Source organism: Monodelphis domestica, chromosome 4 (assembly GCF_027887165.1).
Source record: "Monodelphis domestica isolate mMonDom1 chromosome 4, mMonDom1.pri, whole genome shotgun sequence".
In the NCBI taxonomy this organism is placed as follows: domain Eukaryota; kingdom Metazoa; phylum Chordata; class Mammalia; order Didelphimorphia; family Didelphidae; genus Monodelphis; species Monodelphis domestica.
The window spans coordinates 353,864,534-353,936,622 of NC_077230.1; the positions used below are offsets into that span (position 1 = coordinate 353,864,534).

Consider the following 72,089-nt stretch of genomic DNA (forward strand, 5'->3'; position numbering starts at 1 on the left):
AAGTTTTCACAGTTTATCATCATACATTATTGCTGTTACTGTGCACAATGTTCTCCAGGTTCTTCTCATTTTGCTCTGCATCAGTTCATGAAGATCTTTCCAGCTTTTTCTAAAATCATCCTGCTTATCATTTCCTAAACTAAAGAGATCCTTAAGCTAATATAAGGAATTGCTTAATTAAATTTCATTCTTATATGCCTGTGTATTGTGCATTCCTATAGAACTAACAGGTCATAGATATTTCTGATTCTTCACTTAAATATTGTCTCCTATGGATTTCTCCAGAATATCTCTTCTCCTGATACTCAGTGTCAGAAATACCTGAGCTCAATCTCAATAATGAAATAATCAGGCTAAGTCATATAGCCTCAATGCTCTAGGCAGATCTCAAAGACTTAAACTGCACAAAAGGTGCTGACTTGGATTGACTGAGGGAGTTTTCCCATCTAGATCTCCTTATATCACTCAGTCAATGAATATTTATTAAGTGTCTACTATATCAGGCCCTGTGCTAAGCACAATACAGTTGCAAATCTAGTCTATGTCTCCTTTGCAACTTTTCTCCCTATATTGTAGCTACTCTCCATGGCATCATATTGGTGGATTTACATTAGGGAATTTTCTTCCTCTCTTTTATTTCAATTTTAAAGCCCTTTGTATTAAATTTTTCAGACTCCAGAATAATATGTTCTTATCAGGCCCCTTTTTGAAAAGCTCAAACCCTAGCTAGGAAATTGTCATTTCTATACCTGGAGTCATTAGTTCAGGAATGTCCTACTTGGTGTACCCGAATCAAAAATGGCAATGTGTTCCCTATGCTAAGCAGAACAGTGGTAGCCCAAAAAGAAATGTGAGCTGTGCAAATTTAGAGACATCTCCATCCCAAACATTTATATAGGTCATTTGTGCTTCCAAAGTCTGCCTAACTCACAGGAAACCTCTGTCCTGATTGAGCAGCCTTCAGTATCTTAGCCCAGATTTCTCAGTTTTTAGGAATGCTTTCTGAATTACTTCTAATGTGAATGACCAAAGACATGTAGTAGTCATCTGGTTTGACAAGTACTCTCTCTTACCTGTGATAAGTACCACAAGGAAAATTGCAAGTGGTTCTCTTCTTTATTGGTCTTAAATCAAGAAATAATCATCTCGGTACCATTCAACCATTTAGAAAGTCACAATCTAACATGATTCATCTCTTTTTTTTTTCTTCTAACTTTATATGAAAATGTCTTACCTAATGATACCTGGGGGGATCTACAGCAGAATTCCTGGGAAAATAAGTGACCTCTTTCACAAACAACTAGGGGGCACAGTGGAAAAGGCAGCAGGTCCAGAATCAGGAAGGCCTAAATTCAAATTTAGCCTCAAACACCTGGGTGACTCTGAGCAAGTCACTTAACCTCTGTGTATCTCAGTTTCCTCGACTGTAAAATAGGGATAGCAATAGCATCTATCTGCCTGGATTGTTTCAAGGATCAAATAGGTCAATATTTGTAAAACACTTAGCATAGTGCTTAAAAAATACTTGTTTTCTTTTTCTCCAAAAGATTAATTTTCCATGTGTAAGAGAAAAATTTAGGGGTTATTGACTGAATATATTATACTAGTGGTCACCAGGGATTAATTCAAATCCCAATAAAAATACTCAAGTCAGTTTGGGAATTTTATGGTGGTTTAATTAATATAGAGGGAAGGAATTAAGAAGAAGAGAGAGAGAAAAGGGTATAAGATTTTCTCTGGCCTAGCCTAAGCCAAGGGGAGTTCAGAGACCTTCCAGCCACAAGGCCTCCTCAGAAGATTAAAACTAGCTTGGCTTCCAGCCATAAGGTCTACTCCAAGATGAGGGGCCTCCTAAGCTTTTCACAGGTAAAGGAAAAAGGAATCAGCCTAATTTACTCACCAGGTCACTCAGGGAAGACGCTTTGCCCAAGCCATGCTACCGAGCTTTTCCAATCCCTTACCAGCAAGCCTCAACCCGCCAAACTGGCAGGACACCCAGAATGCTGCCACAAGCCACACTAGCCAGAGCCAGAGCCATGTCTCCATGAAAGACGCTGGAGAGAGGAAGTGACCCAAATATATAGACTCTTTTTACATCACTTCCTGTGTCTCACATGTGCCAATGGTAGCTTAAGCTTGACTTAGGACAGCCCAGGGGATCTGTCAATTGTTTCTGATTTGTCACTTGCCAGCACATGTCGGTCATAGGCCATCCTCCTCAACACTTAATCCTTAAGTAGGGGTGTAGACATTCCTATTTGTTAGGATTTTAAAAACTAATCAGAGCGTAGAAAATCTAAAATTCACACATGTCTTTAGGAAGAGTCCCATTCAAGCTTCTATATTTGTAGGGCACAATTAAAATCTTTTCTTTTAATGCAAGGAAATTATTAAAGTTGCCCAGCCCTGGAGTTTGGACCAGTAGTAGAGGGCCAGGTGTGGTGATAGAACACTATTTCAGTATAAAGGAACCAAAATTGTGAGGGAGGCACAATATAAGGCCTGATAATTTGCATTCAAGGACAAAAAAAGAACAAATGGGAAGAACACCAAGACAGAAATGTGGATACAAGTCTAGATACCACTCTGATAATTCAATAGTAAGAATCGTGCAAAAGGAAAAATGAGCAAGAAACCAATAAAGGAAATGACATCATGTATAGATATTATGTGGACAACTTAAAAATTCCCATTGAAAAAAAAAATTAGGATAATCTGAGGAACCCAGAAATAGGTTTGTAAACTTACACAAGCATAGATTCAGAATTGAAAGGAAGTTTCAAGTTCACTTTATTCAAACACTGAATTTTACAGATGAGGAATCCAAGGCTAAGAAAAGGGAAGTGACTCATCATAGTCACAGAGTATCATCAATTTAGAACTGAAAGACATCTAAGAGATCTTTTAGGCAAACCTAATTTTATAGTTGAGGAAACTGAAATTAAGTGTCTTGCCAAGATTACACAAGTAAGTGTGAAGAAGGGACAGAATTTGAACCCAAGTCATCTGACACAAAATTCAGCATTCTTTCCACTGAACCACAAATAAGCCAATCATTGCTTTAGTACAAGAATTCCCTCTATAGTACTTCCACTTTGAGTCTTTTTTGAATGTGCCCACTGTTTTTTTTTTTTTTTCTGGCTTGGGGCAGCCTTATCCTAGTTCAGGTTTGAAATCTCACACAAGAGAAGACGGCCAAAGTACAGAAAACTTAGAAACTTTTTTCCTTATTTTAATGGGGTCTCTGGACTTATTTTCATGAAATCTTCCTTTCATAATCCTAATTTTGGCCAGGTTATTGTCTCAATTTCATGTTGTTCTTGACATCAGAGAGTAATTATCTAGATAATTGATCCTCAGTGGAGTAGAAAATTCTGTTTTGAGTCCTTTGCACTGTTTCGTTTGCTCTATGCCTTGGAGGCTTGATACCCACATTAGACCTTCATAGACTCATATAAGATAAGGCCCTCTGCCTACCCCATCTGTCTGGAGGAAAAGAGATACCAATGTTGAAATACTAGAGATCTACTTACAGAGTTTCCTTTTTCCTTCATCTCTTTTTCCATTGGTAAGTGTCTGTGATCCAGACTAGTGGAGCAGGTTTTCTTGGCCCCAATCCTGCACTTTAGTATCCATTATAGTTACAATTCTTGGTCTCAGGTCTTAATTCCTAACTCTAATAACTTATCCCTGTTGGAAGAGGGGATTATGGTTTCCCTCATCTCACTCAGAGAAGATAGAGAATGATCTGATCTAAAATAGAATTTATAATATAGAATCTGTATATGGTCTAGCAGTAAGGAAACCTCAATTTAGATTCAGGGAGCTGCTGAAAAGAAGGGTGAAGAAGATGGAGAGATGGAACAAAAATGTGGAAAAGGGGGAAGAATCTGAAAGAATTCTTAACAAGTTTAATTTTGGGTGTATTTTTTAATGTGTTTGTTTTTTATGTCTTAGATATGGGGAAGTACTTACTTCTGAAGCATTGCTAGAGTGCTTATGTTCCTCTTCCCTGCCTCCTAAACCACCCTTTGGATCCAGTTTGAAATTGTTCTTTCCATAGGTACCTGAAATCTAACTGCCATATCATCCCAGGTTGTTTTGAGTTCTGTCTCTCTGTCTTGATATAGTCCAAGAATGCCTCAGTATTTACTTTATAAGTGATTTGCCTCCAGCTCCTCAATTTACAACTTTCTGATCTTCTCAATATCTCTGCAACCAGTTTGAAATCACATTCCTGTCATCTAGTTGAATGTGATCTCTGAGGGCAGGGACAGTTCTTTATTTTGCCTTTGTATCCCTTGCTATGGAAAGACAGACAGATAGACAAAGACAAAGAGAGAGACAGAGACACAGAGACAGAGAGACACGGAGACAGAGGCAGAGCCAGAGAGAGAGCCAGAGAGACTGAGACAGACAGATTCTTAATGATTCTTAAACCAAGCTATTCTGATTCTAAAAGCTGACTTAGTGTAGTACCTGGCACATAGTAAGTACTTGATAAAAGCTTTCTTTCTTTATCTTTCTTTCTTTCTTCCTTCCTTCCTTCCTTTCTTTCTTTCTTTCTCTCTCTTTCTTTCTCTTTCTTACAGAGCAATCTCTCATAAAGTAAGAAAATTCTATAAGCCAGTAATATTCTAATGCTCTGAAACTAAGTCCAACACCACTCACTTTTGAATTCTGGATCAGACTTTGAAGATCATTATGAATGTCCAACTACAATTTCCCCATGAGACAGGTGAAGGGAAGAAGCAATTACATGTCATGTACTGTGCTAATCCTTACAACAACCCTAGTTGTTGGTGTTAATAGGATTCTCGAATTATAGTTGAGGAAACTAAAGCAAATAGAAATTAAGTGACTTGCCCAGGGTCATACAAGTAGTAAGTGTCTGAGTCTGGATCTGAACTTAAATCCTCCGGCCTCAGATCCATCATTCTATTCACTATTCCTCCTAGTTGCCTCTGAATGATGGCTCTCTCTTCTCCTTTCTCTTCATTTTGCCTCTTCTGGACACCCTGTGTGTAGGATCACAAATTTTCTATCTGAATGTGATTTTACAGGTTAGTTCACCCAAACTTCTCATCTGACCATTGTAGAACCAGAGAGGTTTACTAATATCCCCAAGATCATACTGACAGTTAAATGAAAGAAATAAGATTTGAACCCTAGTCCTCTGATTCCAGAACCAGTGTTATGAAGGGTTCTCTCCACAGTAATCCTGGGATGACTAACATTTTGCTTACAATCCTCTAGGAAACTCTGATCCCAAAGGACAAGATCTACAATGCAAATGCTTAATAAATCCATAGCATTCACTCCCCAGACCTTCATTCTGGTTGGCATTCCTGGGCTGGAAGCTGAGCACATCAAGATCTCTTTCCCCTTCTGCCTGATTTATGTTATCATCTTTCTAGGCAATGGCACTATTCTTCATGTGATTCGAGTTGATCAAACCCTTCACCAGCCCATGTACTTTTTCTTGGCCATGCTAGCATCAGCTGAGCTTGGTGTTACCACATGTACCCTACCTACTGTATTGGGGATCTTCCTCTTTGGCATCAATGAAATCAGCTTTGAAGCCTGCCTACTCCAGATGTTCTTCATGCACTCCTTTACCATGATAGAGTCAGCTGTCCTACTAGCCATGTCTGTGGACCGCTTCATAGCCATCTACAACCCACTGCGCTATACGGCAATCCTGACCCTGCCACGAATCACTTGCACAGGGGTTGCCATTATGTTGAAAACCCTGGGACTCATGCTCCCACTGCCCTTACTCTTAAGACGCTTGCCCTTCTGTGGCCACAATACTCTGTCCCACTCCTATTGCCTCCATTCAGACTTGATCAAGTTGCCTTGTGGAAACACCCGTCCTAACAGCATCCTGGGGCTCTTCATTGTTATCTTCACCTTTGGAGTAGACTCAATGCTCATCGTGGTCTCTTATGTGCTAATCCTCCGAACAGTGCTAAGCATTGCCTCTAGGGAAGGTCAATTAAAGGCACTTAATACATGTGTGTCACATATCTGTGCTGTGCTTGCATACTACATCCCTGTGATCAGTCTTTCGGTGCTACATCGCTTCATGCACCCTATGCCTCCTCTGCTACAGGTCATGATGGCCAATGCTTATCTCTTATTCCCACCTGTGGTTAACCCATTTGTCTATAGTGTCAAGACCAAAGAAATTCGCCGAGCCATCGCACAAGTACTGTCCAGGAAGAGGGCCAGAAGTTAGCTAACAGTAAGGAGTGGCAAGATCACACCAAGTATTCTAGAGTAGGCTCAGATAGACTGATGCCATCCCATGAGAAATTTTTATTTTATTTCCTGCTAAAAGTAGGAAGCATTGAGACTGACATCAATCTAGAGAGTCTTTCAGAATATGACAGCAACTCCATCGCTCTTTAGTGGCCCAAATCACTTGCATTTGCCATTTGTAGGGATAGGGAGAAGAATGAATGAATGAAAAAAACACACATTAAGTTCTTACTATGTGTGAAGCACTGTGCTAGCGGTTTGGAATACAAATAGAGAAGTAAAACAGTAGCTGTTCTCAAGGAGCTCACGCTCTAAAAGGGGAGAAAACATTTTGGGCAGTGCTAGGCAAATAGGGAAACTGTGATTGGTTCCTGTGAAGTGGGGAAGTGACAGGAAGCGATGTGGGAAAAGGGGTATAAAAGGTGACTGAAAAGAAGATTCATTCAATTCCTTGGCTCTTCAGCAAGGAGATGCTCCTGGAGAATTCTGCAGATTTCTGTGCCAAGGGCTTGCTGGGTGAGTGACTGGAACCAAAGGAAAAGGCTGGCGGTGATGGAACCCTTGCTGAAGACACCACTAGGTCTCCTGGCTTAGGAGACTACTAGAACTCCATGTGGGAATCTGGACTTGAAGGAGCCCTTGCCAGGTGGTGAGCTGAACTTCTTTGGACAGAAATTATAGAGTATCTAGCTAGGCAATACTTTCTGCCTCCTTCCTACATTTCTCCCTTTTACTGTATCTCTATTAAACTAAATTGTTGAGTGGCTAACAGACTCATTGACTTAAGAGTTAATTTTATAAGCAACGACCACAATCTTTTATTTTCTAACTGTTCTTTTTAGTCAAACCAATTTTAATGTTTATAGTATCATTGGTAATGAATCTTCTTTGATGTTCTTTCCATGAATATCTATTTCCAATGTTAAGCAATTCAATGGTGCAGAAGACTGATGGTGAGAATTCCCCCAGATCTTCAATGAATGTGGCTATTGAGATGGTAACAGAATGTCACAGCTAAAGATGCAGTTGTGTAGCAAGAGAAATTGCAGGGTGCAAAGAGTTTTGATTGACAAGCCCTCAAGACTCAGAATTCTCCCAAGGCTGACAGGAAAAGTTCCAAACTGTTAAGACACAGTTCCCCAACTGACAGTCTGGAGCTGGGAAGTGAAGCCTAAGGGGTGCAGATCTGATCTCTCCTGGACTCCTTTGGACATCTTGGAAGCAGCCTCTTTGAATACCATCAAGCAAGAGTGAGCAGGGTTTTCCCCAATACCCTCTGGTGGACAGAGAGGAAAATTGGAGAAAATCAATCTCTCTTTTGGATATCTGAGGACTCAGCTGGATTCCTGTACCTGACTCATCAAAGTACTCTCTAAGTGTGAGACATCTGGTTACCTGTTGGACTTTCCTTTAGGAATTTATGTAATTAGTTAAGGTAGTTAAATAGTGGGTTTAATTAGAGGGTAAAGCAGTCAGATTTCCCTTCTCCCATTTTCCTGACTCCCTTCATCACTTCTCTATTAATAAATTCAATATTATTTATATCTACTGTTTTCCCTTTGTATTATCTTCCTTCCCCCTTTCCAAAATACAGATTTAACAGTTGCCAAATAACAACTCCACATGGATTTAGCTATCTGCATGGTGGCTATCAAAGTTGGTCTGGAAGCAGGGAGGGTGGGTTTGACACTTTTATTTTGGGCTCTTGGGCTTAAAGTTCCTCATCCACTTTCCTTCCCCTCCTATCATCAACCATCTCTTCTCTTTTATGTGTGTGTGTGTGTGTGTGTGTGTGTGTGTGTGTGTGTGTGTGTGTGTGTGTTTTGGGAAGGGGGCAGTGTTTGAGAGCATGAAATCTAGGAATAAAAAGAGATTTAAAATTATTGACATCCACAAGAATGATTGTCCCATATCAGTAATAATGAATAAGACAATTGAAAATAACTTTCAAATCTCAAGACACGGAGGAAACAAAAAGCAACCCCAAAAGAAGCACAGGACCTTGGAATTTAGAAGACATTTCATAAATGTGAATGGATGAATTAAAATGTCATTTGTTTCCCAGGGAATGGAATTTGGTCTTCTTCCTTGTACTCTTTCCTCAAAACCATTTATGCTGGTAATCAACTTTTTGGAATGTTAACTTCTCTGGCAATTTCTGAAGTGCCACAAGATAGAATTATTAACCCAGGAAGATAAGTAGATTCATTGTTCATGGAAAGACCTTTCCAACTTTCTACTCTGGAAGATATGAGGTTTTCTTTAAATAAAAAAAAAATCAATTTTGTATATATGGGGAAATAAAAGAATCTGTAAACTCTGAAACTTTCCTCTGTTTAAAAAGAGTGGGGGGGAAGGGGGGGCAGCTGGGTGGTTCAATGGATTGAGAACTAGGCCTAGAGACTGGAAGTCCTATGTTCAAATCTGGCCTTAGACACTTCCTAACTGTGTGACCCTGGGCAAGTTACTTGACCCCCATTGCCTATCCCTTATCACCCTTCTGCCTTGGAACCAATTGGTTCCAAGATGGAATGTAAGAATTTAAAAAATAAATAAATAAATAAATAAAAAGAGAGATAAAACATCAGTATAACTACTTTTGTTCAGGTAAGAAACATTTTGATATTTTCTCAAAGAAAAATTAAATAATACTATTACAATAACATAAAAATATTAGGCCTCTAACAAATCCATTTTTTTCTTTTCTTTTCTGGAAATATATCTACTGTTGATTGTGACAACCTTGTTTTAAGGAATCCCAAAGTGACCCTTGTTCCTGATTACCTGTCCTAAAGAAATCCCTTGACTGATCTTTGCCCCAGACTAAATAAAAACCCTCAAGCACCCCTTTATCATCTTTTATAGGATTGGCAAATATAATAAAATCTGAAGTACCCTTTTGGTCTTCTTAGTTTCTCATTTTGTATCTGGGAAGTTCCTAGGTACCTTAGACTTTGGTTATTGCATTAAGACCTTTCCCAACCATTTAAACTCTGGCTAGTCCTGTTCAGTTTTACCTTTCATAAACCCAAGAGAAAAATAAGATAAAAAAACATTAAATCACATTTTTCAAACAAATATTTTGTTCCAAAATGTTATATAAGATGAAATATTAAAACAAACAAATAAAAAACACTAGTAGCTGTTGGGAATAGGATGGGAGGGAGAGGAGGAGGAGGAGATCTAATGAACATATTCTAAGATATAGGAAGTAAAGTATTAATAGTGATTAATTATTCTGATAAATTAATGCATCTCATATGAAAATTAACACAATGCTTCTTTCTTTGACCAAGTCTGGAAATATCCACAATATTTTACAACATTTTCAACATGTAAAATAGTCAAATGCTAAGTAGTAGTGGATTGTCATTATTTTACATAACGAGAAACAAGAAGTTCACATTTAAGATTCTGCAAAGCTAGCATAAAATAAAGATGCCTGGGCTTTTGAACATACTGTATCATGAAAATTTTTAAAAATCAATATAGTATATTCCTTTTTCTTTACAAAATTATAGGGAAGCAGTAGAAAAAAAGATGTTAATAATGAAGATAATATATAATATATCTTTGACATGTAGATCTTATAGACTGAAATGCTACATCTCGAACCTTGAAACAACATATGTCAAGAGTTAAATCATATTAAATAAAACTCATCAGTCAGGTTTGAAAAAATTATTTGAAAACTTCCTTCTTGTATTTAACAGATTCATTTAAAAGGCTTTCTACCAATTCATAAGAATGGACTCCACTACTAATTTAGAGAGTTGTCTTCTTTTTTGTCAGTTTAAACTTATTTGTCCAATATTAAAATTCTAGTGAAACACAAAATTGAAGACTTTTTCTAGTGTATGCATACATTACTCTCAGGGTGCAGAGGAGGTATCAGTGGAATCGATTAAATTTCACACTAAGTTTCTGCTGAACTTTTGTCAAAATAAATAGCTCAACTATAAGGCAAGTAAAAATCACCCCTGCAGCACAGATGAGTTTCCCCTTGGCCATCTACACTAGATAAACTTCAAGAATATAATCTTACATAAGAACTCTAAATCATTTATACATTTATAGAGAGAGTAAAGGCTGAAAGGACACAAACATGTTCTAACAATGGGACCTTTACTAGTTCATAATCTTCTCAAATTATATTAAATTATTTTGGGAGAATCATAAATTCTTAATTTCAATGTTATTCTTCATTAAAACATCCATTTGTGCTCTACTAACAACTACAATCATCGTAAAGAACGTTGTATTACTCAAATGATTAAATTGTACATTTTTGTTTATCCTGGGTAGTAACAAGTCTCCATTACATACTTGTACTTCTGTTCTGGGACACTTGATTGAAGAAGAATTTATTTCTACTCTGCTCAAATTAAAATTTTAACAGTCTGCTATAGATGGTTTAAACTGGCCCCAGTATATCCCTTCACAGATCTATCATTGTAGACAAGTGACTGAATGTAGGATTTGGAGTCAAGACCTGTGTTTGAATCCTGCCTCACAGTTACTATCTGTATGACACTTGTACCATTTGAGTTTCAGTTTTCTCATTTATACAATAAGAACAGTAGCAATACTTACCTCATAGGACTGTTGACCAAATGAAATAAGATGTGAAAAACATTTTTCAAACCCCAAAGTGCTAGGTAATATTAATTACTATTTTATTGTTATTATTATTATGTAGGAATTTCCAACATGCTAGAGGCTAATTTAGTTTAAGTTTTGTTCTATTCTTTTTATTTATTATTAATTTATATTTTATTTATTTGTTTTTTATTTATTGCTTTTTATTCATACTTATTATTTATTAAGTTTTAAGTATTACTACATTGTATTGGTACCAGCATGGCATTTGGGCCATATTGGCCAAAACATTTATTATCTCTTGCTTTTGATAAAGTGGGCCCATCTACTTTATTGGTTATCTATTTATTGATGATATTTCTTAGACCACTTCTTGTATGTGGATCATTACTGGAAATATGCAATAGCCCATCTATATCATCCACACAACTCTCCATTGGCCTTTGGGTCACCTTAAGTTTGATTTTTTGGAGCTATGGTACATTAAGATTTGTAATTACATGATGGCACAAATGCAATATAGCCCACCTACTCTCTTCCTTCTATTTAATAAGGGGAATATTAATGTTCCTTCTAGACTATTTATGCTAGTCTAATTTATAATTTTTTTTTCTTTTTTAAATTTTATGTATTCATTTTCTTGTTTGTTGCATTAAAGTTCCCATGGATCATCCTCTATCCCTCCCCCAAGAATTTATGAATAGACAAAAGACTTTTTAAAACTGTTACATAAAATAGATCATTTTAATTACATTAAATTAAAACTGTTCTGTACAAATAAAACTAATGTAGCCAAGATTAGAAGTAGAAAATATGGGAGAAAATTTTATAGATTATTTTACAGAGAAAGGTTTCATATCTAAAATATATAGAAAACCACTAAATTTATGAGTATGAGCCAGTCCCCAACTGATAAACGGCCAAAGGATATGAATAGCCAATTTTAGGATAAAGAAATCAAAGCTATATATTAATAAATGAAAAAATGCTCTAAATCATTTTTGATTAGAGAAATGCAAATCAAAACAACTCTGAGATATCATCCCACACCTATGAGATTGACTTACATCATAAAAGGGCAAAATGACAAATGTTAGAGAGTATGTGAAAAAATGGGGACACTAATACTTTGTTGGTGAAACTCTGAACTGATCCAAACATTTTGGGGAGCAGTCTGAAATTATGCTAAGAGTTGTAAAACTGTGCATACCCTTTGGTCTAATTTATTATCTGTAAACAGTGTCTGTCTCAAGTAGTGTTGAACTAGAACATTGTAGTGTTGAACTAATTCAATGTACTAACATCCATGTATTATCTTGACATGAGCATTTTTTATTGAATTGTTAGGTCAATGTCTCTCTTTTTTTTTCTTCTTACTTCAAGACAGTCATAGTTGTTTTCTTACTTTTATGTTTAATGATTCTTTTTAAATATCACATTTATATCTAAGTACACCCTCCCCATCAAAGGAGTCTTCCCTTATAACAAAGATTAGAGAATAAAAAGAATAAAAAAAATCAGTAAAATCAAACAATACAGTGACTCTGTCTGACGGTATAAACAATATGCCACATCCATAGTCCCCCAGTTCTATATTAAAGAAAGATATGTAATCATTATAATTTTACATTTAGTTTCATTTTATTTTCTTTATTTATTTTTATCATTATGAATATGATTTTCTTCATATTATTACCTTCAATATGAGTTAGTTCATATATATTCCTATACTTTGTTCAATTCTCTGAAACAATTTAGTGTGGCTCAGCACTATTCTATTACATTCATGTAACACAATTCATTTAGCCCTTGTCCAATTGGTAGGCATCTAATTTGTTTTCAGTTCTTTGTTTTGATGAAAAGGTATTTTCTGAAAAATTTTGGTGTATGAAATATTTTTTTTTTCTGCTATTAACTTCACTGGGATACATTGTTAGCAAATGGATCTCTAGGTGATATTATAGTCATTTTCTAACATAACTCCAAATTCCTTTCTAAAATGGCTAGAATAGTTTGTGGCTTCACCAACATTGTATGACTGTGTCTTTCGTTCTCAAAAAATCCTAGAAAGAGAAGGGAGAAAAGAAAGACAAGAGAGATCAAGTTTCTTTTGGACTCACTGCTTGATGTCCATTAGACCAACTACCAGTTTTTATAGATTATCAGAAAGACTGGGGCTGCAAAGTACAATCAAGATCATTTAGTCCAATCCTATCATTTTATAGATTGACATACTAAGTCAAATAGAAATTAAATGATTCACCTAAGATCACTATTGACTGATTTCTTTGCAGGGCATTGTTCTAGTGAGGATTTTCACTTTTAGTCTCCTGGGATACAGACAGAGCTCTTTAAATAAATACAGAAGAAAATAGTAAGTAAATGGATAATCATTCCTCAGAGGACTTCCTCCTCTCTCCACCATCTCACATGCTCATTGACACAGCACTTAAGCTGCTCAAGTGCATCATCCCTCAACTTATTTAAGAAGCTATAGAGGTTCACCCAAAAATCCCATAAAGAAGGAGCTTTCAGGTGAGAGGCAGCATGGACACGGTGTCTCTCAACCTCTAATGAAACTGAACATGCCTCTCTGATCATGGTAAGTGTTTGAGTACCAGTCTCACTCATTCACAACATGGACGCGGTGTCTCTCAACCTCTAATGAAACTGAACATGCCTCTCTGATCATGGTAAGTGTTTGAGTACCAGTCTCACTCATTCACAACATGGACACAGTGTCTCTCAACCTCTAATGAAACTGAACATGCCTCTCTGATCATGGTAAGTGTTTGAGTACCAGTCTCACTCATTCACGTATCCTTTCATTTAATAAAACAATGTATTAATGTCAACTATGTAAAATGCCTCCTACTTAATTCTGGGGATACAAGGGTAAAAAAAGGACAGAATGCATGGGCTCTGGCAGATTACAACATAAATATCATGTAGCAAGACATATATAAATTTGACAAAATGTGAAATTGAATGGGGGTTTAAAAAAAAGGGTTCAGACAATACAGCGTAAAAAACTAGAGAGACCATTTTAAGCTAGTGGAATCAGGGATGGCTCCACAGAGAAGACAATACTTGACTTGAGTCTTTGAGGAAAGGAAAGTTTTAAGTAGGCAGAGATAAGACAATTGAGTTTGAGCCTTGGAGACCAGCCTACACAAAAACAGAGAGGTGTGGGAGAGCAGGATAAAATCCAAGAACAGTGAGGCCAGTGTTAATAGAACATACAATGCCTGAAGTGATAATAGGCTGGAATATTGGGTTGGATTTGGGAAGGACTTACAGTTTAGATTTTTAGTGGGGCTGGGTCAGGGTGAGGGTTGTTTTGTTTTATTTTTATGCTATGCATAGCATAAAAATAGAAGACCCTGAAAGAGTTTTGAGCTACAGTTACATTGTCATATCAGGCCAATAAGAAGATTCCTTGGATAATCTTTTTGGTTGGAAAGCAGGTTACCAGAGAGGCTAGATGAACAAATGAGAGGCAGATGATTGGAGTCTAACCTAGCCTTGTGACAATGGACGTGGAAAGGATGAGAGAGATGTGAGAAGTATTTTTAGGTAAAAACTTTCATGATTCATGGGTCACTCTAAGGTTCTGAACCTGGGTGAGTAAGGAGACTGGTGCTACAATAGAATTGGAGAAGTTGAGGACAGGTTTTGAGAGGAAGACGTGTTACATTTTAATTCATTTGAATCTTGAATTCTAGAAGGGCATCCAATAGGAAACTAAAGATTTAGAGCAAAATCTCAAGGGAGAAATTTGGACTTAATGTAGAAATTTGGGAACCATCTTCATAGAGCTGATAATTGGAAGCATGAAAAAAGCTAGAATTACCAAAAGGAGAATATAGGGAGGAAGAAAAAAATCTGAGGAGTAAAATACTCACATAAAAATATGGATGGAAAATATAAACTCCTTCAAGTCAGGGGTTATTTTTTTAAGCTTTGTATCCCTTCATTCTAATACAATGCTTTGCAAATAGTAGACCATTACTAAGTGTTTATTGAATTTAATAGGGTAGAAGATAAACTATCAAAAGAAAATGAGTACTATTTTGATAAAAGAATTGGGAACTGGGAGAGTAATGTCACAGAGGCTGAAAAAAGGAGAACAAGCTAAAGAAAGGGAGAGGTAAACAATAGTAAAAGCTGAAGAGAAACTAGGAAACATAAGGTCTGAGAAAAGGTTTTTAGTTTTGGTAAATAGAAGGTCCTTAGTCATATCACAGATAGTACTCTCATTGGAATGATGGGGATTGAAGGCAAATTACTTTAGACTGAGGGCTGAATGGGTAGTAAGTATGGGCAAGGAATATGATATAACATTTCTAAAATATTGATAGGTCAGAACTAAGCAGAAAGTTTGATATCCAAACTCAAAGATCAAGAGAAACATGAAAAGGTAAACAAGAAAGAGAGAGGAAAGGAGGAAAAAATGTTTTTTTTTATTTAAATTTTCCTAAAATAGGGAAGAAAGAGGGAGCTAAGACAATAGCTGGAAGGATCAAGGGTAAGTGTTTTCCTTTCTTTCCTTCTTTAATTTATGGAAGAAAAGCTAAGAAAAATAGTCAAATGGAAGGATTGGAGATACATGTAAGAGAGGAGATGATTGTGGGAGGTTTCAGAGAAGAAAGAAGAAAGAAAAGATGGGCTCTAGGAAATTGGTAAAGGAATTAGCCTTGGGAAAGGGAGATAACTCCTCATGTAAGATAGAAGAGAAAGGAACAATGATGGGAGATATAAAAAATAGAGATTTGTGGTATAAAAGAGAAAAAGATAAGAAAACTCACATTAGATGACTTTAGACTCTTCAGTAAGTCAGGACCAGCTTTCCAGCCCAAGCTCCATGTCATGATATGTAGGTCATAATGTCATAATGATGTAGGAGAACTGATTAGGGAACCTGGGCTGGAAGGGACACCTTCTTCAGGAAAGACAAGGTTCCAGAAATTAGCTTAAAAAATAGAAAAATGTATTAAGTCTAATACAAGTTGAATAATTTGAGTTGAGTGGCCACGGAGGCAAAAAGTAGGTGGAATACTGCCTCCCAGAGGAGATGGGATTTAGGATATTTATACCCTCTTGACAATAAAGCCTCTGCAACTAGACATGCAATGATGGGGTGATGGAGTGATTTGGGGGGACTCTGGGAACAGAGATGGGTCATGTACTTATGTCCTATGTCTCAAAGTAAAAGAGAGCAAATTTGTCCAGTTTAGGGGATGGTTAGATATCTGAGCTCCAAACAGATGCTTATCAGAAACAAGGTGGGAGGTGACTATCTGTATTCATCAAGAAAGGGGTGAGAGGCCAGAGGGAATATTCCTCTCAGCTCAAAGTTACCTTTCCTCAGTATTGCAGGAATGCTAAGGAAAATGAATTCTTTATGTACTCTCTGACCTGGGACACTTTGGGGGTTTGGGGTGTCTAGGGGAACCCCATACCCCAATATCAGTGATATGATAGATAGACCAATAGACTCAAAGTCAATTGAGACCCGGTTTCAAATCTTTTCTATGGAACTTATTAATTATGTAACCCTGAGCAAATCATTTAAATCTTCTGAAATATTGTTTCCTATACAAATAAAAGAACTCGATAATTTACTATTCTTGCTACAATGGGAATAATATAATCGATACATATGTGAATCATAACATCTGCCCTCCCCTACTTACCTTGCAGGGTTGTTGTGAGACTCAAATGAGATAACATATGAAAGAATTTTGCAAAATATAAAAGTTTAATAAATATCAGATAATCATGGCATCAGCCATTTCCTTGAACATGAACCCATGGCCCCAACCCCATTTCCATTTCATGGTACAAATTTCATTCTACCATCAATTTTTGTCTTAGTCCTCAGTATAACCTGAATCCCAATATCAGATGCAGCCTTCATTTCTGAGGTCCAAATCTAGCCTACAGGAATTTGATCTTCATCCTTTTTTAGAGGAAGGGGATTAATTTTTCTCCATCTCATCTAGAGGTAGGTGGAGAAATAGTAATCTACAGTCATAGCAGGATTCTCAGGAAGAGCCCTAAAGGAAAGTATGAATGTTTTAGTCATTACCCTGCAATTAATACACTAAAGGACTTTGTAGAAAGTCAGTGATTTCCACATTTCTCGGTTTTCTTATCTTATTTTGAGAAGAAAAGCCCTGTCCTGCTTCCTTCACAGTAATGATGTGACTATTAGATGGAAGAATGAGTGGGAAAGCTCTTTGGCAAGTATTCTGCCCTATACAAATGAGAGCATTTACTAAACATCTATTCTGTGCTAGGGACACAAAGAAAGGCAAAAAAACATTTCTTGCCCTTAAGGAGCTTTCATTCTAATGGGAGAAACAAAATGTAAACTTTGCACAAATAAAAAATATCCAAGATAAATTGGAGAAATTCTGAGAAGGAAGACACTGTCATCACTTTTCTTGCAAAAAGTGAAACTTTAGCAGAAGCAAACTAGAGAAGATAGGAAATAAAGAAGAGCAGGGAGAACATTATAGGCATGGGGGGGAAGCCAATGTTGGGAGAAAGAGTGTCTTATGAGAAGAATGGCCAGGACATCAATTTCATTGGACCCTAAGTATACCAGGAGACAAGTAAGGGCTTGGTTATGAAAGGCTATGATAGCCCAAACAGAGGATTTTCTATTTGATCCTAGAGATAATAGGAAGCTGCTGGAATTTATGGAAAAGGTGGAGTGACATGGTCAGACCTAAGCTTTAGGAAAATCAATTTTACCTGCACCAGAGTGGTTGTGGTGTCAGAGGAGGGAAGACAGAATATAAGAGAGATGTTGCAATGGTAAAATCAATAGGTCTTGGCAAATGATTAGATATGGGGATTGAGAGTGGGGAGATTTTAAGCCTAAGTGGCTGGAAGGATAATAGTACCCTGGATAGTCAAGGGAAGTGGGGAAAGGGGGAGGGTTTGGAGAGAAGTATAATAAATTTCATTTTGTACCTATTGAGTTTAAGAAGTCTATGCAAATGGGGGAACAGCTAGGTAAATAGAAAGCCAGACCTGGAGGTCCGAAGCCCTGGGTTCAAATCTACCTTCAGATACTTCTTAGTTATATGACAAGTTATACTTACTTAAGTTAACAGGTTATTTCAATTCCAATTGACTAGCCCCTACTACTGAACCAATACACAGTATCAATTCTAATACGCTTAAGGTAAGGGTTAAAAAGAAGAAAAAGGCTATGGGTCATCCAGTTCAAAATGGCCAGTAGACAGTTTGAGAAGTAAGACTATTACATACTGATGGATTTCCTGGGAAGACGGAGAGTAAGTTCCTAGAACAGAGAAAATTGAGAGAGGTGACTGGGGAACCTCTACAGCTGAAAGTGTGGCTTGTAAGTCAGTTAAGGAAAAGAAGGGAGAAGGACAATAGGCATTACAGTCACTGTGAACAATAATAATTTAGAGCAATAATATAATAAGCATACAATTAAGTGCCTACTATGTGCCAGGTACTATGCTAAGTGCTCTACAGATGTTAGATTCACCTTTATGTGATGATTAAAGGTTTAAAAAGTAATTTCTTCAAATGAATTTTGAGGTATACTACTATCCCTATTTTTCAGATGAGAATATTGATGCTCAAAGGCACATAGCTAGTCACTGATAGAAATGCAACCAAAATTTTATGTCTCCTGTTTTAAAGTACTCTGGTCTTGCCCATTCTCTTACCACCTACCAAGGGCATGTGGTGTCAGTGGGAGAATATATCTGTTGGCTGGCTGATTACTTTTTAATTCATTTTCCCAATCTTGTGGCTATTTTCCTATAGAGAGCATGAGTTGTTTTTCTCTATCTTTGACTGTGTTATTCTGTTTCCTTCCCATCGATACTGAACACAGGTCCATCCCAATTGTTAAGGTACATTCTTTTTTTCTTTAATTTTCCTAGGAAGTATTTTTTTTTTCTTGATGAACCCTATGGTTATACAATTATTCCAAATCTCCTAGGTCTTCTATAAATCCCATTGCTCATGTCTTATGTAACTCTAGAGAAGATCTAGTTCAGACCATCAGATCCTTGTGAACAATACCCACTTCTCTTACATGATACTGAATGTTCTCTGTGTACCAAGATCACATCTTTGTCAACAGATTAAAGCTTTCCCAAAAGCAAGGATCATGTTTCTCCAATCAGATTTGAAGTTCCCAAAGATTCAAGTTTGTTCACTACTTTCCAGTTATTTCATCAATGTCCAGTCATGGGCTTTGTCCCTAGAGAGCTCACTCCATAGAGCTGAACTGACAGGGACTTTGTTTCTTATTCACTAGGCAAAACTATTGCTGTGGTGCAAGATACCATCATGCAGACTAGTAATAGCTCTGGTCTGATAGTGGGGTTCACACCTAAAACATTCATCTTAGCTGGCATTCCTGGGATGGAAGCTGAACACATCTGGATCTCCATCCCTTTTTGTCTGATGTATGTCATCATATTCCTGGGAAATGGGACCATCCTCCATGTCATCCATATGAATCCCACCTTGCATCAGCCCATGTACTTGTTCCTAGCCATGTTGGCCCTTGCTGAACTTGGCATATCTGTTTCTACACTTCCCACTGTGTTGGGAATTTTCCTCTTTGATGTAACTGAAATTGATTTCCATGTCTGTCTGCTCCAGATGTTCTCCATACATTCTTTCTCCATCATGGAATCAGGGATCCTGCTGGCTATGTCCATGGACCGCTTTGTGGCCATCTATAGCCCGCTACGCTATACAGCCATACTGACTTTGCCCAGAATAATTTCAATAGGTGCAACAGTTACTCTCAAGAGTGTGGTGCTCATGGCCCCACTGACTGGCCTACTCCAACGCTTACCCTTCTGTGGACACAATATCCTCTCTCATTCCTACTGCCTACACCCAAACCTTGTTCACTTACCATGTGCTGACACTTCCATCAACAACATCTATGGACTTTTCATTGTACTTTCCACATTTGGGCTGGACTTCCTACTTATCATTGTCTCCTATGTGCTCATCCTCCGCACAGTATTGAGTATTGCCTCGGGGGAGAGCCGGTGGAAGGCCCTCAACACTTGTGGCTCACACGTCTGTGCGGTATTTGTGTACTATGTACCCATGATTGGTCTGTCCATGGTTCATCGTTTTGGGCGACACCTCCCATCTGTGCTACAACCTACCATGGCCAATATTTACCTTTTCTTCCCACCTGTGGTGAACCCAATTGTTTATAGCATCAAGACCAAGGAGATCCGCAAAGGCATTGTCCATGTGTTCTCTAGAAAGAGGATCAGGGTTTAGCAAGGGTAAGAGGAGCTATCTCCCAGAAACAGAGGGATAAATAGGTAGACTTGACTGGATCAGCGCTAGACTAAGACTAGCCTGTCATTTGGTAATGAAATCTAAGCAGTAGTGTAAACAAATGAAAGTAGAAGAACCAATGGCCCATGAGGGCAATGGAACATGTGACTTTGGTTTATTCTGGTGGAGAGGGAAAAACCTATTATATTGGCTCATTTCTTTAAGAAAGAGTAGCAGATACTTAAGCTGCTGTACTATTAGCCACATGACCTTTTATAATGGGGATGGATCCAACTGCCTCAAGAGAGAATGTCTAGTCTAGACTAAAAATGAGGTAGTAAAGCATTTGGGATTTTGAGTTTTTCCTTTTGAATAATAAATCTAAAGTGCTTTATAGGGTTTATGAAAGCATATGAGTTTGACCATTGGAATATGCATCCTTTTGGTGCTATTGTTTGAACCTTAAGGATCACAGAAAAAAAAATCTGTTTAGACATTGTTTTTGTGACATTTTATATCAGTTTATAAGTTTTCATTTTCAGGAGATGTGATAATACAACAAACCTAGTTTACAATTGGGTTTATGGTCATTGGGTTTATTTGTTATATTAATTGTATAGATTAAATTATAAACTCCTGAAGTTTTAATTGTTTGTCTGAAATCATAGAATTATTAAATATAGATTATGGAGAAATATTAGAATTAATTTCATTCAATTCCTTTATTTTACAACTAAAGAAACTGAAATCTAGACACTGGAAGTGACTTTCCTAAGGACACACAAAATATTAATGGAAGATGGGACTTTAATAGAATTTACTGTCCTGGATCCCTTTAATGACAATGATGATAGTGGTAATGATGGTGGTGATGGTGATGATGATGAAGAAAAATAATAATAGTAGCTAACATTTATGTGGGACCCACTATATGCCAGGTGTGAAGATGGGATTAACTCTCCCCTATTTATTCTTTAGATTTGAGCCACCAGAAATGTATACACCCCCACTTAATCCTTAAATGGTGGGAGGAGGTCTATGACCCAGGTGTGCTCGCAAGAGACAAATCAAAAACAAATGGGCAGTCAGAAACAAAGCAAAAGCCACCATTCATCCACATAAAAGTGGAACAAAAGCACAGGAAGTGACAAAGAACTACCTTTAAAAATGGTGGTAACTTCCTGTGACCAGGTCTTTCCCTTTTGATTCTGGAGGAGCTCCAGTTTGAGACCTCAGACTGCTTCACTTTGGACTGCCACTTGGGTGAGTGAAAAGGCTGATTCCCTTTCCTAGTTTTTCTGGAAGGACTAGCCTCTGGAGAGGCCCCTCACCTTGGGAAAGGCCTTGTGGCTAGAATCTTTGTTTAATTTATCTTTGGGCTCCTCTTTTGCTGGGGCCTCTGAAACCCTGCCTGGTTCAGACCAGGCCAGAGTAACTCTCTGTCTCTGTCTCTGTCTCTGTCTTTCTGTCTCTCTGTCTCTCTCTCTCATTTTCCTTACTTTCACTCTTTCTATTTGTAAATAAACTACCATAAAAGTCATTCTGACTTGAGTAATTAATTTTGGTGACCACACTCATATATTCAGTCCAACCATAATTTTACCCTTTACAAAGACACGGTGCTAACATTTTACAGATATTCTCTCCTTTGATTGTCAAAACAACCTTAGGTGGTAGGTACTATTATTATCTCCATTTTGCAGATAAGTATACTGAGGCAAAATTTAAATGGCTTGTCTATCACAGGGCTAACAAATATCTGAGGCTAGAGTTGAACTCATTATTGTACCACCTGACTGTTCTCAGATAAAGATTGGAGCCACCATTTCCAATTAAAAATTAAAACAGAACTTTTGATTTCAAAGGTTGAACTACAAACAACTATTATGTAGAGGATGAGAGTTTAGTGCTTTGACAAATTCTGAGTTTGGGCTTCAGTATTTTAGTTAAATGTAGCATCTAGAACTGAACGTAATAGTTCAAATGTGGTCTACCATATTTTTATTGGTGGATTGGGTTCTTTAGGCTCGATTCATGCTAATCATGCTAGGAGTTTAAGGGGACAGATTACTAAACCAGATGTCAACTTTTTATGTTTGGATGGGAAGTCAGGAGTCTCCATGGGATTCACCCTCTTTGACTCAGAGGTCCACTGTGAGGAGTAGGTGAAACATCTGAAGATTGTTCAGACAGTATATAATTAGAGCTTATTTTCTACATCACAAAGGGAAAGTGATAAGATGGCTATCCAAAACATCACAGATTCTGTCTCTTTGTAGCAAAATCTCATGATCACAGAACTGGAAAAGACCTCAGGATTACAACAGCAGACCTTTATAGTGATTTAAGTTTGCATAATGTTTCTTTCAAACATAACTGTGAAAATATTATCACTGTTATGTAAAATAAGAATTGTTTGGGTTGGACTAGACCTAAAATTGAACTTGTATGGGGACACCCTGATGGGGAAATTCCCATTACCAATGCAATTTCTCTAGGCATCCAGTCCAGCTTCTAACTGACCAACAATCCCTCTATCAAAAACTCATCCAGCCTCTTCTAGAACACTAGTAACAAACATCTATTACCTCTCAGAGCAGCCTGATGCTTTTGGATTGCCTTAGTTATTTGGAAGTGTTCCCTAAACCAAAATCTGCTTCTTGGCAGTTTCCATGTACACTGGAGAGTCAGCAGAAAAATTTAACAATTCCTCAAGACAGTCTTGGGTGATTTTAAGCAAATCCCTGCTGAGTCATATTGAATTCATCTATACAGCTCATATGAAAATACTTACAATTATTAACTCACAAGGTTGTTGAAAGGAAGGTGTTCCATAAATAAACCAATCTCATAACTTCTACAAAATAAACCATATCTCCAGCATAAGGAAATATCTTTTTTGTTTCTGAATCACCAATGTTTAGAGCAGTGATTGACACATGAGTGGTACTTTATAAGTGCTACCTGAATTGAAATGTCACCACTACCATAACAAAAACCACCATCATCACCACCAGAAGTAGCATTGAAGACAGCTGCCATGTCTCTATAAAGGCTTTTCTTTAAAAAAAAAATTACATTTGTTTGTTACATTTTAATTCACAGATAATACTCTCAATTCCTACCTCCTTTCCTGGCACTGGAGAAGGCACCATTAAAAAAAAAAAGATAATATATGTCTATACAAAGTTATATCTTGCTTGAATCTATTTATCAATTCCTTCTCTGGAGGTGGACACAATTAAGTGATTTTTCCAACAATATTTCTTTTGCTGTATATAATGTTTGCTTGGTTCTGCTTCCTTTACATGTCATGATTTCATATAGGTCTAAGGTTTTTTTTAATTATTCTGTTCTTTTTGTAAAAATAAAACAAATGTTGATAAAATTATGAGGAAATTGGAAAATTGGGGAAATTTGTCATAGTCTCTCAGATAGAGGTCTCATTAAAGAAAATATGTAGAGAGAATGTTTTTCAAACTTATGGGAATAAAAGCCGTCCCCCAACTGATGAATGGTCAAAAGATACAAATGGTTTTCAGATGAAGAAATTGAAGTCATATATAGGTATGTGAAATGCTTTAAATCATTACTTATTAGGAAAATGAAAACCAAAACAATTCTGAGGTATTATCTCATACTCATAAGATTGGCTAAAACAATAAAAGAGAAAAATGACAAATGTTTATGGGGATGTGGAAAAGTGGGGACACTAATACACTGTTGGTGGAACTGTGAATTGATCCAACCATTTTGGAGAGCAATTTGGAATTAGGTTCAGAGAATTATAAAACTATGAATACCATTAGATCCATCAATACCATTGCTGGGTCTATTTCACAAGATTAAAGAAAAAGGACTTAGCTCCAAAAATATTTTTTATCAGCTCTTTGTGGTGACAAAGAACTGGAACTCAAAGGGATATTCATCAATTGTGTAATGACTTAATAAGTTGTGGTATAGGGGGCGGCTGGGTAGCTCAGTGGATTGAGAGCCAGGCCTAGAGACAGGAGGTCCTAGGTTTAAATCTGGCCTCAGATACTTCCCACCTGTGTGACCCTGGGCAAGTCACTTGACCCCCATTGCCTAGCCCTTACCACTCTTCTGCTTTGGAGACAATACACAGTATTGACTCCAAGATGGAAGGTAAGGGTTTAAAAAAATAAATAAGTCATGGTATATGATTACACATATGCAACATATGATGATATGAAATGCTACTGCAGCATCTGAGACAATGAGTACATTAATTTAAAAAAAAACAACTTAGAAAAAAACCATATGAAATAATGAAGAGTAAAACAGGTAAAAATAAAATATTATATACAGCTGTAAAGGGTGAATCCCAAATAATAAAATACCCAAATCAGCTGCCAAATTTTATGGTGATTTAATTACAGAAGGAAGAAAATATTAGAGGGAGAGAAGGAAAGGAGTTTAACTCAGAACCACTCTGGCTCAGGCTGAGCCAAAGTAGGCGTTAAGGACTTGGAGAGCCAAGGCAGAGAAAGGGGTCAGTCCTTATCACTCACGTGAGCAGTCTGAAGGAAAGCTGTCTGTGGGACTCCTTCAAGCTCAAGCTCCAGGATCGAACTGAACTCTAGCCCTCTCCACAGGAAGTCACGAGAACTCCAGAGGATGTTCTCTACCTCACTTCCTGCATCTCACATGTGCCAATGGTGGCTCAACCTTGACTTGGGACCGCCCAGAGGTCTGTCCTTTATTTGCACATGTTTGTTGAAGGCCATCTCCTTAGATAATTAAATCTTGAATTGAATGCAGACCTTTCAAAATCTTGTTACACTGAGTAGGGTGGAGAATGTGGGTTTCCAAGACCTGATTCTGTTATTCCAAGTATGTATCCCCATTGTTATTGATCAGGAAATAGCTAAATTAGATCTTCTAAAGAATGATCTGATTAGGGTGGAATAGTTTTAAAAGTTCACAATGCTATGTATTTAATATCTAAAGAATATGAATATTCACCTCATGAGAATGAACTAAGTTGGAAACATGAAAGATATAATCTATATAGACATAATCATTTGCCAGATGATGTTTTCTATGGTGTGGGGAGGGAGGAAGAAGCTGAAAAAAAATTAAATTAACATAAAAAATAACCTTCCCCAGGATAAACTATCCCTAATTTCTACAACCCATTCTTGTCCTAGTTTCTTATCTACTTAGCCTCTTGTTCCTCTTCCTCAGGATATCCTCTAGTTTCTCAGTCCTTCTGTCTTCAACTAATGACAATACTTCAAATATGGCCTGACCAGAACAGAGAAAAGGACTATAATTTCCCTCATTCTTGACATGATTTTTCTATTAACACAACCTAAGGTCATTAGTTTTTCTGATTACAGTGTAACTCTTGTAACTCATATTGAAGATGCAGTTCACTAAAATACCCAGATCTTTTCCAAATGAATTGTACCATACCACTCCATCTTGAGCTTCTACAGCACATTTAATGGTCTTTGTACTTTATATTTATCTCTATTATCTTTTAATTTGGGGAATTTATTCCATTGGTTCAGGTTTTTTTATAATTTTAGTATATCCTGACTCCTAGTTATCTAACCCAGCTCTCTGTCATTGCTGGGATAATCCCCTGAAGACCTGCTTCAAGGTTGATATCAATCCATTTTCACTACTCTGGATCTGGTTTTTTAGCTAGTTATAAAACCACCGAACTTTCCACCACCTAGCCTACATTTTCCCATCTATCATACAAGATACTGTCAAATTCCTTTCTAAAATCTAAGTATAATGAATCCATCTCCACTTTTCAATTTCCTTTTCTATGTTCCTTCCCCCATTAGACTATAAACATTTTGAGGATAGTGAACATCTTTATTTTTCATAGTTAGTACTAAGCTAAGCAAAGATGGCGCTAGGTGCCTGGCACATAATTGGTATTTAACAGATGTTTATTACTGATTGACTACGGCAAATAAACTTATCAAAAATGGAAATAAGATTTGTCTAACATTATCTATTTCTGATGGATCCATGCTAGATCCTAGTGATCACTATTCTTATTCTTCATTTTATAAAAGTTCTTTTTTTCAAAGCATATCCTAGATTTTGTCAAGAACCAAAATGAAGTTAATCAGCTTATAAATTAAAGAATGAAATCTTTTAATTTAATTTTTTTTTAAATCTTGACCGTTGTCATTTTCAGGTACTGGAACATGTCTCCTGTTTGACAAAACTTTTCAAAGATCACTAGCCCTACAAACACATTTGCTAGGTTTCCTTAGTACATAATAATCTAGTTCATTCAACCTTGATAACTTGAACTGTTTGAGGAAGGTAGTATTTATTCAATGCCTATTTTGTGCAAGGCACTATGCTAGAGACAAATATTTCCTCATCTGATTCTCATAACAAACTTATGAAGTAGGTAATATTATTATCCCAATTTTATAGTTGAAGGAACTGAGGTAAAAAGAGGTGAACTGATATTACCCAGCTAGTAAGAGTGCTGGGCCTGGAGTCAAGAAGGCTCATCTTCCTGAGTTCAAATATGGCCCTAGACACTTACTAGTTGCATAACCCTAGGCAAATAATTTACCCCTTTTAGCCTCAGTTTCCTCATTCATAAAATGAGCTGAAGAATTAAATGGCAAACCACACTAGTATCTTGCCAAGAAAACCTCAAATGGGATCATAAAGGATAGGATACAATTGAAAAACAATTCAAGAACAAAAATTATATTAGATTGAATTTGAACTCAGGTCTCCTTGTCTTCAGATCCACCACTCTACACACTGTACCTCTTAGCAAACTCCAGCTAGAATAAGTGGGATCTCTTGGGTACAGCTTAGTCCCACAGGGCAAGCAATATGACACTATAGCCCCATTAGCAGCCAAAATAATTTATTAAACCTTAGACTCCATTAATAAGATTGGAGGATTCACAATGAGGAAGGAGTCTGAATATGCCTTGCTTGGAGCATGTCATGAGCTCTTGCCATTTTCTTTTGGTTCCTCTCACACATCAGAACAACTTTTGTACCTGAGATGAAAGCTGCAAAGAAATCTCATGGCAAATGACCCCAAATCCACCCTCAGGAACAAGGTGTTGTCCAAGATATGAGGTCTCTTTCAGATCTGAAACCATGATTCTTACATTTGTTTCTCAGTTCACCATTGGCCCCCTCCTCCTGGTGGCTTCTAGTACTGGTGATGATGGAGGAAGGCATGGACACCTTTGGAACCAGCTCTAAAGGAGGCTTTCAGTTTCTCTTTCCTGACCATACTACTACTATTCCTTTGCTATTGTGCTCTTCAATGCTTATTTTCATAGCTTCCATTCCCCATTTTCTGTTGCTACTGCTCTCTTGAAACAGTTATAAGACTTTTGATACAGGCTGTATGAATGTTTTTTATGATAACAATAATTTTCAGTAGTAAATAATTACCCAATTATATTACAAATATATGCTTCTTCTCAGTGACAAGCACATGTATGTTTGAAGCATTATGAATTTCTGCATGGATTCAAAACCATGATCTTGCACATGATTTTCTTCTTCATGCAGTTAACTACATCAAACTCTGATCACTTTTGATTAAGCTCAATGCATTCTTTGATTCTCAATCTCCCATCATATTGTTTCCAAACTACAACAAGGGTCAACCAACAATCCAGGTAAACTGATTTCCAATTTATGTTTAGACACATGAAGATATCTTCATTTGTATTCTGTTCATGGTATCAGAGTAGTATCTCTGTTCCTCTCTGTTACCCTGTAAATATGCCTCTTCAGCTGTGTCATCTCATGTGACCAAGATGCAGCTATAAACATTTGCTTTCTTGCAGCATAAATACCTTTTTGTTGGAATACCATCTTTGAACATTCTCATTAAAAGCCATCTTCAAACCATCTCACTTGTCTCTCACTGAAGTATTAAGACTTTTCTAATTTGAATTTATCTTCCTCGATGTTATTTTTCTATCTAGTGGATTTTCAAATAAATTGGTTGGCAACATAGTTCTCAATCAGGGACTTTCTGTAAAAGTATGGTCAATGTGCCAGTGGTAGACAAAAAGAAAGTTACTTTAGAGATTCTTCCTTAAAAAGGTTAATTTATATACATTGTATAAAATGAATCAATATAAGCAATTGGACTTTATACTTATTATTTAATGCAGTGCTTGATGTTAGCCAGTAGAAAAATATTTGTAAGTATACATTTTCACTGATTGCCATCTAAAAACTAATAAAAAAAAGTTTATCTCAATAAGAAAGCTTGCAAAATTCTCTTACCATTCTCTACCACATATTTGGGCAAGCAAGCATTTTCACTTTATTTTTATTTTAAATCAAAATACAGAAAGACACTTGATGCAGAACAAGGTTAAAGACTTGTTCAGGCAAATATTTTAATCCTCTGATAAAATAAGTATGTCTAACATCAAAATTAAATTTATAATTATTCTATTATGTTAAATATCTTCCAAGTATTTACTTAATCAAAAACTTTTTTATATTAAGTAAAATTTGTAAAAATAAAGAAATTCAAGATGAAATATTGGAGACTATAGTAGGTACATGAGGTCTTGCTGGTTTGCCAGCAGCTCAGTGGCATAGCGGATAAAATATTGAATCTGAAGTGAAGATAGAAGTTCAAATGCACACAGCCAATTACTGTGTGATCCTTGGCAAGAAATTTAAGCCTCTCTGCCTAGTTTCCTCATGTGTTAAATGGAAAAATAGTATCTACCTATCAGGGTGGCAGTTGTTGAGGATTAGATAATAATAATAATAAAGTGCCTAGCAGTATTTAAAGGTTAGTTATTATAATTATTGTATTTAATTATTATACAATGCCTCACAAAATATTTATAATTATTTTATTAGTTTTATAATTTTGTTTAATTTTTTTAATTACATAAAATTAATTTTATGTTCATAATTATAATTACATAATGTAAATTCTAATTTAGAGGTTTTTTAGACAATAGCTATCATTGAGGTTATTGTAAGCACTTGATAAATAAATCTAAAAGAATATTATGACTAATATATTAAATTATCATGGAGGTTCACAACTTATTTTTTGTTGAAAGGGTTTCATGAAATAAAAAATGTTGGGAACCAGTGAAGTAGGGCATCAGATTTCTGCAGACATTTTTGAACAGGGGACATGGGCTAAAGTTATCAATTGTAATGATCTTGTAAATAAAATCATTTCCAAAAATGGTCTTTTTTTTTTTTAAAACAACTTCCAGTACCCATGTTGTAAAATAGCCTATTCATTCTTTTAACTTTATATTTCCTAAACACTGATCCTGTCTCAACTACAGAGGCCAGGGATTAGCTGGACTTAAGGAAAATGTGAAATTAAGCCTCAGTCTAACTTTTGTCTGAATATTAGGTGATTGTGATTGTGCCACTAACATTTTTTCTGATATGATTTTGATAAAATAGTGAAGGATGGGACCACATGGACCTGAAATCCACCATACTGCTAGTAGACTAAAAAAGTGAGCCAATTGTGACTGATCAACTCTCTGAGAAAAAATATTCCATCTTCAAATATCTCCCAAGGTGTGGAAAGGCAAGGCTGGAATAGAATTGTTTCTAGGCCAGTGGAATCGAGTACACACCATTCCACAATGACACTATGCTATTTCATTAAAAATCATAATATTGTTCCATAGTTTCACTATGCTGTTTCATTAAATGCCTTTTTGTATTTAACTGTGTCTTCTAATAAAAGCAAACCCTTCCATATAAACTCATGAACTATTGTTGTTGAGTTCACGTAGACCTAAAGAGTACTTGAAACCTGGGAGAGCTTATCTAAGTGGATGGGACCCATACACATGAAGAAAGAGAATGTCACAAATGCTATAATTTATTTGTGTCACATTTATATAGCTTTTTTCAATATACAAGGCACTGACCACAAGACAAACCAAACTGCTAAGGATTTAACATAACAGGTGCCAAGATAGTAATCATTTGCACCTGGTACAAATACCACAAACCTTGCCTAGGACTTGTGGCAAGAGGAGCACTATCAGTTGGAAAGATGGCAGGGTAGAGATAGGTACTATCTTGTGGAAGGAGGCAAAAACCCCAGAACACCATAAGGTGATTGTTGGGATGATCACCTACCTGCACTCTCCAGCAAGATGTTTAAACCGACCCAAGCATGTAGGCATTTCTGCACACTGCACACAGAATCACAATTACTGGGGGTGAGGAGAGGCAGCATTATGGAGTAGTAATCTTTACAGAAAATATGCTTTGGAGGAAGCACCTAAAAAGGAGCTTGAAGTGCTCTACAAATCCTCAAAGTAACATATCATGGCTAGAAGAGACCATTTGATCCAACTCCCTTCATTTTGCAGAGAAAACTGTGACTCTAGAAAATGATTTGCCTAAGGTCATGGAGAAAGAATCATTCAATTCCTACTAAAATTGAAGCTGAGTAGGAGTCAAATTAGCACTAACCTCACAATAGATTCACAGGATATGAGTATTGAAACTTGAGAACTATTTGTTCAGGTTTATTTAACAGATATACCGAAAAACCTAACCACTTACTCTAAGACAAGGGACTAGTTCTGCTGTTAGGTTGTTGGAATCCCTCAGGAATCCACTAGCCCAGTCCTGATACTGAGACTCAGAAGAAGTAGCTCTGGTTCTTACATTTTTTCCAAAATAAACACTGTGGCCCTTCCTTTACCACCACCATTACCTCTCCCACTCCCAAAATACAAGTATACAAAACTTAGTCTGGGATAATAATGCTTTCACAGCTTTTGAAGTCAAAGCTGAGAGGAAAATTTAAATCTCAAGAGACAGGGAGCTGTGTAATTACAAGGCAACTAGGTGATGCTTTAGATTGGGTGCTGGATAGTCAGGAAAACCTGTTTAAATCAAGCCTCACACACTTAATACCTATATGATCCCAGGTAAGCCACTTACACTACTTCAATTTCCTTAACTATAAAATGAGGATATTTCCCACAGTGGTTGTGGAAATAAAAAAAAAAAAAGTGGCAAAGTTCTATATAAATGCTAGCTATTACAGGGCAGGCAGAGGCAATCCCAAGAAGCCACAGCTTGTTTCCCTGCCTTGCATCATCAATATTATCCCACTTTCCTTCTTCTAAAGCAGATGATGCTGAAAAATGAGGAGCAAACTCACAGGTTTGGAAAAGCATTTATAGAATTCCTGAAGGATCTTCCTTCCTCCTCTCTTCATCTGTCAAATGAAGCAATAAAATCATAAGTGAAATGATTTTCCCAAATTTGTTAGGTACTCAGTGGGTAGAAATTCAAGCTCAAATCATCTGAATCCAAATCTAGATCTTTTTACTGACCTTCACCAAGGGAAGAAAAGTATTAAATTTTAAGTGATTTACAGAATTATAGACAAAAATTTTACCAGTTGAAAGGGCAATAGATCTACCACAAAGTAAATGCTCCTGCTGACAGATTCATGTGTCATACAACTACTGAATCATTTAAGCATAATTTAATAACTTAATCAATTAAGCATAATTTTAAAGTATATATTACAGATAGAAATATACCAAATTGTATATAAGCATTTGCAGTTCTTAGGATCACAGACTAAAAGTTGTAAAGGCTTGTAAAAAAGTCATCTAATGATAAAATCATAAGACTTACCATTAATAGCTTTATCAGGATATATAATATCTGGTATTTAGATAGTGTTTAAAGTTTGTAAAGAACTTTGTTAGCTCACTTGAATTTTGATCATTTTGAATATAATTACATGTGAGAAGTATGGGAATATTTGCTACTTCCTTTGTTTTTGTAATTAATTGCATAATAAAATCAAATTAGGTGTTTCTTTTCATACTTTAAAATTTTGAAACTGACCAACTTTCAATAAAATATTACAAAAATGAATAAATGTCCAAAAAGCTTGGGAATAGTGTCAGAAGAAAAAAAAATTAAGAGAAATTCTCAAAATTGAAAAAACCATCAGGTATATGGGTGAGGTACAGGATTCAGAGATAAAAAAACAAACAAGTATTTACAGGCTAGAGAAAGGAAATTCCTTACAAAGGAGTAGGGCATCTAGGTCAGAAGGAGTTTGCAGTCATGTGACTTTGGAGATCTGCTGCTGAAGCCTGGGTATGCCCTGCCTCCTTGTTGGGTTTTAATTATTTCATTTATTTGTTACATTAAAATACTTGGTTGGAGGCAGCTGAATAGTTCAGTGGATTGGGAGCCAGGTCTAGAGATGGGAGGTCCTAGGTTCAAATTTGGCCTCAGACACTTCCTAGCTGTGTGACCTTGGGCATGTCACTTAACCCTCATTGCCTAGCCCTTACCGCTCTTCTGCCTCAGAACCAATACATAGTTTTGATTCTAAGGCAGAAGGCAAAAGTTTAAAATACATAGTTAACTCCCTTTCCCAAGTCTTTTATTATGTAGTTAACTAGAAAAGCAAAGGAAGTGGTAAATAATCCCATACTTCTCACAGCCTGTTTCTCCAACATGAAATATTATAATAGAATTGAAGGGGTCTTAGGGAAGAAACATAGAAAGAGCATATAAATATTTTGACTTTATTAAACAAGGAAAGGGAAGGTAAAAAGGGAAAGGGAGAGATCTCAATTCTTTTACCCTCTAAGTATACACACCACATAAGTTACTCTATACTAAACCCTAAGTTATATAAAGGCAAATCAAACAGGAGACCAGTATTTTACAGTCTCTGGTGAGTCAAATCAGGAATCTCATGTCTACAGATGTCCATAGATGGTAATTCTCCAAGTTGAAGTCAGTTTCTTAATCCCTGACCAGCAGATGACTGAAGAATAACTCCTCACCCCAAAAGATATTCACAGGCTAGTATCTTGGTAAATGAGCTTCTGGAAGATGCAGCCACACATCATTCCTTTCCTTTCCCAGGTTCAGAGTAACAGTTTTTTTTCCAACTGCATCCCAGGGATTCTAACTCAGTCAGGATCAGAAGATTCTGGTCTCATGTCCCTGTCCATCACTCTTAGGTCCTAAGTCTTAATATCCTATTACAACAAACAACAACAAAATTATGCTCTGTTGTCAGAGAATCTGAGTTAGTGCTATGATTTTGCACTTATCTGTACTTCAATTGTTTAAATTAAAAAATGAAAAAACATGCATCAAAGATAAAACAGCAATTAGAAAGTAAGGGTAGGATTACAAGTCACTCAACTGCCAATCAAAAGACATTTTGGTTAATTACTATTAAAGGTAGCAAATGCCAAACTACTTTAATTCAAAATATAGATAAAAACTAACAACCATGAAACAATTTAAAGTGAATGCTATAGAAATGACTCCAAGATATATTAGGAAACTATCTTCCCCTACTACTCTGTAAAATTGGGAGCCCCTCAGGGTACAGAAGTTTGCATGTATTTTTTTTTTCAATTTTGCAAAGTAATGATAGGTTTTACTGATTCTTTTTCTCTTCCCAAAACAAAACAAAACAAAACAAAAAAAAAAACAACCTTCTCACCTTCCATCTTAGAATCAATACTATGTATTGGTTCTAAGGCAGAAAAGTGGTAAGAGCTAGACAATGGAGTTAAGTGTCTTGCCCAGGGTACATGGGTAGGGAGTGTCAGAGACCAAATTTGAACAGAGGACCTGTCTCTCTATCCCCTGAGGTGCCTAGATACCCCCATGTTCCCTTTACTATAAAAATAATAATAATAATAATAATAAAAGCTATCATATATAGGGTAGCTCTCTGGGAGGAGAGATATTGAGAATTTAAGCAATATAAAAAAAGACATCAATGAAATTAATTTTCATTAAGAAGAAAATAGAAAAATTTAACATAAACAGGAAAATTTATTTTTTAATTATAAATCAAAGAGGCACATAAAGACACACAAACACATCTACCAATCATAACTAAGGTTCTGGCAAAGTCCCAAGCCCTTTAAGTTTACCCAACAAGTAGGAGAAATAATCAAGGGAAAAGCTTGCAGCTAGAGGATTACAATCCTTGGAGGTGCTAAGAATGGTTACTGAGGTCCTTTTGGGGGGGGGGTCCTCTTCCCTAGGGGTCCTGGGTGGAGTCAGAGTCTTGGTCAGAAGCCTGCTCCTCAGAAGCCTGGTCATCTTCATCATCATCCTCAGAGGAGGAGGAGGAGGAGGAGGAGGAGGAGGAGGTGGCTCCCTGCTCCTGGGCACCGAAAAAGGTCTCATGCTGCAGTGTGCGCCGACCCAGACACCCAGACTTCTTGAGTCTGCAGGCCTCTTGGTAGGGCGGGCTGATGGGTGGCTGAGCAGGTGGAGTGTACCTGTACTCAGAGCCCCCCTCCAGCTGCAGTGGATAGGTGCGGTCTGAGTCATAGGCACTAAGGTCCCCACAGGCCAGAAAGGGCACGATGACCCTTGCAGGGCCCTCGAGCTGGTTGAAGTCTCCGTGGTAGCTGTGGTCCAGCAGAGGGTTCAGCATGCTGGGCACGTAGCCTTTTGGGAGCGCAAAGCCGCGGCAAACAGCGAAGGCTTCAATGCTCGAGTTACGGCTGCTCCGGGGTTTGGCACACACCACGTCCGGGAAAAAGATGCGAAGCTGGGAGTAGAGCAAGGTGACGTCACGGCCTCGGAAGATCTTGGCTACGAAGCTCCCACCGGGCTTCAAAACATGGATGGCGATGTTGAGGGCGGCCAGAAGGAGCTGTGCCTGGATGTATTCGTCGATGTCGTGCAGCCCAGTGACATCAGGAGCGCCGTCACATACCACCAAATCGGCCGGCTGCCCTTCAAAGTGCCCGATAATCTCCTGCGCCGTGGATGCTTTGGTGATGTCGCCCTGGATCTGCACCACCCCGGGCAAGGGCGCCATGGCCTGCAGGTCCACAGCTACGATGCAGGCCGGAGACTCGTCCTCCCCGAGCTTGCGGCTCAGCACTTGGCTCCAGCTCCCGGGGGCGGCGCAGAGATCCACCGCCCGCCTCACGCCGCTGAAGAGCTGGAACTCCTCGTCCAACTGGAGAAGTTTGAAAGCGCTGCGGGCCCGCCAGCCCTCCTCCTTAGCCAGCCGGTAGTAGACATCGCGCTTGTCTTTAGACGTGCGCCCCATCACAGACCAAGACAAGGAGTTCGGTTGCCGGGGAACTGACGAAGAAATCCCGACAAGTATCAGAGCACCGCCAGCACCACAGAACAAAAAGCGGAAGAAGAAGTTCTTCTTCCGGTGCACACTGTGCGTAACACTCTGGAGCGCGATGGAGTCACTCGCGTTGTACAGAACCCGAAGGAGAAAGAAGCAGGAGGCGGGGGGTGGGGGTGGGGGAGAGACAATGCACCTCTTGGGGTGTTGTGATTGGTGCAAAAGCGATGGAAAGGAGTCTGCGCAGAAACTGAGGCCCTTCAACTTCCCTTGCTATTTACTTACTGTTGTGCTGGCAGTACAGAAGATCTCTTGCTGGGATCAAATGACAGCAACTTGTGAGGAATGCGAGCTTTCTTTCCCTTACTATCCGAAATCTATCTAGTCTGAACCTTGTCCGTCCATTAGTTGTTTGCTTATCGTCTAGCCCATACCACTGTGAACTATTTGAGGACAGTTTTAGTCAGCGGCTTCCGGGAGAATAACCTAAATTAATTGCTTAGTAAATACATGCTGACTGAAAAACGGAAAGAGGTCTCGGCCTGCATTATCTCCTCCCCAAACTCAGCCCCGCCGTGGCTTCAGCCTCTTTAATCTGAAGGATTTTAGGACTAGGCTCAGGCAGGGACAAGAGAAGCCAGAACACCAGCAATTCCTGCTCCGACTTTAGGTTTGCCCAGACAAGCCCCATCTTCTAATCAAAACAAACAGAAGGAGGGGGAAATGCTCCTATCTATCCAGCTGCCAAAGCGGGGGTGGGGGTGGGGAATCATCCATATCTGCCTCAAGCAAAGAAAGTACATTTCTGTAACTGAGCTTTGATTTGTTTAGGGTAGATACAGGTGGTGTTCTGTGTGTGTGTGAGCTCACACACCATGTGAGTTGTTCTCTATAGTAGTGAGGCTGATCATTTTTGAAAATAATTTATATATGGGTTTGATTTGGAAACTTTAACAAATGACTTTTGGGGAAACATATGTCTGCAGTTTAATCTCTGTACAATCTGCAGAGAAGAAATATAGAAATTATACTATATTCTCTGTTGCAAATTGCTATGACAACAGAACAAAGAATAGAAAGTACAATTTTCTCTCTATTATGACTTTGTGCTGAGAAAGAGGGGAGAAAAGGAAAGCTACAGAGCAGTCTGGCTTTTAAAACTTAAACTTTTTAATCTTGTTTATTTTGTTATTATAAATCTGAATTTATAGAATACTATGTGCCAGTCACTGTGCTAAGCCCTGGGAATGCAAATAAATAAAGCAAAACAATCCCTGTAGCAAAGTCTAAGCAATGTGTTATGCAGTGAAAATATTAACTTCCTATGATCTAATCATTATCTGTGTTTCAAGGTAGTCATTTAAATCTTGCCCAAAATTATATATACTGTAATGGATAAATTTAGGGTTGAGACTGAATATAATTTTAATTGGTCAACAGGGATTTGATTTCTTAAATCCTAATGAAGCACTCAAGTCAGAATTTAATTTTATGGTGATTTATTTACAATAGGAGGAAGAAATTAAGAATGAGAGAGAGAGAGAGAGAGAGAGAGAGAGAGAGAGAGAGAGAGAGAGAGAGAGAGAGAGAGAGAGAGAGAGAGAGAGAGAGAAAGGAAAAAGAGTTAGTTTAAACTTCTCCAGCTCAGGATGAGTCAGGCAAGAGTTCAAAGCCTTGGCCAAGAGGGCCTCCCCAGAGAGCCAAGGGAAAGGGGAGTAAGTCTTATCACTCACCATGTGGCCTTCTCAAGGAAACCATCTGAGGGAGCTCCACCAGGCTCAAGTTCCAGGGTCAACTCACGCCCAGGCCTCCCCACAGGAAGTGGTGAGAACTCCAAAGGCAGTTCTCTACATCACTTCCTGTGTCTCACATGTGCCAATGGTGGCCCAAGCTTGACTTAGGACAGCCCAAGGGGCAGTTAGTTGTTTCTGATTTGTCACTTGCTAGCACATGCTGTATATATTCCTGGGTGCTAGACTAAGCAAAATGGAGAAAATCTAAAAATCACAATCCCCCCTGATGATGATTGGAGGACCAGTCTCCCCAATTAATCACTAAACATAAGCATTTCTTACACCCCAAAATTTTCTAACTGCAGGTGCATACAAAATTTTACCTTCTAAGAGGAAAACTATAATAATTAGAGATAAGAAGAGAGAGGGACAGTAAAACCAATGTTTTACTAGGTGCATTGACAAAAACCAATTAGGGGGCAGTCCCCTTTTGGCATAAGAGTGTACATTCAAAATAAAAGTTCAATCAACCTTCAGTTCAATCGACCACACCCTAGGGCTCATTCTGGATCTTCCTGATATAGTGTAAGGGTTTAGGTATCTTTCTGCAAATAGTTCATTCTCTGAATTTTAGGAGTTAGCAAGCTTCTTCTCTGAAGACCTTTTTCAAACAAAAAATTTAAAAATTGTATCTTAGCTATTCTCAGACTCATTTATAGACGAAATACATGCATTACTCTACTTAAAGCCTTTCCCAAATCTTTTTAATACTAGTACTTTCTCTCAGAAATTACCTCTAAAATATTCTTACAGTTTGTCCCAAAAGACAGTGCAGGTTTAAGGCTTTAATAGCTTGTTTATATAGAGTTTTTGGCATGTATCTTTCATTGGATTGTTAGCTTATTAAAATAGGTAAAATACACCTTTTGTATCTCTGGCACAAAGAAATGAATATTAAACTTAACTAATATTACTCCCTAGCTGGGCAGTAGAGAGTATTACAGGCTCTGTTTCAGCCAATCTGCCCAGAAAGAATTGATAGTACACAGGAGTTTTGGTTAGTAACCAAATTCACAGTTAATATACATACATACATATATATACAAATATACATATATATATTTGCCCAGTTATTAATTTAAATATTCTTTATGCAAATCACTAAAGTATTCTGTGTTTTCCATTCATTCTAGAATTCTATAGCTTATTATGTTCAAAAGAACAACTTCTGTCTCAGAATTCTGACTCAGACTTAACCTGATGCTTTTCTTAGAACTATAGACAAAACTATGTCCCAGACAAGGGAACAGTTGACTTGTTTAATTTGCAGCAATCACTTTGCTCAGAAATAGATATGCCCCTGGAAAAATGATTCAATTCTCTTAAAAGGGTCACTCCATTAAATATGCTGACAAAGATCAGTCATCATTACTATTATTATACTTTGTAGTTTGAATAAAGCAGTTCCTACTTCACATTTTTACATTCTACTCAATTGGAAGTGCTTTATTACCAAATAAGTAACCTTTGGAATACCTTCCAAATGAGATATTGTGATTCTAAGACTGTTATTTTTATTTCACTTACTGAATGTTTACTATATTTTACTTTTAATTGACTTTCAATTGCTTTTGTTTTATTCCAGTTTCAACTTCTTCCATTATCTGAGCAGATGAACATAGGACCCATAGATTCTGAGCAGTGATTCACATTCTGAGGAGAGAGGTGATAAAGGGGAAAGGAAATAACTCTTGTACTGGTAATAAGGAAACCCAGAGGTTTATACTCCATGTAGTTGTCCATGCCCTGGTTACTGTGAATTTTAGATTTTCTCCATTTTGCTTAGTCTATCACCCAGGAATGTATACACCCACACTTAAGGATTAAGTGTTGGGGAGGAAGGCCTATGACTGGCATGTGCTAGTAAGTGACAAATCAGAATCAACTGACTGATCCCTGGGCTGTCCTAAGCCAAGGTTAAGCCACCATTGGCACATGTGAGACACAGGAAGTCATGTAAAGAAATTGCCTTTATATTTCGCCTCGCTTCCTGTGGGGATGGGCTTTGGCAGAGTTGACTCTGGAACTCCAGCCTGGAGGAGCTCCTCAGATCGCTTCCTTGAGATGGTCACGTGGTGAGTGATAAAACTGACTCCCCTTTCCCTTGGCTTTCTGGGGAGACTCCCTTAACCAAGGCCTTTGAACCCCTGCCTGGCTCAGCCTGGGCTGGAGCAGTTTAGATTCTTTTTCCTCTCTCTCTCTCATTCCTAATTTCTTTCTTCTATTATAAATAAACCACCATAAAATTCCATTCTGACTTGAGTGTATCATTGGGATTTAGAAATTAAATCCCTGGCGACCAACTAAATTTATATTCAGTCTCAACCCTAAATTTACCCTTAACATTACCAAGGCCAAAAGAGTGCTACTTCCTTTTATAAGTTTTACCCTACTATTTTTTTTAAATTTTTTATTATTATTTTTTTATTTGAGCATTTCCAAACATTATTCACTGGAGACAAAGATCATTTTCTTTTCCTCTCCCCCCACCCTCACCTCTCCCATAGCTGATGGCGATTCCACTGGGTATCACATGTGTCCTTGATTCTAACCTATTTCCATGTTGTTGGTATTTGCATTAGAGTAGGCAAAGTAGGGACATTAATTCATTGTTGGTGGAGTTGTGGATTGATCCAACCATTCTGGGGGGCAATTTGGAACTATGACCAAAGGGCAATAAAAGACTGTCTGCCCTTTGATCCAGCCATAGCACTGCTGGGTTTGTACCCCAAAGAGATAATAAGGAAAAAGACTTGTAGAAGAATATTCATAGCTGTGCTCTTTGTGGTGGCAAAAAATTGGAAAATGAGGGGATGCCCATCAATTGGGGAATGGCTGAACAAATTGTGGTATATGTTGGTGATGGAATACTATTGTGCTAAAGTGGAGGAATTCCATGGAGACTGGAACAACCTCCAGCAAGTGATGAAGAGTGAGAGGAGCAGAACCAGGAAAACATTGTACACAGAGACTAATACACTGTGGTACAATCAAACGTAATGGACTTCTCCATTAGTGGCAATGCAATGTCCCTGAACAATCTGCAGGGATCTAGGAGAAAAACACTATCCACAAGCAGAGGACAAACTGTGGGAGTAAAAACACTGAAGAAAAGCAACTGCTTGACTACAGGGGTTGAGGGGACATGTCTGAGGAGAGACTCTACCCTACTATTTTATAACACACACACACACACACACACACACACACCACCTCCCTTCACTATACTTATTCAAACCACTCAACAGAGTGTCCTTTGCACCACTTTCTTTTGTGAAAGGAAGGTGGGTCAGGCTGGTGATGTAGAACTTCACCAAGTCATTGCTGGTGCTTTAAGTTGTTTGCTGACTTTCTCATGCCTTGAGATTTCCACTGAGAAGCTCAAAGAGCTTATGTCCACTTTTAACTGACTAACTCTTAGTTATGCCAATAGATAGACTCATACTTCAAACGAAGTACAAATTCAGAGCTGTCACTTACATAGCATTCTGAAAGATGTCTGACCATTTCACAGGGATCCAAGCACATGGCCTACCCTGGCAACCCACTGGAGAAGAATGTCCCCATAATGCAGCTGTTGTATAAGATTGCTCATCCTCCTTAATGAAGCCCACCTGTCTGCTGAGTTATATAAGTAGCCTTTTCAAACACACAGTCTGACCTCTCTCACATATGTTCTGTTGGCCACTATCAGGACTCATCAAAAGAGGCTGAATGAATCACATCTAAAAGATACAGAGGTCTGCAGGAGGTAGACTAGGATAATGAGGGGACTGGACACCACGCTATGTAAAGAACAGCTGAAAAAAGTAGATGGAAAAGAGGGGTGGAGGCAGAGCTAATGTGTGGAAGAGGCATTAGCTTTGTTCTGCTTGGCTCCAGAGGGCAGAATGAGAAACAATGGGTAGAAACTGTAGAAGCAGTTTTTATCTCATTATAAGGAAAAAAAAATAACTACAGCTTTCCAATGCTGAAATGGCTGCATTAGGATGTTATGTGTTCCCTTCATCAGAGGTAATCAAGCATAGGTGGCCTGACTACTTGGAATACTGTAGATAGAATCTCTCTTCAGGAATAGGCTAGACTAAATGTCCTCTGAGGTCCCACATAATTCTGGGATTCTATGAATATCGGTAACTTAATTCTGCCTGACTCTTCTGCAGAAGACATAGCTTGGAGACATGGTATGTTGCCTGACTGGGGATTACTAGCTGAGGTTGGAGACTAAGAAATCCCTGGCTATAGTTCTTCCTATCTGATAGATCCCAAGGTACCACAGACCTCTCCCTCCCTTTATGTTATTTCCTGCTCCTATTCCTTAAATGCCTCTGTAATTGTGCAGCTGGGGACTCTCTGGAGGCATCCCTGTAAAGCTCAGGGCACTCAGAGTCAGTAGAGTCTGAGGAGGATTGGTTTAGACAATTGTAGACCTTCCATCCTTGCCAGATCTGTCCAATGAAGTAGGTAAGTCTTGGGTCCTCCATCCCCCTAACCACCCCTTAACCATAGGATCAGTGACCCCTATCTGGGGAACCTCAGTACCAGCTTCTTGACTGACATGAGACAGTCTTGGAGGTTTCTGGAGAGAAAACCTTCTCTTATCATTATAGGATATATATAATGAAAATGCAAAAGACCTTTAATGGTCATCTAGATCAGCCTCTATGCAATGCAAAATTCCCTTCTATAGGATTCCTCATAAGTCATTATTCAATTCCTAATTAGTGATGAAAAACTCAATAGTAAATAGCCAATTCCATTTATTTACAATACTAATAGTAACAGAGTTATTCATGTCAGGTCAGAAAAAATCTTATAATGTGAACCCCCAGATCCTATTTCTCCCATCCAGAGCCTCAAAAAAAATGTCTACTCCTTCTTTCACATGAGTCCTTCACATATTGGAAGGCAAGTGTCATGGATTGCTAATAGTGCCAGCTTCTTCAGTATTATTGCTTCTATCCCAGCATTTTTATAGACATCACACTGGTTGTCTGCCCTTGTTCATATTTGTTTGTCAATATCTCTCTTAAAATGTAGTTCCCAGGAATGAAAATTATACTGCCTAGGAGCTCCAGCCAGTGCCAAGAACAGTGGGATCATTTCCGTCCCTGGATCTGGACCTATGGATGTGAGTCTAGTCAGCTACTTCCACCTAGTCTCTGAGCACACCCCTCCCTATTGCACACTATCTTAGTTTGGGGAGTTTGTATGTGTCTAAGTGATGACAGGATTCGGCATATAAGGTGATGGGTCAAAAGATCTTTACTTTGCCTCAAGGGAATTAATTGCAGCAGTTATTTAATCAAAAATATTTACTAATTTCCTACTATATACCAGGCACTGTGCTAAATGTTGGGGATACAAATGCTATGGAAGAAGTTGGAAAGGAACCAATTCAGTGTTCACTATAGATGCAGGTTAAAGGAATCTAGAAAACCAGGAAGCTTCCACATCCCTCATAGGCTAACATTAAGAATGATCCTTGTGAGGACCAGAAAATTTTTTCTTAGGTTTCGTGTTGACAACAAAGGCAGGGAGCAGTGTGGTTAGTTGTTGAAAGAACAAAGACCTCAGAGTCAGAGGCTATTGGTTCATATCCTGCCTTCAATATATACTACCTCTTTCACCTTGGACAAGTCTTTAATTTACTGAATTGTCTCCTCAGCTATAAAATGAGATTAAATTAGACAGCCTCTAAGAATCCTTCTAGCTTTAAATCTATTATTCTGTGAAGGACTGTATATTATATAGCCCTCATTATCTCTAGCTCTACTAGTGTCCTTAAGACTGCTAGACTTGAAAGCTGGAAAATCTGAGTTCAAATGCTGACTCAGATGCTTACTACTGTGTAAGTTAGTTACTAATTGAACAAATTTCTTAACCTTTCTGGGCCTTAGTTTCCTTATATGTTAAATGGAATTTAAGATTCCTTCCATCTCTAAATCTATGATTCTATGATCCTCCAAATACATAAACCCTGTGTTCTCCTCCAGTAAATCACTGGACTTTCTCCTCTAAACCCCTCAAAATCTGCCTCCACAAGGTTATCCTTCTTTAGTAAAAAAAGTAAGTGATCACTTTTTGCAGTCATTATGGGAACTGGAAAGGGCTTATCCAAAACTGTAGTTGAACTCCCTACTCCAGTTCCTGAGGGGACTGATATAATGAAATGGCTCTCTCTCTCTCACTCTCCCTCTCTCTCTCTCTCTCTCTCTCTCTCTCTCTCTCTCTCACACACACACACACACACACACACACACACACACACACACACACACACCAAGTGGGGAAGAAGAAAAAAGTCTCTTTTTTTGTATGCTCTGTTCTTAATACAATTCCATGCATATAGTATTTACTTAATGTAAATGATTAAGTGATATTTGGTTTATTGATTCCTTATTCAGCCAATGATCTTTTAACTTATACTGCTGACTATCCTGTTATCCAGGTTCCAAGTCTTGGAGTTGTCCTTTATAGCTACCCCTTTCTCATCCTCCATGGTATCAGATTACATTAACTCCCTCTGTGTTCCTGCTTCTTCATTCTCATTGCCATCAACCTAGTTCAGATTGTTCAGATTGAATGGAATAGCCTCCTAACAAATATCCCTGGCTTCATTCAGTCTTTCATCACCCCACCCTACACATTCTACCAGAGCCATCTTCCTAAAGGACAAAGTCAGTGTAGCCTGCCTCTTAGAGAACCAGCCTTAACACTGTGAGCACATTGCTCATTGTCTCTCAGCCTTAGCCTCCTCATTTCTGAGATGGAGATAATATGTTTGTACTTCCTACTGTGAGAAAGGATTTTTGAATTTTAAGGCACTGTATGAAAGTGAGATAATGATGATATCTCTGCACTATTCAAAAACCAAGTTAAAATTATAAAGAAATCTTTCAGTAAACTTTAAGGCATTAAAGAAATAGGGATAATAAAAATTTACATTTCTATGTCATCAATGGAGATGTCATTCCCCTGCTCACATTGCCCTTTGCTGGGCACTATGGGAGACTGGAACAAGTACAAGAAATGGCCCCATCCATGTAGAGCTTAAGACCTAGTGGACAGAAAATGAAATATTTGTGGAAAGAACAAGGAAAGATGTGATAGAAAATCATAATTAATGGAAAGAGTGATATGGGAGAATAAAGGAGGGTGAGAATACTTCTGGTTAGGGAATCATGGAAAGGTTTCAAAGGTAAAAGAGCATTTAAAATAAGCTTTAAATATATAATGTATTTTGACTAGTAAAGAAGTGGGTGGATAATGAGAGGATTCCAGGGACAAGAAATAGCTGGAATAAAGGCCAAGGAAAGGGCAAACATAAACTTCATTCACAGAATTAAAATTGTCCAATTTGACTTGTGTTAAAACTGAAAAATCTTTTCTGAAATTTTCCCAGGAAGGAAACCATACAAAAATTTGGCTTTGTCTTAAAAATATAGCTATTTATATCCATATGAACCAGGAAGAGGTAATGCTAAATAATACCTAAAGAAAAAAAAGACTGAGTTTCACCTAGAAGTGAAAATGACACCTAATCTTCATTCTAGGAATACAAATAAAGACTATGGGCCCAGACTGAAAGAGAGAAGGAGGTAGGAATGGGATTCCTGAAGACATAGTCAAACAGCAGTTAAAGCAGAAAAAAAAATCTCCACATTTAGGTAAATTGATGTCTGGCACTATATTCTAGAAAGGACATTAATAAGATGGAGCATAGTCAGGTGGGAAGAATGTCTAGGATAAGGGGATTGGTAACCATGATATATGAAGATTCGTTGAAGTTAATGGGGATTATGACCTTGGAGAAAGAAGACTTGGGGTGGTGGGAAGAGAGTAGAAAAGATTGCTTTCTGCAAACATAAGAACTATTGTTCTGTGCAAGAGGACTTACCTCTTAGAAGGGAAGAGAACTAGAAAAAAATAGGTGGAAGTTGCAGAGGAAAAAGAGATTTCAAATCAAGGTAAGAAAAGAGTTGGCAACAATCATAATTTTCCAAAACTGGAGTGGATGGATTTTTTAATTATTTCTTTATATTAGAAAGATTTAAGCAGAGATTGCATGACAACTTTGGGTTATTCTGGAAATGATTCTTATTCATGTACCAGTTGGGCTACAGCACTTCTAAGATAATAATATGTGTGTGTGTGTGTGTGTGTGTGTGTGTGTGTGTGTGTGTGTGTGTAGTGAAAGAGAGATCTTATAGTTCTCTGTCTCTGTCTATCTATATATCTAGCTATCTGATGAAAACAAGAACTGGTAACACACCAGGAATATAAAACCTGAACACGAAAAAGAGAGCTATTAACTCCTGAAATTAGATGAGCATGATGAGGGAAGTTAAGGGCTATAAAAGGGTTTTTTGTTTGTTTGTTTTTGTTGTTGTTGATTTTTTTACCCACTGCTAGATGTCTGTGTTTTGGATTATATTGAAGGGGGGGGGGGGGAGGAAGGCTCAAGGAAGGGATAAATAAGAAGAGAAATAAAACAAAACTCCTAGATACTCAATTTTAATTTTGCTTCACCAAACTACTGAAGGGGTATATGAGAGGAAAAAAAAAAGACTAAGAATTTCTATTCTAGAGGTAATGGTGACTGATGGAGCTTAATGAGAAGAACAAGATTAGACATGAGGCTTTAGGAAAATCACTTTGATAACTGAGTAAAGGATGGATTAAAGTGAGAAGGGATGTGATCCAAGGAAATCAATTAAGAGGTTGTTTCATGGACATGGGCAGAAGTCCCTAGTGGAGTGATCCAGGAATATATACTTGGCTCTATACTGCTTAACATTTTAATCATAATCTGGGGGAAAAAAGCATAAGTGAAATGCTTATCTAATGGAGAGTTGCATAAAGCAAGAAAAGACAACTAAGTTTGAATAACACTCAGAATCCAAAAGAAATTTTTATGTGCAAACACAAAATAAGATGTAATTTAATAATGGGGAAAATTAAAATCTTACACTCGAGTTAAAAAATGCCTCACAAGTATAAGTTGGTGTAACATAAATAACAATCCATATGAAAAAAAGAACCAGAGATTTTAGTAGTCTGCAAGTTGAATACGAGTCACCAGTATGATATGGCAACCAAGAAAGTCAATTGATTGTAGGCTACATTACAAGAGGCATATTGTTTTAGGAAGGAACTATTATTCCCAGGTTAGATTATATCTATATCATGGGCATTGTGTTCAGTTCTCTCCATCACAGCTTAGTAAAGATATTAATAAGATATGGTATATCTAGAAAAAAATAAACAGGATGGCAAGTGGTCTCAAGTTCAGGCTATGTGAGGTTCAATTAAAAAATAAAAACTAGTGATATTTACCTGAAGAAGAGTAAATAGGGATGATATTGGTCTTTAAGTGACCAAAAGACTATCTGCCATATGGAAGAGAAATTAGTCTTGTTCTGCTTAGATCAAGAAGAAAGAAATAATGAATGGAAGACATAATGTTTGCTATAATGAAACTTTCATTATTTAAGTTATTCAAAAGCTGGTAGAACAAATGGAGTTCCCTTCATTAGGCATCTTAAAGCAATACTTGGATGATTACTTTTCAGGTACAGTGAAGAGGAGATTCATCTGAATTTATGAGTTGGAGTAAATGGTCACTAAAGTCCCTTCCAACTCTAAAATCCTGAAATTCTTTAATTCTATCTCTGAGTTTCAATAACTATAATTTTGTGAACCGTATTTTTGAAGATATTTCTCACAATTTTATGAGCAATTTTTTTTGACATAACTAATTCAGTTTGTTTAAGAATTTCTACCTTATCCTAGCCTTGGGAATTTCAGAAATCTGGGTGGCAAATGTAGTTTTCACTTTCCCCAATCTCAGAGAAAATTTGAAGTAAAGGTCTATTAGAGCATAAAGAAACAGTCAAAGTGTGACTTTCTATGGTTCTGGGAGAAGCATAAGGAAAGGAGAAAAACAGAGAAGGAAGAGAAAAATGAAGTAAGGGAGACATAAGAGGGAAAAGAGACAAGGAGAGCAAGGAGAACAAGAATAAGCTGATAACAAGGAGAAATGGGAGGGAAAAGAGGAAAGGGGAGAAGAAGGAGAAGGAGAAAGAGAAAGAGGAGGAAGAGAAGAAGAAAAAGAAGAAGAAGAAGAAGAAGAAGAAGAAGAAGAAGAAGAAGAAGAAGAAGAAGGAGGAGGAGGAGGAGGAGGAGGAGGAGGAGGAGGAGGAGGAGGAGGAGGAGGAGGAGGAGGAGGAGGAGGAGGAGGAGGAGGAGGAGGAGGAGGAAGAGGAGGGAGGAGAAGGGAGGAGGAGGGAGGAGGAGAAGGAGAAAGAAGGAAAGAAAGAACTGAGTGGGGTAGATAGGAAGATGGAAAGGGGAGGAGGAAGACAAAGTAGAGATAAAGACAAGGCAGGAGAAATTGCTGTTCTTGATCTTGAGTATTGAGTCAAAGAGATTTATTAGGAAAGAGGGAATGAGGGAATTGGGGGAATATGAAGATATAAGCAATGGTTGCAAACAAAGCACTATTTTAATAGTTTATTATCATTGTTATAAATTGTTTTAATTATTTATTATCATTTTCTATAATCAATCAAAAAAAACTAAAAGATCCATAGAGATTAGGGAAAGATTTCCTTATTATTCCTAGATTTCTGGATTAATTGAGTTGTGAATCTGCCTTCAAGAAGTTAGTGGACAAAGATTAACTGAAAGGCAAAGGGAAGTTATTCTAAGTGTTGGCAAGGAGTGAAGGATAGAGAACGTTGAAGAGATCTACCTGAGTAATGTAGAAAGTATATGCTGAGCAATAGAGTAAAATATAATTTTGAATAAAACAGTTCTAGATTATGGAGGTCTTGAATGCCAGAATGAGGGATGTAACCAATGACCTACCCCTTCTTTTACTTTTTATAAAATTTGACTCTATAGCCTGAAAAGAAAACTTCAATTATGGGAAATTCTGCTACTACTAATGGCACAGAGTTACCTTCCTTCACCCTGACTGGCCTCCCAGGGCTTGAAGCCTCCCAACACTGGATGTTCCTGCTACTTGGGGCCCTTTACACAGTCTCTATTGTGGGAAATAGCCTGATTCTCTTCATTGTCAAAGAGGAGCAAAGTCTGCACCAACCCATGTATTACTTCTTGTCTCTTCTTTCAGTCAATGACCTTGGTGTGTCTTTGTCCACACTGCCCTCAGTGCTGGCCACTTTCTGCTTCCATGCCCAGGAGATTACTTTTGATGTCTGTATGGCCCAGATGTTCTTCATCCACCTCTTCTCTTTCATGGAGTCTGGGATCCTACTGGCCATGAGCTTTGATCGTTATGTAGCTATCTGCAACCCACTGAGGTATTCTACTATTCTTACTGATAACCGAGTTGCACAAATGAGCCTCTTCATTGGTATTCGCAGTTTCTGTGTGGTTTTTCCAATGCCCTTCCTCCTGAAGCGTCTGCCCTTCTGCAAACCCAACATCCTGTCCCATGCTTACTGCCTACATCCAGACCTTATCTGTCTACCCTGTGGGGACATCACTATAAATAACATCTTTGGCCTGTGCATTGTTATCTCTACCTTTGTCCTGGATTCTGCCCTCATCCTCCTCTCCTATATTCTTATCCTCCACTCTGTGCTGGCTATTGCCTCCCAAGAAGAAAGACTTAAAACACTCAATACTTGTGTGTCTCACATATGCGCTGTACTTATCTTCTATGTGCCCATGGTGAGTGTATCCATGGTTCACCGCTATGGGAGAGCTGCACCACCATACGTGCACACACTAATGTCCCTTGTCTACCTCTTTGTCCCTCCCATGCTCAATCCTGTCATCTATTCCATCAAGACAAAGGAGATCCGTCGGAGGCTCATCAGGTTATTCTCTGTAACTAAACTCTGAAAATTGGAAACTGGATAAAACCACCAGTTGCATACAGCATCATCCCATGACCTTCATTGTGCCTTTAAGTGTTAGTTTTAGAAGATTAGCATAAAGATACTGGTGGCTACCATTTGTGTAAATACTAACATACTGGGTGTTTGGGAGAAATTGGGACATCATTTGTGAGTGGAAAGACTTCTCATAGATTAATTTACTGATTCATAACATCTTGCATACATTTCCTTAGATTCTACTTTTTCTCTACAAATACTATGATTTTTATATTAGCCCAGCTTTTAATAGCAAATAATTCCTTGAAAGAGTCATAATGTGAATTATATCACATCAGATTATATTTTCACATAGAAATGAAATTCCCAAAAGGAAGAGAAGAAGGGTTCATCTCTGGGCAAGGACTTAGTTTTAAAGAAGTTGTAGTCATGAACAACTATTTTCTTTTAAGCAAAAATGGAATGACTATAATTTAATTTAAGCTCCCAAATGTCCCTTGTGTTAGGGCTTGAAAAACTGGCTAACATTTTGGGATTTATACTTCAAAGAGATTGGCATTCCTCTCTTTGTCTTTGAGAACAATTTGGCACTATGGAGATCCCAAAGACAATGACAGAATTGGTCATACTCCAGTCTTTTTTTTTCCAACCTATACTTTCTCTCTTAGTATCAACTTTAAGAAAGAAGGCAAGCTAGAAAGTGATGTTAAGTGACTTGCCCAGGGTCTCAAAGCTAGACAGTGTCTGAGGCTAGGTCTGATATGCCAGAGTTCTTAAAAAGGTATACACAGGCAAGAAAAGTGACTAAGGAATTAGTAAATAAGTGCCTTCTGTGTGCCAGATATTGTGATAAAAGCTAGAAGAAAGAGGATGTCAATAACTGACTTTTGGGAATAGAGGATCAACCTTCCCAGTTCTGCCCAAACCTTCCTGAGCTTAGTTAGAAACATTCTGACACAGGGGAAACAAGGAAAAGTAGAAATAAAAAATAGGGGATGAAGTCGAAATCATTAGCTCCTGTGGGAGAAGAGAGCATAAGGCAGTGTGAAGCCATGTCTGCATTGCTGCATGACTGATCTTTTGTTCCCAAAAGTCAGTTATTGATATCCTCTTTCTTTTAGCCCTTAGCACAATGTCTGGCACATAGAAGGCACTTATTTACTAATTCTTTAGTCACTTTTCTTGCCTGTGTATATTTCTTTAAGAATTATGGCATACTAGCTGCACCCTCTATACCATCACCATACACCCACTACACCATTGTCACATAATGATAAATCCAAGCACATAAAATGGGCATAAACACACTACAGAGGGTCCCTTCATATTTGAAGGGAATATGTTCCAAGATATACATATCCTAGGTGGCTAAAACCTCAGGTAAATGTGAGCATCTGCTCATCTCATACTATTATTGTTTGTCCTTCATTTGGAAGAGTGTCACTGACATCACAGGGTGATGTCTTGACTCCTATGGGGATTGAATTTAAGTGAGAGTTACACAAAGTTATCAGCCTCAGTCTGCTTGAGTCATAAAAATCCAGTGGCAAGACAAAAGTCAGGATGATTGATGTTGGTCCAAGATGCAGTGGATGGAGGGAGCAGCATCTTTGATGTCTGAACAAGTTCTAAGCCCTCTACAGTGCTCACTTCATGATACCTGAAACAAATTGTTCTCATCCACCCATTCCACCAGGGAAAATCTTCACATATTTGGGGTAGACAGCCCCCTAACTTACCCATGGGTTTGAGGCTTGTCTCAGCCTGCTGAGGCAATTTTACTGGGATATGACCATTCTACATACTATTGCAGTAATGGTGAACTTATGGCACAGATGCCAAATATGGCACACAGAAAGAACACTGTGGGTATGCCTGGACATGATGGCATGGCACATGACACTGCCTCCAAAAGGCTCACGGTCATTGCACTATAGCTTCTTGGAGCCACAGATGAAAGTTGGGTGAAAATGGACACCAAAGACTTGGCAAGCCCTTACACCACAGGTGCTAGCCCTCCTCTCTCTCTCTCTCTCTCTCTCTCTCTCTCTCTCTCTCTCTCTCTCTCTCTCTCTCTCTCTCTCTCTCTCTCTCTCTCTCTCTGTCTCTCTGTCTCTCTCACACACACACACACATACACACACACACACACAAATGCTCTTTCTCCCTGCTCCTGCCTTTTGGCTTGGTGCTCATCAGTCTCCTTTGTTTCCAAACAAATCAATGGGAAATGAGAGCAGACTTGCTGCTCCCAAGGGAAGATCTCTGGCCTTTGCTACCCTTTCTACTAACTTTGAATGATTGGATAATGACCTTGGAAAAGAAACTGTGGAAAAATGAAATCAGATTAGGAGACCCTACTGTATTATAGTATTGAATAGAGTATTAGATAAGGAACCTCAAAGATTTGACTTTGAATCTATCCTTGACACTGATTATTCATAACTGTTTGACCATAGGCGAATTTATTCTATTATATATTTATATATTTATTCTATTACATATCTTTAAGAATTGTTTTCTTCATCTATAAAATGGGATAATAATTACCTCAAGAGTTTTGTGGAAGCTAAAATGAAACAATGAATGTAAAGTGTCTTGCAAATTTTGACCTAAAACTGCCCACTATTATTATTCTATAGTGTATATAAATAATTGATAAAAATATATAATTGGATTATTATAAAACTTATATGTCTAAAATTAAACTTATTTTGTCCTGGGAAAAGCTTAATAAACTGCAAAGCATGATGGACTAGTTATGCAGAACTACTACCAATGTAATAACATTAAGCAGTGTTGCAGGAAAGAGATGAAAAAACTTCCTCCCTCCTCTCTGTGAAGAGATTCTTTGGTTGATTCCAGTGTTAGATAAGATGTCACACACAGTTGTTATTGGTTGGTTTTGTTTTACTTTTTTTTTAATGTTACAAGGAATAGTTAGAGAAGAGCATATCAAAAATGACTGTGGCATAAGAAACAAAGCATATCAATAGCATTTTAGAAGAATGACAAAAAATGAGCATAAGTAGGCAGCTACATGTTATCAGTTACAATTTTTGTGCCAAAAAATGCAGAATGAGACATTATAAAGAACATATATGATTGGGAAAGGAAGTAGATCAATCCTGTAGCAAATCATGCACACATATAGTAAGTACTTACTGTTCACATGACACTCTAATAGGCATTACAGGGGATACAAAGTTTAGTTCTGACAAGTTCTTGCCTAAAAAGGGGATTTCTGAATATAGCCATTACACAGAAGTAAAGAAGTCTTGATGTGAGATGCCTGCTGGTTTTTAAAATCAAAGTGAGCATTATAATTGCTTTTGTTAAAGAAAAATTCTATTTGTTCAGAATTCATATTAACAAAAAAAAAAAAGAAGCAGTATGTGTGTGTGTGTGTGTCTTTGCTAAAACTATGGAGAACACTCTGGTATACCCAACCAGCTATCATACTGGTATAGGTAGGTACATGCTCAAGATGACTGAAAGAAGTTGTTTAGTAGCAATAAATTCCACAGCATGGCATTGTAAGCTCAACTCTGATCCTTTCTCCTCTGTCGGCTTGTTAGTGCTTCTGTACTAACTCAACTTATTTATAAGACTAATAACTTTGTTGTGCTCTCGTAGACATTTAGGCTTAGTGGCATTTATTTAATACTCCTTGGTTATCAAGGAATTATTTACTATAATTCCATTTCCTGTGATAAGATTATTCACATTTAAAATCCTTAGAAATCTCAAATCCAAGCTTGATATACAATAAGTACTTCGTAAATGTTTGTTGACTAAGAAATTCATTGCATTTTTTGATCTTTTCAATAGTAAGTAGGCTGGTTCACTTTGTATGTCCTGAGCACAGAAATCTGTATCTTTGTCTTTGATAATGAACTTTGGAAGCAAATAATCAATAGGATCTGGGTGATTCTTTTTGTAAAAGATCCAGCATTATTCTGCAAATGTCTATAAGTGCTCAGTGATGGCCGGGCGCTGATGGTGGTGTCAATGAACATGATGATCATCTTGACAACTGACAGCAATTATTTACTGCCCTGGGAGCATAGCTGTCAAGGAGAAAGGAACAACTTAGCACACTAACTACAAAGGTTGAATCATTGAGTATATGAGAGAAAAGATACCGAAGTATTTGAGACTCATTCTGAGTCCCATGAGTCAGCTCAATTCTTCTGTAGGTAACTGGCCATCCAATGGGGGTAACATTTTAAAGGCAGAAGTTTGGAATATAGTAGCTCCCTTATTTTTGCTTCCCACTACTATAATATTTTCAAAGGAAGAAGCACCTGCTTGGGAAGCATGGATTTGTTTAGAATGTGAGTTAGTCCACTGATTATAGAAGTGACTGGTAAATGTCTAAAGGACTCACAATCTTGAACTTCATGCTCTGCGCTGACTTCATATTAAGCTTTTTTTTTAGCCTATGAATTGATCCCAAGGTAAACAAAAGAGGTGGAGTTCTTCCTCTCTTTCTTCTCGTCAGTCAGATGAGCATATCTATAAATCATTTGGTTGTATTACTTACTACAGATTAAAAAGTATAAACCATATGAAAATAAAAAATGACAATGAAAATGGGAACTAACTAAATAAGGCATATCTAGCTAACTAATTATGATATAGTTAAATAGATGGGAATATACTTTAAAAGGCAATTAAAGAAAAGGATATGTCACTATTCCCGCAACTACATACTTAAATATATATGTATATATATATATATATATATATCATAGGCATAGCAATATTGGAAAATCAGTTATTACTACAATGGAGAAAAATAGTTTCATCATACATCATTCCAAATAAAACTTCATTGAACACTTCTTGATTTGTAATAGAAGCTAATAATTTTGTATACATACTAAAGTATATGTAAACTGACAATTCTTATGAGGCAGTTTCTAAATTTTATCACTTGCTATATATTAAACACCAGAAAGATCATAGGATTAATGTGATTGGGGTTATGATAGTGAACGGGGATGGTGATGATGATGATGGCGATGATGGCCAGCTTCTTTCCTTCGATGGAAGGTTTTCTACCATTCCTGTCTTCTTTGAAGACCTAAAGCATTTATTTTTTGTACCACTCATGTGGCATTTCCTTATGCTACCATGATAGTTAGGCTTTTATTTTTATGTATATCTCCCATCCCTATTAAACTATAAACTCATCCAAAGCACTCCATATTGCATAGCTCTTTCTTTTCTAGTAAGCACTAGACGGTGTGTCTGGAGTACACTGATGACGGTGGTAGTGAGAACTTTCAGAGCAGTACCACAACACCGAAATCCAGAAAGGTCACAAGCCTAGTTGGCTAGTCGGTGGAACATGCGGACAATACTTCGGCGGATCTCCTTTGTCTTGGCACTGTAGATAATGGGGTTGAGAACAGGGGGCACGAAGAGGTAGATATTCGACATGAGCACGTGCACATACCGAGGAGCATGTTTGCCGAAGCGATGCACGGTGGAGACGCCAATCATGGGTATGTAGAAGATGAGCACAGCACAGATGTGGGACACACAGGTGTTGAGAGCCTTGAGCCTCTCCTCCCGGGAGGCAATGGCCAGCACAGAGCGAAGGATCAGCACGTAGGAGAGGATGATAAAGAGGAGGTCCAGGCCAAAAGTAGACACAAGCACAAACATTCCGTAAATGCTGTTGACAGTAATATCAGCGCAGGCTAACTTCATCATGTCTGGGTGCAGGCAATAGGAATGGGAGAGCACATTGGACCTGCAAATGGGCAGCCTCTTTATGAGAAAAGGCAAGGGAAAGAGGGTTGTGAAGCTCCGGGCTGTCACAGCCAGACCCATCCCGACAATGACCTGGTTAGTGAGAACAGAGGCGTACCGCAGTGGGTTGCAGATAGCTACATAGCGATCAAAACTCATGGCCAGCAGAATGCCAGACTCCATCATGGAGAATGAGTGAATGAGGAACATCTGAATGAGACAGACATCAAAAACAATGGTCCTGGCATTGAGGCAGAAGGTCCTGAATACAGTGGGAAGTGTAGCCAGGGACATGGCCACATCGCTGAAGGAAAGCATGGACAGGAAATAGTACATTGGTGCATGGAGGCTGGACTCCCCCCGCACAGCCAACAGGATCATCACATTGCCCCCAAGAGCCACTATGTACATCACGCAGAGAGGCCCAGCCAACCACTCCTGAGAGCTCTCCAGGCCAGGGATCCCTGTCAGGAGGAACACAGTGGGGTGTGAGACATTGAACAGCCCCATGGTAAAAGACCAGGAAAATCTTCACTGTCAGATCTTCTATCACAGAGAGATCAGAAAAACCCTTTTAGAGGAGAATCAAAAGATAAAGAAAATTGAAGGCTTACATTTAGAACTATAGCTCAAGAATTTAGCTATTCCTTCGCTATTTCCCCACATGCAAAAGGGCTAATTTTACTCCATTTAGTAGTTATAAGCCCCTATCCCCCTTGATTCTCTCTCTCTCTCTCTCTCTCTCTCTCTTTCTCTCTCTCTCTCTCTCTCTTTCTCTCTCTCTCTCTCTCAGTACAAATGTTATTAGATCTCTTGGCTTCTGGCTTCACATCTGGTAGTAAAAGAACAATTTACTCAAAAGAGAAAGAATCATGATATTGAGAAAATATTGTGTGAAACAGCATAAAATATACTCAGTATATTGACTTTGACAGAATCTTCTCAGAATGTTCTTAATTACCAGATAACTAGGATATGAGTCCAGAGCTCCTCAGAACCACCTTATTATATAGTGCTGTAAGATGGTGAATTGTCAGACTGTGGGACTCACACATCAAATGAACACAAACGGTGTTTATTGCCCCACTGCTAGCATTGTCTCATCAATAGATGGGTAATTATTCAAAAGACTGCAATCAATCATAGAATATATTATCAAAAGTGAGAACCCCCATGCTTCATAGCCATATCAGCCCTTCAAGCTTAGATGGGGCATGACTCATGGGGCACCACTCATCTGGCAGCCAAAGTTCTTTCTTCTCCCAAGTGTCATCCCTCTCATCCCTTGTCTCCAGTTCCTTTAAAACTCCCATGATTGGAGATATTACTCATGTACAACCCTAAGAAAAGTCACCCTCTAGGTTCTTTCCCAGTGATCCTGCCCTTTGACCCACAGCATTCTGGGAAATGTAATCCCTATACAGCCCTTGTCTACTGTAAGGGGTAAAAAAGTTAAATGGAACTCCTAATGGAAGAAGAAGAGAGGAAAAAAGGAATATGATCCTAAGGACAAAAAGACATAGATTTAGAATTGGAAGATCTTAAAAATTATCTGGTCCAGCCCCTTCATTTTACAGATAAAGAAACTGAGGTCTCATAAAGATAAGTGAGGTGGCAAATGCCACAGAGGTATTTAGCCTTAGAGACTATATGAATACAGGTCCTCCAATTCCAGCAGGGGTGCTCATCCCATTAGTCCATATACTACAAACCACAGATGAGAAAACCAAATCTAAGAGAAACAAAGAGCAGAACCAGAACTAGAACCTAGAGTTCTTGATTCCCATTTCAGTGAACTTGCTTCAGTAAGCATCTATTTGGAAACAGGCATTCAATCAATTTGTTAAATGTGTGGAATGCTTTATAAAATCCTTTTATTGACAATTCAGAGAAAATCCATCTCTGCTTACACTAGCAAATGTTGACTAATTGTTCTCTAATCTCAAATGAACACAGAAACACACACACACACACACACACACACACACACACACACACACACACACACACACATTCTCTATGGCTTTCAGCCGGCTACACTATATTACTGGAATCAAGGAGAGGCTTTTGCCAAACATCTCCCCTCCTCCTTCTTATTACTGCCAGAGCCAAAACTTAGGGAATACATTCCTTCCCTCCATAGGAGAGCTGGAGCTTGGAATGGAGATGCTTTAGGAGCATTAGCCCAATGAGAGGAAATCTCAGGGGTTGGTTAATAATTTAAGAGTCTTTTCTGAGAGCAGGGTTAGACTGTTGAGAGATTATAAGAAAGGAGTGCCTTGAGAGTACAGTGAGTGAGTGCCAGACAATTCAGAACATTTTCCAAGCTTAAAGTTTTGTCCCCTATCTAAGCACTGCAGTCTACGTTGGCTTACTTGCTATTCTTTGCCCTCAGTACCCCATTTCTCTCAGGCTATGCTTTCCTACTTACTGTCACTTATTCCTTGAATGCTCTCTAATCTTATCTCAGCCTTTTGGCTTTTCTAGTCAAAATTCAGCTTAAATCCCACCTTTTGAAAGAGTTTCTCCCTGCCCCTCTACCCCACACACAGACCACTCCCAATCCCTTGCCAATCCCTGAGCTTAGCTTCCATTAACACTGTAAATATCTTGTGTGTGTGTGTGTAGATTTATTTTCATTCTGTCTTCCCCATTAGAATGTGAGCTCCTCTAGGAGAGGTATCATGTTTATATTCCCAGTGCTTACTGCAGGGAAGGGACATCTAGTATTAAACACATCATAAGTGCCGGTTGACTGAGATTAGAGGAATGATGAATACATACATACTTGGCTCCAGTCAAAATGTGACTGCCCACAAGTCTTCCTCAGCTGAGAGGATTATCATTTATTTATTTTTTGCTTTTTATTTTTATTTATTATGTATAATAAATAATAAATAAAAATTATTATTTAAGGAGAGGTTTGTGGTTTGAAAACCAAGGTTCCAAAGAACCCCAGAAAGAAATTTTCCTAGAAATTCCACTCATGCTTCAAGGTCCTTGAAGCCTTGAAGTGAAGGGGTGATTTTCCCACAGGAATGCAGGACAATAGCCACAAAAAGAGAAAATTAAAAGATTCATAGTAAATCAGAATTGGAAGGCAGTTTAGAAGCATCTAGGCCAGTAGTTCTCAAAGTGTCTTCTGGGAATCCCCAAGATCCTTTCAGGATGTCCAAAAGGTCAGAATTATTTTCATAATAATACTAAGATGTTTTAATTTATAACATAGCCACTATAGACAGATATGACACACAAACAAGCATATGGGGGGGTTCAGTAATTTTAAAGAGGGTAAAGTGGTCCTGAGATTAAAAAATTTGAGAACCCCTGATCTAGACCAATCCCTTCATTGAACAGAGAAAAGAAGTCATCCCAAAAATCAGTGAGCTAATTCGCAGTGGATATAAGATATAAATGCTGGTCTTCTGATCCCAAAGTCATGCTCTTTGTGCTACACCAAGCTGTCCTGTCTGAGATACCATCCTATCAACCCATCCAGGCTCTATTGCTAACTCTTCTTGACCCACAGAATTTTTCTTAGGAATGATGGAGGAGATCAAGTCAGAGGGAAAACTGGGACTTAAAAACATTGTGAAGAACAGATCAGAATGAATGAAAGATCAGTTAAACAATAAGTGAATTGCCAGGCACTCTTCAGCACCAGAAATTCAGACAAAAATAAAGTAGTCCCTGCCATTATTGACCATATGTATCCAAGAGATATACAAAATAAATACAAGGTAACTTCATGGGGACCAGTGATAGCACCTGGGGGAGGAAAAGGAAAGTAGAATCAGGAGAAAATATGTCTGATTTCTTTTTCTTTCTGGGCTCATTTTCTTACTCCCCCAAATGATAATTGACATGATGTTCCCGCAGTTTGGGAAAAGGTTACAAGCATTTACTAAGCATCTGACAACTATTGGGAATCATGCTGAGTGCTGGGAATACCAAAGGAAGGCAAAAAACAATCCCTGAATCCAAGGAGCCTCTACTCCAGGGAAGGAACACAGTGGAAAAAGCTGGAGCCTCAAGGTTCAGATCCTCAGGTTTTTATCCTAACTCTGACTCAATTTAATCTGATGTGGCTTTAGGTAAATCACTTTATTTGAGACTCCACTTTTTCATCTGTAAAATTTGGATAACATTTGCTTACCTCAAAAGATGTTTTGTTAACCTTCAAGCATGTGGAAGTTTAAATAACTCTTTCAGCTCTGATTTTGGATGACTGCAGGAAAACAGTAAAATCCTATTCAAGACTAGATTCCGTTGGTTGGAAGTATCTCTGATACTCTGACTGGCAGAGAAAGTACTTCTGTAGCAGATTCCTCTAGTTTCTGCTGAGAGCAAAGCAAAATGGGCCCCTGGGAAGCTGTCTTGAAGAGAGTGAAGAAGAGGAAATTCATTCTTCTCCCCACACACCCCATTCTTTATCTTCAAAATTCAGGCTGCAAGTAACTTTAAAGCAGGGGTTCTTAACTTGAAGTCCTTTATTTTTCTACTTTTCAAAGAGTGTTGTTTCCTACCCCCAGGGCTCTGAACTCCCCTTTGTTCCTTCCAGGTTCTGATCATTCCTCTCTCTTGGTGCTGAACAGCCTTAGACCAGACCTCAACTATCTCTTTTATGAAAGAACTATCAGAGACCAGTTTTGTAGGCCCAAGACCCAGCTATTGTATAATTCAAAGATTCCTAAATCCTGACTCAAGAACACTTGGGTTTGAATCCTAGCTCTGATATCTATTAGCTACTTAAACATGGACAAGTTACTTGGAAGTGTTTTGTTAAGATTAATGCAAATGCCTTTTATTAAGAATTCTGGGAGGGCAGATTTCATATTGGGTCCACTTTCCACCTCCCTCAGAGAAATTGATGCCTTGAGAACCTGAATTATCCCCTAGATATTTTAGCTCTCTCTCTGTATTTGTCTCCTCAAGTTCCTTCAATTATATTTCATCCAGGAAGAATAGTAGGGATCATCTAATTCTCTCTCTCTCTCTCTCTTCTCTCTCTCTCTCTCTCTTTCTCTTCTTTCTCTCTCTCTCTCTCTCTCTCTCTCTCTCTCTCTCTCTCTCTCTCTCTCTCTCTCTCTGTCCCTGTCTCTGTGTCTCTCCCCCAACACACACACACACAAAGACACACACAAGCCCAGAATGAGTTAATTTACCCAAAGTCATGGAGTTTTGCAAGATTTCTCAGCTTCCAATCCAATGTTCACCATCTTCTTTGAGACACTGTTCTGTCCATCTCTGTCACATTGCTCCATCCCTGGGACTTAACCTCTGCTGTTATAGGACCAGGAGAAAATAGAAGGGAACAGGGAGCTTGCCAGCCCAGGAGGATCTCAGACTCATCCCAGAAAGTAGATTGATGGAAAGGCAGCCTTATACCCCAAACTGTTTGTATCCTCCTTGCCTGTCACAAGGTGAGCAGATGTGTCCTCACTACATTTATAGCCTGTTCTAAGGTTCCAGGGAAGGGATAGAGTGGGAACATGTGGATGTGAGGAGTGAGAGGAAGCCGAGAACTCTCTTGGGGATTCGTGCCCTTCCTACTTCTACGAAGAGGAATCCTCCAAGTTGAAAGTTCCAAGTATGAGAGTAGAATATGATCAGGCACTCATGGGGCCATTCCTTTCCTGGCTAGATCTGGTCAGGTTTATGATCTTCATCCCATTTTGGAGAAGAATTTAGAATGGGTTAATTCTTGACTTCAATTTCAAGTAAATGACTCCCTTTCCTATGAAACACTGAGACAGAAAAAAGGAGTCTTCAATTTCCTTCCCGTCTTTTCCTTCCTGTGAAGGCACTGTAAGCAAAAACTTCAAGATTAGCTTCAGTGTGACAGACAGGATGGGGTCTGGGTTCAAACTGCATGCTGTGGTGCCAGAGCAATGATCCAAATCTCAGAAATTTTCTAACTTTTGCATGACCCTTATATCTGACACTTGAGGTTTCAAGATTCTTTTGCAGTTGGATTGATTTATTTTTTTTTTTTAGTCTTACCTTCTGTCTTAGAATCAATATTAAGTATCATTTCTAAGGCAGAAGAGTGGTAAGGATTAGACAATTGGGGTAAAGTGACTTGAACAGGGTAACATAGTTTGAAAATGTCTGAAGTCAGATTTGAACCCAGGATTTCTGGTCTCCAAGTCTGGCTCTCTATCAACAGAGTCACCTAGCTACAGGATTGATTTCTTGTACTTGGAATCCCAGAATAGAAAGGGTCCTTCAACATGACATCGGCCAGAACCCTCCTGCCTGATATTCATCTTCTTTTTGTACTAAGTGCTAAATTCTGCCTCCTGGTAATTGGACCCTGTATTCCCATCTCTTCTCTTTGGGCCAAGCAGAAAAAATCTAATTTCCTTTCCACTTGATAACCCTTCAGATGTTTTAAGAAAATTATCATATCATCCCAAATCTTCCCTTCTACAGATTAAACACCCCTAAACCCTTCTGTAAATAACATTAATAAGAGCTCACATTTGCATAATATTTTATGATTTTCAAAGTACTTAACATACATAATTTCAATTGTTCTTCCCAATAACCTCCTGAGGTAGTTATTTCAGTAATTTTAATCACATTTTATAGATGAGGAAACTGAGGCTGAGAAAGATTAAGAAGCTTGCCCAAGGTCATAAAGTTAGTACCTGAGTAAAGATTTGAGCCCAAGTTTATTTGATACTAAGCTCACTGTTCTATTATGCCGTGTTGTCTTTCATACTAGTCCTCATAGGAAATGTCTAACCATATTGATTAACCTTCCTTAGGATGCTGGTTATTAATGTCCTTCTTAAAATGCAGCTCTGAAATCTCCAGATGTGATTTGACCAGGGCAGAGTAAGGAGGGTTAGCATCTTCCCTGCTCTGAATATTATCCATTTGTTAATTCAATTTAAGAACATGGTATTTTTTTTCTTGGAGGGAGGCTGCCATATCAGGTTCCATATCATCCTCTTCCATAGATATGCCTGGCTTTTTCTCATGAATTATTGTTTTAATAACTCCCTGGTTTTGTATTGTTTTATTAATATGTACTTTTTTGTATTCATAATCTAGTTTTAAATCATATCCCATCAAGTATCAATGATACCAGTGAGATAAAATATAACTCCTTGAGATAATAGCTCTAGATGTTTACTTCTTTATCAACTGTGCTTTGCATTTATTAGAGTGTATTTAAGCTGTGAGTTTCATTTATTATTTCTCTTGTTGAATGTTGTCCCTTGTGAATAGCTCCAATAATTTCACTTGTTTGCTTTGCATCTTCTTTTTATCATTGTTGATTTGTTTCAGTCATGTCTAACTCTTCATAACCACATTTGAAGTTTTCTTTGCAAAGATACTAGAATGGTTTGACATGTCCTTCTCTAGCTCATTTCACAGATAAGGGTGCTTGGGCAAACATAGTAAAGTGACTTGCTCGGTCACACAGCTAGTAAGTACTTAAGGCCAGATCTGAACACAGAAAGACAAGTTTTCCTGACTTCAGACCTGGTGCTCTATTCACTGAACCATTGAGCTGCCTTTTATCTATTTTTTTTAAGCCCTTACCTTCCATCTTGGAATCAATACTGTGTATTGGCTCCAAGGCAGAAGAGTGGTAAGGGCTAGGCAATGGGGTCAAGTGACTTGCCCAGGGTCCCACAGCTGGGAAGTATCTGAGGCCAGATTTGAACCTCAGACCTCCTGTCTCTGGACCTGGCTCTCAATCTACTGAGCTACCCAGCTGCCCCCTGAGCAGCCCTTTAACTGCTACAAAGCACTTACTAACCAGTTACAATATTCCAAGTATTGTGCTAAGCTCTGTAGTGCTTGAGTTGTCTTGGTCACATGCCCTAGTCCCAGAAATGGATTAGAGGAGGAAGATGGTGTGGAAAGGGCACATACCACAAACAAGGGGGTTGGTAAGGAGGCTGTGGAAAAGATAGCCAGAAAGGAGATGAAGTGAAACCTGATGAGCTTTCCTGAAATAGTATTCCAGGAGAGGTGGTTACCAGTCAGAAGAAAGAAAACAGGAGACAAGTTTCTCTAGGGCATGGTGTCTGGTGTGGTCATGGTGGCAGCTGGCAGGGACGTTGGAGAAGAGGTACAGGGAGTAAACTGCAGAGTCAGGATTTGAATTCAGTTCAAATGAATTCCAGTTCTAACACTTTTTTACTACATCTTATTGCCTTCAATGACAGACCTTCAAATATTTGCAAACAGTTATCATGTCTTTTCTAGATTTTATCCATTCTAAACTTCTCTGTGCCTTTCAAACATTCCTTATATGATAAAACTATTTCCTAATATTTTCATGTCCATCATACATTTAATTTTGCCAGTGCCCCTTATAAAATATGGCACTCAGATTTGTCTAAAATATACTATGTAAGGATGTGGTGGAAAAGCACCCTACACTACTCAATTTTATTGATGATTCCTTTACTTGGTAAGAATATATCTCAAATAATCTTTTCTAATCCTGGCCCAAGTCTTTGAAAGCCATGTGATGAAATGAGATGATGATAGATAAGAATTCTTTTCCCATTGGCTGGGGGATTTTGTGATGACTCTTGAATTGTAGATAAAAGCATCAAATTACCTAAAATGGGATTGATTTCCAAAAATTATAACATGTGGCTAACCTCAATATGTCTGACTTGGGCAGAGTATTATGGGACTATCAACTACTGAGTTTTTGTTATTGATTTCCTGCTTCTTCCTTACTATGTGACCTGTTACTTGAGTTGCTACTCAAGCCAGAGAAAAGATCAGGAGATGCTGAGCATGGAACCCTTTATATATAGACATAATACTAACGATTGAAATATTGTGGAAAGAACAGTTTATCCTCTGACCTCGTAGGATTAGGCTTAAAAGAGATCTTGTATATCATTTAGTTTAAATCCCAGTTTTAAGGATGAGAAATCTGAGGCTTTGAGGTCTTCCTAAACAACTTCTTTAAGAACATGTGTCTTGACAGGAATTGAATGTAAACCTAGGTCTCCTGAAGTTCAGTGCTCCTTCCTCTATACCACGTTGCCTGTTAAATTCTCTCATATGTAAAATGAAGAGGTTGGACTACCTCAAATGCTATAGTTCATTCCTTGAATTGAATTAAATATGGTTCATTCCTTAATTGGTCTATGATTCTATTAGCATAACCCAAGAAGACATTTGGTTTTTTTTATTCCATTAAACTAATCTGCATTAAATGCCAGTATCAAAATATCTACCTGGAACCCATTATTACAGACATAGGTGGATGAATTGCTGAAGCTAATTCTTGAGTCCTTCTGATATATGCTGGGACAAACAGATCACCTCCAACTTCACTCATCATTTTCTAGACTGTCCAGAAAACTTGGCAAAGATTCTGGCTTCCAGATATCTAGTGGCTCTCCATTCAGACCTTTTAAAGTTCCCAATCTTGTATACCATCTTTATTTTTTCACCTAAAAGTCAGAAAAAATAGACAACAGAAGACAGAAATAACAACAGAGTCATTTGTTCATGTGAGATGTGGTGGCAACTCAAATGTAGAGAATTTTCAGACCTTAATCACCCTGGGAGGCTTATAATAATTCTTGCCTCTAAACTCAAACAGTACTAGTTGGGAAAGAGCCAAAGCCTTCCTTTGACTGGTTAGTTCCTTTTAGTGAACTCCAGTTCCAATACAGTAGTCAACCTTTTTGATGTGGTTATCAGATTGGAACCATGTATAGAATTCTGCACATTCTCCAAACTGGGAAGCTAGATCCTTCCATTACAGTATTCCAGAAGAGGGCTTCCCAGCTTCTTCCACTCAGAAACATTAGGGTCTACATTAGCTGTGCTCACCTGCCCCCTGTAATATCTGTATGTTATGTTCTCCATTAGAACATGAGCCCCAACGTAGTATGCCAAGAGTAAATATTTCATAAATGCTTTTTGATTTGCTTGTTGACCAAACAGAAAAAAATATTCCTCACTATAATATATTTAAGAATATTGTACTATTTTCTTCTATCATTTGTATAGTTCATTTATCATTTAATTATAATTCACCGAAGTATATGATATATATGTATGGGGGGAATAAAATCTACTTTCTGCCCAAATGTCCAATTTTTCCAAGTATATTGTTAAATTAAGGATGCTTTCTCCCATTTTTATTTTCTATTGGTATATCACATGCTATCTGTATGTATTTGGTAGGAAGTCTGTTTCATCTCTTTTATTACATTGAGCTATTTCTTTTTTCTCCTTATTAACAGCTATATTTCATGCTGAATAAAATTTGAAATATGCCACCAACTTTCATTAGGTTTTTTGTTTGTTTTTAGTTTTTTCTCTAATATTGCATTATGGCCAGTTGTTTTTTTCCAAATCAATATTATGACGAATCCATTTCTAAAAAGGTACCCTTTGATATCTTCACTACTGTTACATTAAATAAAGATCACTGTGGACTATCAGATAGCAAGCTGACCTCCAATTATTCTCTAAAAAAGCTGTATCTGTTCATAGCTCCTCCAACAGGGTATTAGTGTTCCCATTGGAAACTAACAATATTAATTGCTATTAGATACAGGAATGATGATGGGAGTGTTTATTGGGTATCTACTATGTCCTATGCACTGTGCTAAATGCTTTACAAATAGTATTCCATCCTTGTAGCAATTCTGTGAGGTAAATGCTATTATCATCACCCCCATTTTACAAATAAGAAAACCAAGGCAGAGAGAGGCTAAATGACTTGTCCATGGTGACACAGCTAGTAAGTGTCTGAAGTCAAATGTGAATTTAGGACTTCCAGACTCTGTTCATATCCACTACGGACTGCATTCTGGAAACCTATGCTATATGTAGAATGAAACAAAAATGTGTAACAAAGAAACTGGAATAGAAGTTGACAACCCCAAACAGTTCTACCAGATATTTTCTGTCTTATTCCAGGTTCATTTTCATGATAACCAACAACATGATGAAGGTTGAAAGGACATTTATTACTGTGCCTTTACAAAACTTCATTGCACTTTTCCCAAGTGGAGTCCCAGGGATCTTTGGAAGTGATGCAGAGCAAAAAAAAAAAAAAAAAAAAATATATATATATATATATATATATATATATAGTCAGGTTGAAAAAAATTAACCCCAAATCTGATAGGAAGCTGGGATCAGACTTGGGGTTAATTTATCAGAATAAGGTGATTTTTTTCCCTATTCAGTGGTAGGAGACAAGAGGAAGTGATCAATTTAAAAAAATAATTGCTTTATAATTATCCTTTTAGACAAAAAACTGTGGGGCTGAAATAACCGGTTAGGTAAGACTTCAGCTGTCTCTCATCCAAGGACTACAAAAAGTTGTTACAACAGTGAACAAGACCATCTGTTTTACTATGTCTTTGAACAGGTCCTTAATTTTTGTTTCTTCTCAATTTCTACTACAAGATCACGAGGTGGTTGAAGGATGTCTACATTAAGATGATACAAAATAATTGTGGTTCCTATTTTCCTCCCTTAGGAGAAAAGAATGTACATAAGGAAGGAACCAACCATGATCTATGGTTTTGAGATGATGCTTACTCACATTTGAAACATGCCTTGAACATTGTAGTATTTGGGGAGTCACACAAGTGAGGAAACTTTGAAATTTCTCTTTCTTATTCTGTCTCATTTTTCTCTGTTTTGTCCCTCAACACATTCCTACTGAGCTTTCTAGCTATAGTTATATACATAATGACATGAATACATCTATAGTGCACTAAAATAAGTAAAGGGGCAGCTAGGTAGCACAGTGGATAGAAAACTGGGTCTTGAATCAGGAAGACCCGAGTTCAAATCCAGACTCACTTATTAGCTGTGTGACACTTGGCGTTTCATTTGGAAGAAACTAAGGTCAAGACTCTCAAGAGGGAGGTAGAAAAGGAGCTGATCCAGGGAGAGATCTATTTGACTCCATTTCCTCATCTATAAAATGGGAGTAATAATAACATCTACCTATCTCCAAGGGTTGCTATAAAATCAAATGAGATAATACTTGCAAAGTGCTTAACACAGTACCAGACCCATACTAAGTGCTATATAAATGCTAGCTATTATATGTATACGTAAATATTGCCAGTTTTCCTATATTAAGTTGTTTCACCCATCGTCTTTGAATTTCCCACCAATTATTCAAGTTTTCTTTTATTTGGTCATTACAGTTTTTCAGTTGCCCTTACATAGGGCTCATATTTCTAGGTACATAAATTGTTCAATATATCAAGGTTTGGAGGGCAGCTTCCATGTAGAAGAAGACATCTGAGTTGAATATTGAAGGAAGAGAATTTTATCAGACAGAGATGAGTGCAAGTGGATTTAAAGCATTGACAAACTGGCTGTGGGAGTCAAAGACATTTGGAGATGATAAATGGCCTGACTTGACAAGAAAGATTAATGTAAAAGGAGAATTCATATTTTTTTTAATTTTGAAAAATTACAGATTTTGAAGAATCTTGAATGTATCAGGAGCCACTGAAGATTTTAATTTTTTTGGAGAATCTGACATGGAAATGTTTAGATGAAAAGGTAACTATCAGTCCTATATGTTAGGGAGGCTATTTTAGCAACTACAGAGAAGTGATAAATATGTCAGCTGACCATTGCAAGAGTTAAGGAAAGAAAGTGAGAAACAGGATAAGAGTGATAGTATTTGAGTAAAGAAGAAGGAATGCCAAGAGTTGTTAAGGAGGTAGAAAAACAAAACATGCTCATTCGTGTGGGAGATAGGAAAGAGTCAAAGATGACTTTTATTTTTGGATATAATTTATTGAGAGGATAGTGGAACTATCAACAGATATAAGAAAATTAGATAAAGGGATAAAATTTATGAGGTAGGAAGAAAGCTTGATTTTGTATATGCATGTTGAGATTAAATGCCTAAGAGAGATCCAGATAGAAAAGTCTATTGGACAGAGTTTGGGATTGGAACTGAAGAAACATTGACAGCAGATAACAAAATTTGGTAGTTATTTACTTACTGGAAGTATATAGTGTTGTTGAAATAAATTAGATCACCAAAGGAGAACTTTGTAGGCTTAAATACACAGAATTTGATAGGTAGGTGGCATAGGGGAGAGAGAATTAACTTTAAATTCAAGGAAGTTTAAGGTCAAATCCTACCTTAAATACTTAACAGCTCTGTGGACCTAGAGTAAATGACCTAGCCTGTCTTGACTTCATTTTCCTCACCTATAAAATGGGGATGATAATAGCATCTATTTCACAGAATTATGAGGATCATTTATGTATGTGGGTGTGTATTACATATATGTCAAATATATATATATATATATATATCATATATATGCTAGCTATTATTAACATATTCCACTAAATCAACTCATATAGTCTAGAAATCCCAAGATGTTGCCAATATACCTTCCATACTTTTTCTAAGGCTACCTGGAACTTATTCCATCCTCCACATGAAGTTAACATTTAACTTTCAAAAATCATTTTATCTCTTACAATACTCTCTGATCTTTTGTTATTCAAGGAGAGTTCCCTGGACTTTCTCCTCAGAATTTCCCATGTGGCTGTTTCCCTTGTCTTCTTGATTTCCAGAAATGCTACATTTGTGTATCTTTTCTGATGGTGTCATGTAGAAATCTTGTCCCCTAGTCTCACTGTGAATGATTTCCCAAGCTTCTCCATCATCATTGTTATTATTATGATTATATTTATGTATCTCTTAAAGCTTTTCAAGTGCTTTACATACATTATTTCATTTGAACCTTCTAATAACCTTATACTTATTTGAGAGAAGAGGAGCTAAAGGCTGGGAGAGGGAGATAACTTGTCCATGGTTAGGAAGTATCAAAGGAATGAATCAAACCCAGGTCTTTTTGACTCCAGGTCCAGGCTAGAAAATGACAGATTTTTAATTTATTCTTCTTCCTATTCCAATTCATGGGAGGAGTCAGAGAAAGGAACACTGAACCTGCTCAGCAAATAATACTAATGAAAAACATACATTTATATATAGTCCTTTAAGATTTAGAAAGAAAAATTTTACCTCATCGAACTCCAGAAGAATGATAGTATTAGGACTATTTCAACTGGACAAATTAGAAATTTAAGGCTTAGAGAGTTATAAAATGACTCCTAGGATCTTACAGCAAGAAATACATTAATTATCAACAAAGTCCAGCAGAAAAGGAAAGGAAGAGAATTGTCATTTAAAATACCTGCCAATAATGTAAAATACTTGGGAGTCTATCTGCTTGGACCAACCCAGGAACTATATGAACACAGTTATAAAACATTTTTCACAAAAATAAACAGATATAAAGAAATGGAGAAATATTCATTATTTTTTAATAAACAGAACACAGATATAAATGACCAAAGTAAATTAGTTTTTAACGAAACCAAAGATTCAATCCTCTTGGGACAAGAACTCACTATTTGACAAAAAATACATAGAAAAGAGAAAAAAAGCAGAAACAAGGTATAGATCAATATCTCACATCATCTACCAAGATAAGGTCAAAATGGGTCGATTATTTAAATACTGGGATGATATAAGCAAATTAGTTTAACATGGAAAATTTTACCTGGCATATAAGGAAAGAATTTATGGCCAGGCAAGAGATAGAGAGGATAAGGAGATATAAAATGAATAATTTTGATTACATTAAATTAAAATGGTTTTACATAAACAAAACCAGTGTTAACAAGATCAGAAGGAAAACCTGAAACCCCAAGGGTAAGGGAGTAGGAATTATAGCAAGTTTCATTGTTAAAGGCTTGAATTCTCAAACATAGAGAGAACTAAATCAAATTGATAAAAATAGATGGCATTCCCAAATTGATAAATGTCAAATGATATAAATGTTAATAATAAACAATTTAAAAGTTTAAGTGCAATTAAACTCTAAGATTCTTTTAAAAATGAAAAGAAACATTCATATTCTCAAATGACCTCAGAATTCAAATTCTTTTTACTTTTTTTACTCTTTTTTTGTTTCTTTTTTTAACTTGTTTTTTAACTCTTTTTTTAACTCATTCTTTTTACTACATAGACTTAAAAATATCAATAATGTAAGCTTAACACATGGATGAAACCTAAATTTCAGTCCTAATTTTGCCTTTTATAGTACAAAATGACTTTTATGGAAGTTATTTTACTTGCTGAGCCTTAATTTACTAATTTTAAAAATTATACATGTATATTCTATAGCATCAAATAGTATGTATAGACATGTATTATATACATATATAATATACATGCATGTGCTTTTATGTATATGCATATAAAGTACACTTAAGTATATGATAATTTCTTTACTTTTATATACCTATGTGTATGTTTGAGTGTCTAACAACTAGTGTATCTAAATGCCTGCCTTAGTTACTATGTATATTAGGAGCCATGAACATGCCTGTAAATGCTTTAGGGTTAGAATTGGGCATATAAATGCCTAGGTATCTCAGAGTATTTGAAATTGTGCTTGCATACCGGTGGCCATGAAAGGATCAATGCTGATGCTGGTACCAAATATCAGAGTGCTCAAGGGAATTGATCCCTTGGGAGCTCTTCTTCCATTCCCACATTTTACCCTTAGGGCACTATAGAGGTTCTATAAACACTGGACTTCCAAGTAAGCAGGAGCCACTCTGCTGGCTCTCTCCATGCAGGAGAAGACAGCTCCTCTCCCAATCCAGTGAGTGAATCCCTCACTCCTGGGGATCCCATCCAAGCCTTGAACCCAAACCAGATTCAGAGACTGATCTGGGGCTTTAGATTCAATCTCCATCCTGACCCAAACCATAATCCTAACTCTTTCCCCATCCCAGACTTTGCTCCTACACCTTAGAACCTGGACCTAATATCAGTCTTGACCCTGCCCCACACCTACCAAATAACCTGCCCCAAAGGAGCTAGCTGTCAGAATGGGAAATACCAGTCTTGATTTGATTCTTTCATTAACAGTACCACACCTGCAGGGACCAGGGTGGGAGAGGTGAGTGAATGTGTGTCTATGCTCCTTCTTCCTCTTGGTAGAAAGAGAGGGGATTGAGGAGTCAGAAGTGGGCTGGGGATGTTCTATACGCTCTTAGTCTCAGTCTCTACATTATTGATCTTAATTGTTTTTCTTCATCATAAGGGAATCCATCAGGAGTTAGAGGTGGGATTCCATTTAAAGAATTGGCTGTCGTATGAGAACAGGTAACAATAAAGCTCTAAAAACAAACAAAAATTATGTATGTATATAAATGTTCATGAGTGAGGGATTTGGAAGTATTTGTTTCTGTATATGTTTGCACATCAGTGAATGGGACTTTGAGTTGTAGAGCTACTATATATGGCTGTATTTAAAGGAATGTTTGCATACCTGTGGCTGAGTTTGCATGGAAATATTTGTATGTTTATAGATGTACATATTATGTATGCATAATATATATGTACTCACATATATATGTAAGTGCATATGATTGAGATTCTTTTGTGTCTGAGTTTATGAGGGATTTCTATTAATGTGTCTTTGTTCTGTGAGTGCCTGTTAAGAGTAGCCTTGTTAGGGGGCAGTTGGGTAGCTCAGTGTGGATTGAGAGGCGGTAGAACTTTTTTTGCAATGTGATTTTTGACCAAGAATAAAGAGGGGGAGCAGCTAGATGGTTCAGTAGATAAAGTCAGGTCTAGAGTCAGGAAGTCCTGGGTTCAAAGCTGGCTTCAGACCCTTCCTAGCTGTGTGACCCTGGGCAAATCACTTAACTCCCATTGCCTAGTCCTTACCACCCTTCTGACTTGGGACCAATACACAGTATTGATTCCAAGATGTAAGGTAAGGGTTTCTTAAAAAAAAAAAAAAAAGAGTAGCCTTGTTAGGAACAAGGGTAGCCAGTGGCTCAATGGATAGATTATAAAACTCAGAGTCAGAAATGCTTGGATTCAAATCTGGCATCAGACACATCCTAACTGTGTGACCCTGGGCAAATCATTTCATTCCAACTACCCTTATGGGTCCTTTGCCTGAGAATCCATACTTAGTACCCATTCTAAGATAGAAGGTAAGGTTAAAAAAAAGTCAAAGGAACATAGAGCTTCAGAATTGAATGAAACCATAAGTTTCCATTGTAATCCTTCTTATTTTGCTAAATTAATTAAATTTAATTTAAGAAATAAGTTCTAAGAGCCTTTTGTGTTGTTAGTTCCAGGACAAGATTCTAAGGGATATGAATAGAAATAAACAGCATAAAGCTGATAGTGCAATAAGAGAGGTAGCCTATGGGCACCATTAACTATCTATAATATGGGACATAATTTTGGGAGTGCAGAAAAAGGGTGTTGGGGAACAATGGAAAGAGCACTGAAGTTGCCATCAGATCACCCGAGTTTGAGTCTTAGCTTCACCATTT

At 37.7% G+C, this 72,089-nt stretch overlaps 5 protein-coding genes across 5 annotated transcripts; 3 read left to right on the plus strand and 2 right to left on the minus strand.

The window, feature by feature from the left end:
• The first annotated feature begins 5,234 nt into the window (after positions 1–5,234).
• LOC100022389 (olfactory receptor 51G2-like) lies at positions 5,235–6,241 on the plus strand. Its single transcript, XM_001374218.5, has one exon. It carries the CDS (start codon positions 5,288–5,290, stop codon positions 6,239–6,241), a length of 954 nt encoding a protein of 317 aa, XP_001374255.4. The 5' UTR covers positions 5,235–5,287.
• A 12,968-nt stretch (positions 6,242–19,209) lies between these two features.
• On the plus strand, positions 19,210–20,172 carry LOC100022414 (olfactory receptor 51I2-like). Its single transcript, XM_001374234.4, has one exon. It carries the CDS (start codon positions 19,210–19,212, stop codon positions 20,170–20,172), a length of 963 nt encoding a protein of 320 aa, XP_001374271.2.
• Positions 20,173–32,727: 12,555 nt separating this feature from the next.
• Positions 32,728–36,552, minus strand: FTSJ1 (FtsJ RNA 2'-O-methyltransferase 1). The gene has a single exon (XM_007491141.3). The coding sequence runs from the start codon at positions 35,255–35,257 to the stop codon at positions 34,229–34,231; it is 1,029 nt and encodes a 342-aa protein (XP_007491203.2). The 5' UTR covers positions 35,258–36,552; the 3' UTR covers positions 32,728–34,228.
• Positions 36,553–47,922: 11,370 nt separating this feature from the next.
• LOC100022469 (olfactory receptor 51I2-like) lies at positions 47,923–49,053 on the plus strand. Its single transcript, XM_001374272.3, has one exon. It carries the CDS (start codon positions 48,010–48,012, stop codon positions 48,955–48,957), a length of 948 nt encoding a protein of 315 aa, XP_001374309.3. The 5' UTR covers positions 47,923–48,009; the 3' UTR covers positions 48,958–49,053.
• Positions 49,054–54,284: 5,231 nt separating this feature from the next.
• LOC100022493 (olfactory receptor 51I2) lies at positions 54,285–55,223 on the minus strand. Its single transcript, XM_001374284.3, has one exon. The coding sequence runs from the start codon at positions 55,221–55,223 to the stop codon at positions 54,285–54,287; it is 939 nt and encodes a 312-aa protein (XP_001374321.2).
• Between the last annotated feature and the right edge of the window lie 16,866 nt (positions 55,224–72,089).

Bases quoted from the DNA above. Each gene is read 5' to 3' on its own strand.
- LOC100022389 (XM_001374218.5), top strand. From the start codon at position 5,288: ATGCAAATGCTTAATAAATCCATAGCATTCACTCCCCAGACCTTCATT.
- LOC100022414 (XM_001374234.4), top strand. From the start codon at position 19,210: ATGCAGACTAGTAATAGCTCTGGTCTGATAGTGGGGTTCACACCTAAA.
- FTSJ1 (XM_007491141.3), bottom strand. From the start codon at position 35,257: ATGGGGCGCACGTCTAAAGACAAGCGCGATGTCTACTACCGGCTGGCT.
- LOC100022469 (XM_001374272.3), top strand. From the start codon at position 48,010: ATGGGAAATTCTGCTACTACTAATGGCACAGAGTTACCTTCCTTCACC.
- LOC100022493 (XM_001374284.3), bottom strand. From the start codon at position 55,223: ATGGGGCTGTTCAATGTCTCACACCCCACTGTGTTCCTCCTGACAGGG.